The sequence below is a fragment of the Pezoporus wallicus genome, unplaced genomic scaffold (assembly GCF_028554395.1).
Source record: "Pezoporus wallicus isolate ANWC-B61680 ecotype Strahan unplaced genomic scaffold, APGP_CSIRO_Pwel_v1 contig_5958, whole genome shotgun sequence".
Lineage (NCBI taxonomy): Eukaryota > Metazoa > Chordata > Aves > Psittaciformes > Psittacidae > Pezoporus > Pezoporus wallicus.
The window spans coordinates 826,225-898,313 of NW_026638491.1; the positions used below are offsets into that span (position 1 = coordinate 826,225).

The 72,089-nt window shown below is 38.3% G+C and overlaps 2 protein-coding genes across 3 annotated transcripts; one reads left to right on the forward strand and one right to left on the reverse strand.

Moving 5' to 3' along the window:
* Nucleotides 1-8,018: 8,018 nt before the first annotated feature.
* On the reverse strand, nt 8,019-24,322 carry APIP (APAF1 interacting protein). The gene is made up of 8 exons (XM_057410935.1): nt 24,264-24,322; nt 19,342-19,442; nt 16,201-16,249; nt 14,784-14,901; nt 13,891-14,026; nt 10,784-10,951; nt 10,110-10,232; nt 8,019-8,752 (listed from the first exon to the last, which is right to left on the reverse strand). The coding sequence occupies exons 1-7, from the start codon at nt 24,306-24,308 to the stop codon at nt 10,133-10,135; spliced, it is 717 nt and encodes a 238-aa protein (XP_057266918.1). The 5' UTR covers nt 24,309-24,322; the 3' UTR covers nt 8,019-8,752; nt 10,110-10,132.
* A 172-nt stretch (nt 24,323-24,494) lies between these two features.
* On the forward strand, nt 24,495-57,358 carry PDHX (pyruvate dehydrogenase complex component X). Of its 2 annotated transcripts, none has more exons than XM_057410934.1 (11): nt 24,495-24,730; nt 29,444-29,527; nt 32,516-32,616; nt 35,921-36,126; nt 38,005-38,103; nt 41,583-41,760; nt 43,210-43,357; nt 45,793-45,851; nt 50,496-50,654; nt 54,238-54,302; nt 54,917-55,015. In XM_057410934.1, the coding sequence occupies exons 1-11, from the start codon at nt 24,595-24,597 to the stop codon at nt 54,927-54,929; spliced, it is 1,248 nt and encodes a 415-aa protein (XP_057266917.1). In that variant the 5' UTR covers nt 24,495-24,594; the 3' UTR covers nt 54,930-55,015. The 2 variants fall into 2 exon arrangements, with proteins under 2 accessions (XP_057266917.1, XP_057266916.1); XM_057410933.1 differs by lacking the exon at nt 54,917-55,015 and adding an exon at nt 55,573-57,358 and having other exon boundaries at nt 24,498-24,730.
* Nucleotides 57,359-72,089: the final 14,731 nt, after the last annotated feature.

Here is a 72,089-nt window from a genome sequence, read left to right on the forward strand (position 1 = left end):
CATCTGGGTCAGGCTGTGAATAAAATATTTCTCAGAACTAAATGATTTTTTATATCCTATGTTATCTAAATGACACTCATTCAAAAATCCTCAATACCCTTTAATTCCTTCTGCTGGAAAGTCCTCATATCTCCCATGACAAAAGCTTTGCTGATTGACAGTACTTTAACTTCCTTCTGCTGACTCATCTTTCTCTAGCTCAAGCTAAAAAAAAATGGAACACAGATTCAAGTATCTATAAATTAAACACAGATTAGAATTCAGGGCTCCCCTTTCCCATGTAAATGATCTTTTGGCTGCTCGAGGATTCATAGTTGCCCACCGCTATCTCTTTCTGAGCCAGTGAAACTCTTCACAGTGTCTTCAGTAAGAAGGAATGAGAGTACTCCCTCCAAATTTAGAATAACTGAAGTTTTAGCTCTCTTCATGGAGATGGGAGAAACCTGGTTGCACCTCCTCATTATGAAAAGGTACTAGGTTTTCATTGTTCTGAATGAGACCATTAACAGCTTGGGCACAGTCTGAAGGAGCTGGTACTTCCTCCTTTCCTCCTCCGCAGGAATGAATTGATAATCCCTGGTTACTTTTTTTTTTCAAAGATAGTGCTTAGGCATCCATCTTTAAGAATGCATTCTAGGCTGAGATTTCTCAAATAGGAGGAGACTGCTCTCTGCTGTGTTCAGTCTAACATGCAGATATTGCTTTAAGATTAAAGACCTAGTTTTGCTCATGTTGTTTGCTACTGGTTGCTTATTCTACTTCACATACAGCTTGTATTTTACATCTGTAAATATTCTTATACCCTTGAATACAAAAGCTTTTACAAGGAAGCCCATTACAATATCAGAAACCTACTTTCTCTTTTTGGATAGCACTTTCAAGCTCTAAGTGCTTGAAAGATGCTTAAGGGAGACCAATACCTTTACAGAGCTTAGGTTGATCGTAGATGAGTCAAAGACATGATATTACTTCTTTGAACAGGACCTGATTTTTACCCAACTGGGAAATCCCACCTTTATCCTCTAAGGACTCAAGCGTGGAAGTCATAGTTTGGGAGAGGGTGTTGTGACTTTAAACAGCTGTTGTGTTCACTTGTAGCTGAAATGACCAAATAAAATAGTTTAGATGATAGACCCAAGAGACTGTTTGGGTGATAGAAGCTAATTCCCAAGGACATCTATAAATCCATATGAAATGTTACATCCTCTGCTCCTGAAATCACTGTCTTATGCTCAGCCCCTAATAGAAAGCTTGCAAGAGTTCTGCAAGAAAGGATTCAGTTTCGATGTTATTCTCCATCATGGTGAAGTGATCTTTGGCCTGATCATAACCTTTTTGACATTTTAGTCCTTCTGCTGAATTGAAGACAGTGAGAATTTCCTCTACAGACATTATTAACATTAAAAAGTGCAGTTTCATTGCAGAACTGACAAAGTGTGAACATACAACTCATGAGACTATCTTGACTTCAACAACTCCGGGCTAACAGCATTTCAGTGATCCCTGCTGCACTTCAGCCTCTGTCTTTTATTTATTCGAAAACAAGTTTATTCTCTTATTTGCAGAATCTGAGCTCTGTCATTTCCACTGGACTGATACTTCAGGATGAAGCAGGATGAAAACATTCTCTGAGAAAAAACCCCAAGCCCTACAGAAAAATGTCAACTGTAATTCAAAATAGCAGCTTAAGGATTTAAACAAAATACGCAAATGAGAAATATCCTGAAACAATTATTAGTCTCTTTTTTTTTAAAGGGAGGATAATTATGACTGTAACTAAGTTGATGTTACTAGAAAGGACCATAAAGTTCTTGCTCTCTCTATCAGCTTCCAAGCACACTGAATTTGCATCTACGTTTTACAGCTCTTTGTGTGATAAACTTAATCCTGTAATGGGAAATCTTCTTCTGACCTAGCTGATACCTGTAGCACAAGGCTAAGTCTGGCCACTTAGCTATAAAACTTTGTCAGCTTTATGACACTTCTCCCGAGCAATTCATGGCTGCTTTTATCTAATGTGCGTTTTCTTTTTTTTTTTTTCCCTTGTGCAAGTTAATTTTTATGTTACATTCCCTGCCACAGTACTTTGAATTTTCTCAGATTTTAACACCAGTTCCTTGCGGCTTTTAGCTTTCTCCTTCTTGTTCATCTGCTCCCTATTCCTCTGTTCAGGAATCCTGTGCTCATTTCTTGTGCTCATGATGGAGACTTCTTACTGAATATGAACATTTTGTATTCCTTCTTTCAACCTGAAGTGTTTCTCATGTGTGGACACTTCTTCCATGGAAAAATATTTGTAAAACTATCCTCAGTGTTGTTAGGATCAATTTTGACGATGGTATGAGGAAAGAAAAAATCAGAGACCTATAGAGATAGGTAAGGTAGGTAGGAGCATTGCAGAGATTTATAGAGCTTTGGAAGATTTGTGGAAGTGAAGCTGTGAATGGACTATCGTTAATAGTAGAGGAAGTAAGCAAAGCAGTTTTGGGATTTCTTTTCCCCAGAGGTTAAACCTTCTGGTAAACTTCTTCATCTAGATTTCTGCATGGATTTCACATACAGAGAAGCATGACTAGGGAAAGCTCATGACTTGTGTAATGTTGGTTTATGGCATAATGCCCCAGTTTTGGTCTCAGTGTTGCAGCCTGGAAACCTTTATCAAGGTAGAGTTCAACTCTTATGGAGAGACATTAAACTTAAATATAGCTTGGATGACTGGGTCACATCCTTTGTCTCCCTATGGGAACAGGTTGCAATGTATTGTCATTTCACTGTATTTGGTAATTAATTTTGTGCAATGTGAGTTTCGGGTTACACTAAGTTATTGAGTATTTACTACTTGATTGGTCATTAGAATTAGTTCCACATTTTCAGTATGTGACAATTTTACTTTTAACATTTCTGAAATTTAGAAGGAATCTGTATTGTATTAACTACTTAAAATGTCTAGACCTTCCCTTTCAAGTATAGGAGTCTTCCTTACTAGAAATTTCAAACAGCACAATACACCTTAATGTAGGTTCATATAGAACTTTTTTATTAATAATATTGGACTAACTATTCAGACTACTAGGACTCTGTTGTTTAAAACATAGTTAAAGTATAGCAAAACATGATACTATTTCCTAGTACAATGAAGGTGTTTTATTAGTGCATCAATTGCAGTAGACAGTAGTCGTCCTTTTCATGTAACTGTGCTCATCTACTAATGTTGCTACCATTGCTACTAAACGTTGTTTTATTTAGGTGTCTGAGACTTTAATTCTATTCTCTCTTATTGCCTTTATTACAATTAAATAATTTGTTATCATAATGTTCACCCTTCCCTCACTTGAAACATTATTCCCCTCTTGGGCTATGGCTTGAGGCTTGATAGACTGATCTGTCACTAAAATGTTATTGAACGGGTTCTCCTCCCTCTATTGCTTGTCAGAAACAGCAGCTGCCCTCTCCTTACTCTTACACATCTCTTTGCATCCTCATTTGCTTTAACCATGGCAAGCAAACATGACAGTAACCTTGAGGTTTTTTGGCTTGGTTGTTGGTGTTTTTTGTTTGGTTGGTTGTTTTTTTTTTCCGGCAACTGGACTTCCAGTTCAAACAACTCAGCCAAGTTGAGTAACAAATAAATAACCTTTCAGATATCTCTACAGCACCTCAGCATCTAAGCAGGTTTACATGGAGGAAGTATCAGGTGACGAATGTGACAAATTCTGTACTTTGGCAGTGGGATTATCCAAAAAAAATCTAAAGCGTGCAACTGGATTTAAAACGCAAGTTAGGAACAGGGACTTCCAGCCTTGACTAAGTATTAATGTGTTCAGAAACATTTAAGTGCCTTGATTTTTAATTTCTAATGTACTTTCTCTTTAGCCCTTCTGCTAAACTCCTGTATAGACACTCCTTTATTTACACATAGGTTGAAAAACCTACCTGCATTATGAAATCCCATTGGTTTCGGCTATGTTTTTCATAGGTGTCACCCTGAACCCTTGTTTTTGTGGTGCATGCGCTATATCAGAAGTTACTGTAACCTGAAGGCGAGGGCATTAAATGAAATGATGACCCAAGAAGATGTGGTAGCTTGATTTTGAACACATGACACAGGTCATAAAAGGAATAATTTTTTCATTGTATGAATTAAGTTGCAGGGCTACTGTTAAGTTAAACTTAAAATAACCCTTTTAAAAGTTGTCGAGGATAATGAATTAGCCAGGAGGAGCTGGAGTCTGCTGCTGCCAACTAAAGTGCTTGGGGACTTGAGATAGAAGTGAACGATAAGAAGTAACTTTCATGCATTCAAATAAATTACATGTTGGGCTTGGCTTAATCCTGGCATCAGAATGATCTCTGGGGTTTTCCCTACATTATCTTAGTCTATGATTATGCAAATATCCTTTTAATGTAGCGACTCCTTAACAGGAAATTAGTCTCATACTTGCTCATAGGCTCTTGCAACCAACAGACATTTGCTTGCAAAATCCTAGTCTGTCTGAGGTACAAAAGGCACATTAACCCTTGAAGTGCCAAAACTTTGCAAACATGCAAATAACAGGGCATGCTTGGATACGTTGGGGATGTAGCAGATGAATCACCGAAGAGATAAGTTTCCTAACACAAAAATATTGCTGGGTTTGAAAGTTCACCCTGCATACAAATGGTATTAAGTTTCCATTTTGCTTTGTAAGGAAAACAGGGGAGGGAGAAAAACCTTACAGAAAAGCAGGATTAAAACTGCGTAAGACACGGAAATGAGACAAAGCATAAAGACAAGAGAAATGTGATCATTAGTATTAAATGCACAGCAACCTGCTGAGCCCAGGTAGTCTACATCCTCATCCATGGATAGAGACGCGCTCTGATTTATTGCAGTGATGTTTTCAGGAACTGCACAAAAATGGGGACTGTGAGGGTAACTTGCTTTTTTTTGGATAACAGGAACTTAGGAATGGGGATCAGATGCTTCATCTGGAAAGACAGCTGGTATCCTTTGGGAGGAGTGGAATTGAATTCACAAAAATTGCATTGTGTTACTTGCCATAGTATTCATGTATATCTCTGAATAAGCAGGAAAGCTTGGTTTTTTTTATTTCTTCTTTTTGTAAATCTCTGCCAGGTGAATTTATATTTTTCTTAAACTAAGGGTTTCTAGTATAAGAGGTCATATTTCTTTTTAGGACAAAAAACAAAAAATACCAGTTAAGCGCTTGATGTCAGTCTTGGATAAACTAGCGTCAAATTGGCAGGTAGTACTTGAGGTGCCCCCTCCCCCCCCCCCCCCCCGCCCCCAGCCCCCTTTTCTTTCTTTACCCCTGATTGAACACAGACAGCTAAATCCTCAGAGTTACAGGGGAACCTAATGAAATTAAGCATCTAACTTTCCATCGGGATTTAAGGTAGTACCTGATTCATTCAAGCTATTTTGAAACTCCCATCAAAGTGAACTGTTCAAGGCATGACCTTCAGGTAACACTTGAATCAGCCACAAGATCTAGACTTCCAGCTCTGTGCTTTAAATGTAAGAGCTATCCTTTCTTCTATATCCAGTGTATTCTGCTTGTAATTACCAGAAATTACCATTAGAGAATTCAGAGTTAATCTGAGGCTCATTAAAGAGCAAGAAGTTATGCTTAACTATTTAAATAAATTGTTGTTGATCTGGTTTCTGGAGATTAAACTCTGTAACTTTATCTGCTACAGATGGGAGAAATTCGCTAATACAATAGCATGGTATCTTAGGGTAAAAAAAACCTAACAAGCATATGTAAGTACACCAAGAGTGAGGTTTGAAAATGCTATATAGGCAGTATTTCCATGACTCTCCATTAAATCCCATCTGGTGAAACACAGCCCATTTTCACTTTTTCTGACTGCTGTAGCAGATTCTAGTGAATCCCAGATTAAGTCTGAAGACACACAGAAAAAAATGAAAAATTTGCTATTTGGAATTGATTTTGTTTTCAATGGATTAAAATCCTAAGAAACAGCCAACTGCTGAGGTTCCGCTAGCGGTTTCACCTCCAAAATGACTCTGCAGTGCTACACGCAGCATGCTGAACCACTAGCATTCAAATTCAGCAGAAACGGGTCCCTGTGCTAATTATGCCATCCAGAGAATTGTGAGATTTTATTTACCATCTGATCTATGTAGTGACCTCTTGGGTAGGCCAGTGGCCTCAAAACCAAAACATTCTCCTGATTTCTTTATTGCTTATGAATCTCTACACAGCTGATTATCCCCTTCAGTAGGAATACAGTAACTAGCATCAGCTCGCAGTTTTTATAACAATTTTGAAATTAAGGTGCATGAATATCAAATTGTATATTTGCTTCTGTTCCTTGATACAGCCACATAAAATGATTCAGGGGTTGGTGGTTTTGCCAATTTGCTATCTTCTGTGAAATGGCAAAAAAAAATGTTACAAACCTGACAAAAATGAATTTAGAGGAAGGTTACTGGTTTATTTGTATTGTTCCACTAGCCACTGGGCTATTTTAAATGTTAGTTTTTAAATGATGATTTCAGAGTTAAAGGAAATAATGCCAGTTGTTCAGGTATTACAGCATTCACTGGAGGACCTATATTGGCATCATAACTGCTTACTGTAAGTTAGAGCTCTCACTCTTCATGTTTCAAGACGTTGTATTCTGCAGTTCTATTTCCTTCTTGGAAACCAAGCAAGACGTTCATTAGGAAAATACTTTTATTGGGAAATATTAGAACTTTTTTAATTTTTTGGATGACCTACATGAAATGGGAATTATGTCATTTTTACCTAAGCCTATCTGGTGATACTAAACACAGATAATCAGCTTTGAAGACCAAGTCTTTGTTGCAAACATATAAAAATACCTACCTGCCTTATTTAGCCTACAATTCACATCAGAAAACGGTCCAGTATTAACAATGCCATGAGTTTAGAAGCTTTAAATCCTATGAGAAATTTTCATATTTTTGTTCTACATAATTTGAGCTAAACTGTAGGGGTTTTCTGAACACTTTGGGAAGCACTAATCATGCCACAGGTTTATTGAAGCCACCAAAGCTGTGAGAGCATTGATTTCTTTGTTGAGAATTCACATGCAACCAGATGTGTGAAGAGTGTATTTAGCTCATTTCCATTCCACTGAATGGGACTGTGAGCATCTCGGAATCCTATATGAAAGAACTTACCAATTACTACAGAAATTTGGTATTTCACACAGATTTTAGAAAGCTTACAGAGTGGCAAATTATAGTTGGATGAGGAAGTGGCTATTTGCAATTAACATGGCTGCAGAAGAATATATCTAGCAAAAAGTACCCTTCCTTCGAGTATTTTGTAGTTTGTCATTGCACATGCAGAATAAAGTACCACCAAATGTAAAATCATCTTTATTCTTACAAAATGTCAGTATTATGGAATGACATAATTACATCCTATTCTGTCAGCATCATCAGATGTTGATGAATAAATGGGAATTTACTTTTTACAGAAATACAGCAGTTTAAATGAAGAATTAAAGATCACAGTCACTTGCTGGCAACTAGATTTCAAGACAAAGTGGATTGTCACATCAAGAAGTATTGCTGTTAGCATGCCCAAAGAGAAAAAAAGCTGAGAGAAATGCAATCTACTTTCCCTTCATGGCAGTTGCACTTCTGAAATCTTGAAAATAATTAGAGATGCATTTTGTGCTTAAGTGGAGCACAGGAGTATGCAGCCTGTCCAAAGTCACTCTGATGTAAAAAGTAACATTTTTCATTCACGTTCTTACTACTGTTTACATCCACTCACAAGATGTGGAATCACTGCGAAAAATTTGCCACTGACAAATAAGTGTCTAAAAATGCCAAAATGGATCACAGATTAACAGAATGGTTTGCGTTAGAAGGGATCTTTGCTGTCAGACTTCACACCTGCGACTAGAGTCTCAATACTCCATCAGAAAGTTGGGCAATTGATGCTTAGACTGATGTCACTGGGAGCAAGTCTCCAGCCCAGGATATTTTGAAAGAAGACACTAAGACACAGAAATTTGGGAGAATGTATTTTAATAAGCAGTTTGATTAAATCTATCTTAGGCTGGCTAATCATAGGTCATAAAAATGCTGTTTTAAAGTTGTAATAAACAAAATCCTTCTTACTGAAAGGGAATGAACTTGAAGAAGTAAAAATCAGACAAGACCCAGAGCAGTCAGTCAATAACAACTTCCAAATGCACGCTATAAAACTGTTTCCTACTCATTATAATGACAATTGAGAGAATTAAAAAATACACGATACAGGCTTAATTTTAGAAAAAGCTCCTATTAATATGGCAACAAATCACCAGTTCAAACAATGCTTTCAACTTCTAATTAAGGGCTTGTCCTCACTTTCTTCTCAAGAATGAAGGCTACTATAACCTTCAGAAATGGAGACTTAGAGCAATTTCAGTGGTGCTGCAGTATAGCAGGATCAACAAATGCAGGTTGTTGAAATATGAATTTCTAAAGCCAACAAAATGTCCCATTAGTTCTCAGTCTTTTTTCAAAATCATTTCTTGCATCTGAATTTTCATTCCTCCCACTGTAGCATTTGCCAGGATAAATAGCAATAATTGTTCAGCTTTGTTTGTTTCTTTGCTTGTTTTAACTCTCCTTTTCTTCTTGGATGTGTTTACAATAAAAACTGATCGCTAAGATCTGTCAGCCACCTGAGAGTAACAGCACCCCCTTCTGGTTTTAACAGTGCGAGGTCAAATCTGGAACTCCCATCATGTAAGAAACCTGTGTAGGAGAAACAAGTCAAAATATTCTCAAACTAGACATTGGGTCATAAGAAATAGGCAAAGGAATATTAGTGCCACTATATTAGCCCGATCTATTCAATTGCAGGGGCAGAGGAGCAATTTTAGGATGGTTCTCGTGGGCCGAGAAGTAGCTCTGTGCAGGGGTGGTAACCAGCATGTCTTCATCACTGTATGCAGTGGCAGCACTCCAAATACCTGTTCATGCAGAGACTCACTTGACAGCAAGGCTCCTGTCCCACTGCTTCCTCCTGTAGTGTGGGCATACATACTTGCGATTCAAGTACCTGTCTGTTCTGGGCTCACGCTGCCTGAGCAGCCATTTTTCATCTCTTCTGATGCAACCACAGTGGGTGGAGAGGATTATCTGATGGGCCAACTGTGCAACAAGTGGCCCATCCTGTTTAATTAGACCACCACTCTGGCCTAACAACTCCTTTATAATCTCAGCACTGGTATCTTTAAACTTGCTTAGATTTTCAGGAAGAAGTGTCTAAGACTTTGAAATGTTATGCTACTGTTGTGTTTTGCCATACCAAGCAGTATACTGTTTATGTGAGAATTATTTCAGGGATCCTTCATGTAGAGAGCTGCCTGATATGTAATCTGTACGCATTACGCCTGATCAGTACTTCAAACTTCACAGAATCACAGAATGGTTTGAGCTGGAAGGGACCTTAAAGATCATGCAGTTCCAACCACCTGCCATGGGAGAGGTCAAGGGCAGGGACACCTTCCCCTAGACCAAGTTACTCCAAGCCCCATCCAACCTGGCCTTGAACACTGCCAGGGAGACTGGGCAGCCATAGGTTTTCTGGGCAACCTGTGCCAGTGCCTCAACACCCTCAAAGGGGAGAACTTCTTCTGATGTCTCATCTAAATCTCCCCTCTAAGTTTAAAGCTATTCCCCGTTGTCCTGTCACTACAGGCCCTTGTCAAAGCCCCTCTTCAGATTTCCTGATGGCCCCTTTAGGCACTGGAAGCTGCTCTAAGGTCTCCATGGAGCCTTCTCTTCTCCAGACTGAACAAGCTCAGCTCTCTCAGCCTGTCTCCATAGGAATGCTTGATACAGTTATGTTTTAAAAAGCAATTGCACTTCATGCAGTACATAGATGCTAAAATACACACAGCACACACTTAACTATTAATACATATCTTCTTGGTGCATTTGTGATAAATAAGCATTATTTCAGGCACAAATACAATTGCAGCAGAAATGGAGCAGAGGGGGGAGATGTGCAACACTGAAGCTTCCTAAGTGGGAAAGCAAGCTGAAGTAATGGTGTCATGTATAGTCTCTCCCTCCAAAGAGATCATTTCTATAGATAAATTCACACCTGAATATAAATGTTGGGGTCATTTATAAGATTCCGTTTTCTCCTGTTGGATGTTTTGAAGGATCTAGCCCATGCTGCTTCATCTGCACTGCGATATCAAACAAGTAATCATAACATTCGCACCTAGAATTAAAATGAAAATAGAAGGAAAATGTAAAGTAAGGCCCAAGTCTTGCCATGTTTTTCAAAAAGTAGTGATTTACTTCCTTGAGCTTTACATCACCAATGTAAATGTCTGAATGCACAGCCCCATTACCATTTATTTCCATTACTGCTGTAAGTGAAGCGCTCATCATTTTTGCTACATGATCCTGATTTGCTGCATTTCCATCAGCAAATGAGGAAGTAAATTCCAAAAATGGGACTAGGGAAGACTAATCAAACAGTATTGGCTGGTGTCATATAAAAGCACAGATTGCCTGCAGGTATCATACGAGGAAGGACTTGTCCCTGTGAAAGGAAAATGTTGGCAACCCTATCAGCCAGCATTGATATGAAAGGAAAATTATGTGGTGGTATCGTGAATGAACCCATGGCTAAAGCTCCTTATACATTCAGTGAGGCCAGAACTTAATGTTCTGAATCATTGTCCATGGTTGACATTAAGGTCATTATTAAGATTTTGAGGTATAATGGCAAAAGATACCTAAAAGATATTCCTAAATTCTACTCACATCGTTTTGGCTTTTTCCCATGTTTCTCCCCATACGTAAACTCCGTGACGTCTGACCAATACAGCACAAGAGTCTGGGTATTTTTCCATTGCACGTGCCATTCTTTCCTTGAGATCCTTCTCTTCTGGTGTGTTCTCAATGATGGGAACCACTAGTGTATCATCATACCTAAAAGAAAAAATAATGATCATGTGTTTAAATAAAATGCTGTGTCTGGGTGCACGACGCTTTTCCTTAAGAAACAGATTCTCTGCGCAAAGATGTTAAATTCTCAGCACTAGTGACTTTATGCTCTTCTCTTCTGAGTCATCCTGTAACCTAAGAACTCTCAGGAACACCTTTCACTCCCAAACCCACATTATTCTGGCAATATCTAAGCTATACTTGAGGCACAAAAAGAGAAAACCACTTTAATGTATAAGGTGCAGCTATTCAGATATAACACTTCGTAGTTGAGCCCCTTTACAACTTTTTCAGACTCTTCATCCTGTATTGGCATCACCTACAAGTTTTATCTCAGATTAAATTATTTAAAGGAATCACATCATGAAGAAGGAAATTAAACTGTTTGCTGGAGAGCAGAAAAAAATTAATTTTGGTAGTCCAAAAAGCCCCTGGAAATAAGACTGTCCTGCTAAGGCATATAAATAGAAAGTAGAGTCAACACATGAAAAATAAATTCTCCGTGATGGAGTCATTGGTGGGCTACATGTGAACTTAAGAGAGCCTGAGAACCCTAGTTCCAAAGACAAGATGATGCATGTTACTCAGTGGAACTTGCCTAAGAGTTTCTTCTGAAGGAGGACTATGATATTTGGCATTGCTTGAATCTTAATTAACACTGGCAGAAACTTGTTTAAATAGTTTTAATAAGTCCCCAGCTCAAGTTCAGATTTATCATTGAGATCACACAGATATTTCATGAGTGGATGCTAGTAGTAGTTACTTTATAAAACAGAGAGGAAGCAATAGTAAAAATAATACAGCTTGTACTTCAATTCAGATATTCAGAAAATTAAGAAGTTTTATCTCTTACAATTTTCAATGCTGATGCTTTCCCAAGGAAGTCTACACAAACAGTGAATGAAGAAAATTAAGTGGCTCTTGTAGGTTTACTTGGACTCTTACATATTCTGATCATTAAAATTGGATTTGGAGTATTTGCTACTAGAGAGGCCAAATGAGCTAAGATACTGGTCTCCTAGGTTCTGTTTTCTACACAAATGTGAGTCTGGAAGCAGATATAAATACCATAACTGATTATTAATCATAACATAAGCTTTTTATCACAAACCATTATCTGTAAACCCCCATGGAGACCCTGAATGACTAAAATACTTGGTATCTCTTTAGTTTTATTGAAATATAAGCAGCCTACATTTAGCCAAATCTTCATATAAAATACTGTGGACAGCCTGAGACTTTCAAAGCTATTTACTTCAGATAGAGTTCTCTTTCTACTGAAGTCAAAGGTATAATTATTCTGGCATCGCTAGGATCATATTTAGGCTAATATACACTTCTGATTATCCTACCTGCAGCATTTTCCTGGATAGCTTCCAGAAAAGGTTAATGTAATTTGAAACAATATATTGTCAATCCCTTTTTTGAAAGATCCTATTCTGTACTACCAAATTTCTTCTGAATTCAATGGGGAGCCATGTGAAGCAAGACAGTGCAGTCAGTCTAGTATACACATATATATCCTTAGGAACCATGTAATCTGGAACTCTATTTCTTTAGTTTTTCTGGTAAATTAACAGCATGACTCAGGATAACTCAGAGATACGGAATCTAATAAATACAATGTCTCCTGACTAACATTTAGGAATTTTTGAGAATTCAAAATGCACATCCAAAGAAGAAAATTGTTGTGGATGTTTTTTAAAAACAGTGTTGTTAGACAGTTTGCTATCAGGGGTCTATTTTGCCACATTAAAAATACAAATGCTAATGCCGACAAAGAAGTATAGCTGGCAAGTCAACTAAAACTGAGTAAAATGTGCCCAGGTATAAAATCACATGCCAGACAAATGGCTTGCTCCCTTGCCAAAGGGCAATAGATAGTTACAAAAATTAACATAAAAAAGGGGAAAGAATTTAGCATTTCAATTTTTCACCTAATTGTTACATATTATATACCTCATAGCAGCCTTCCAATACCTGAAGGGGGGCTAAAGGGATGCTGGGGATGGACTATTCATTAGGGACTGTAGTGATAGGACAAGGGGTAATGGGTTAAAACTTAAACAGGGGAAGTTTAGACTGGATATAAGGAAGAATTTCTTTCCTGTTAGGGTGGTGAGGCACTGGATTGGGTTGCCCAGAGAAGTTGTGAATGCTCCATCCCTGGCGGTGTAGAAGGCCCGGTCGGACAGAGCCTTGAGTAGCATGGTTTAGTGGGAGGTGTCCCTGCCCATGGCAGGAGTGTTCGAACTAGATGATCTTAAGGTCCTTTCCAACCCTAACTACTCTATGATTCTATGAAATGTTGTTTGCAGATCCCAATTCAACACTGTGGGTGGAGTCCTCAAAACAAGCCATCACACATAATGTGAGTTTGGAATAACTCTGCACTTACCTCAGAGCTCATCCTTGAAAAGTAGTAACATTATCTTTAATGAGCTGTTTATTCTGAATTTTCTTTCAAAGTCTGTCAAGTAAAATTTCAAATCCTCCACTCAACATACTCTCAATTAGCAGAGGCAGTGATATGTGAAGCCCACCCAAATGCAGTTTGCACGTTATCAATCCAGCCTAACATTGGTTGGCTCCAGTTTCAGTTTAACACCGTACAGATGTGTTCACATCTCTGTTCTTGAGATATTTGTCAGGACACAGCTCTTTATTTGGTTTGTTTCTGTAGCTCAACAGACAGCTGTAGCCTTGACATTACAAGATTATATCTCAGATCCCTTTCATAAGCTTGGGACCTTCTTATGGAAAGCCAGTGACTGATTTATTCCAGACATGTTTTTACTTCTTATTCCTAATACTTCATATTACATACTCTTAACACATGTAACTCAAATGACTTGTCATCTACTTATATTTCTGAAAACGCATGATCAAACAGCATGCCTCTTTTCTTAAATATAGAGAAGTACCGGTAATAGCCTCCTGAAATACACTTCTGGATTCCTTTTATCATCTCCTGATGGGTAACAGTGAACTCACTCCCTGGGTAAAGAAGGGTAGCCATAACAGCAGCTTTGGAATGAGTATGGATCACTGCCCCTGCCCCTAAGAACAGAAAAAGAAGACAAAAATATACTTTTAGAATTAATTATAAAACATGTCTATTAACAAAATCTTTTTCACATACTTGATTAATTTCAAGTATTTACCATTATTCTGATAACGATAAATATTTGAAGTGAATGGAAATGATGGAAGACAGGTAGACAATAATTATCATTTACTTACAAAGGTGCAATGTTGCCAAAAATACAAAATGAGTTTTCCTTGGGTACACATGTAAGTTTCTTGTGTGGGATGGTTAGAAGAGACTCTCTAAATCCTTTCTAAAGTAACAGAAGTAAATTTGAGCCAACAGCAAAAGCTGTCTATTACTGTCTGCTTGCAGAAAAAGTTTTGTAGTTTTTTCACCTTTTTTCGTAATCCAGAACATTTGATCCCAGCCAAGTGTTGTAGAAGGATCTAAAACATAGTTGCTGAATTGGCAGAACTACTGGTATAAAATTGCTGTAAATCCTCCAACTGCTTGCCCAACCTACCAATATACTGCACTAAAAATTAGTGCCAAAAAGACAATCACAGGTATAGCTACATGAGAAGATTAAAATGTAAATTACACTCACAGGATGTTACCATGGATTACTTTCCACTGTACATACTCCTTTGCAAATCAATTTATTTTAGAGTTTTGTGTTTATTTCATTGTAACTTCCATGTGTAAAGAATATAATGAATATCGATTTTGTGGATCTGTAGATATAGTGTTTCAGTCATCAGTGAACTAAAAGCATTTGCTACACACCTCTCATAGTGTAAGCATTCATAAAAAGAGGTGTGCACTGGCTCTTCTTCAGTTTCCTGTGCGGTGGGGGACCACTGATGTCCTGTTCGTTCATGTCACAAACAAACATATCTTCTGGCTGTATGAAAGAAGAAATCATTTTGAGCTGTGATGAGCCCTTCTACAGAGATAAAACATATACACCATGTATTTAATACAGAATGTGATTTTAACTTTGTAAAAGTGCTGTAACACACCACATTTATCTTAGCTTCTAATACTACTTACTCATAGCATGAAATGTGAATTAATATTAGGTCTTTTTATTCAGACTGCTGCTAAGCAAATATTCGTAAACCTAAAATTTTGTCAAGAAAGTCTGTTTTTAAATAACAGACAGATAAAAAGGAAAAGTAGTAACTGATAAAGGAAATGTAGATGTACTTTTCCTTTCCCCCTTAAAGAACCAACAAAGGACAAGATTTAAACCTACATATAATATATTTAACTTGATAAATTATTTTTTAAAGTCTTACTTTTAGTAATTGTACATGAATATAACCCTTGCCTCAATCAGCTACTCATAAGAGCACAAAGAATTGTTCAGGGCAGCAATAAAACTTTCTTGTTTAATGTTATTTTAAGTATCAGCAGGAAATACAATTGCAAGAGATTTCCTTAGTGTGCTGAATTCACTGCTACTACTAGCAAAAAACAGACCACCACAATCTTGCCATATCATCTTACGTGCCTTCATCTGCCTTACTTGCTAACATCCCCAATGAGGACTGCTGTGAAGCTTCAAGTTTCTATCAGTGAAGAGACTCCTTTAACTTCTCACTGTATTTACCCTCAGATCTATAAAGCAACAAAGTCCTTTCACATATTGTTGTATTCTGGGGGAGTTCCTGCTGTCACAAAATAGTTACCATTTACCATTGTCCCCTCCACTTATACTTAGGGTTTTTTTTTGGACAGGAGGCAGACAGACAAGGTCACCTTTTCATGGGCAGAGCCTATATATTTACTGGGAATATTAAGACAAAGATTTGTAATCACTTAAATGAAAATAAATAGATATGAGGTGCTAATGCTTAATTATGTATGTGCCACTGTAACTTGACACTGCAGCCAGACATCTGGACAGCTTTTCAAGCTTGACGAAGAATAAAGATGGACTTTAATGATGTTCAAACCTCACAGTCTTCTGCATTAATTTAAAGCAAAGAGACCATCAAGACTAATCTACACTTGCCACTGAATACATGTTGGCTTGCTATGCTAGTGGAGTACTGGGTGAAACCCTCAGTTGCTTCAATAAGGCAGTCAATAGTATAACAAGTTTCTAACTTTACATAAGGAAAAAATGAAACTCTGAACAAAGGTACTTTCATCTATTTCAAGATGAACTCTGTGTTAAAAATACAGTTGAACATACCTGTATTCTTTCCTTTTGGACTCCTGAAGGAGCGATGTAGATTTCATTCCTATGAAGAGTTACAGACAGGGAAAAATGATCAAGACAGTGTTGCTCAACTGCATGGGCACTGGAGCTCTCAATCCACTGAAAAGTAAACAGAAAATCTGGCTCCTCATATCGTAATAACCTTCTTGCTCTTTCTATAGGTTGACATGTAGATGGTTTTCAAAACAGTACCAAATCATACAAGGGCATATGAAATCTCTAACTTGAAGGAGTACAAAACTGCTTTCAACAAGATGAGATCCAAAATGCACACAGGAACAGCAGCTTTGTTTTTCCTATGAACACCTAGCCTCCACCTGCAATAATTCCAAACTCATACCCCTAGAATTCAGAATAAAAAAGGAACTAGAGAAATCGCAAGCAGACAGTGATTGACAAAACAGGTGACAAAACTACTACTTAAAAATCCACAGGCTACCTATAAACAATATTATCTGTAGCATTCTACAACATAAATACTTTACATTTTTGTTATAACTGTATAGTTTTTTTAATGCATCTATATTAGCTGTATTGATAAAAAGACAACACTAACTCAACACAATTAAATGACTGAAATTTAATTCCAATTGCATCAGTTCTTGCTAAGACTTTAAATTACTTATTTAAATGAGGATGATTTTAAGATGCAATCTGAAATTATTTTGATATTAGCAACCTTCCCCTTCCTAGTCATGTCCCGTTCCCCCCCCCTTGCACCCTTATCTCTCTTGATTGTAATCGCTGTTTGGTTTCAGCAGTAACATACTAAATTCAGGAGCACAGAGACATCTAGTGAATAATTAGTCAAGTTACAGACACACTTTCTAAGGAACATGAGATGTTTATATTTCTGGACAAGAGAAATTTCTGGACACTTGCAGAGCAACAAAGCTGGTGAAGGGTCTGGAGCACAAGTCTTATGAGGGGAGCTGCTGAGAGAAATGGGATTGTTCAGCCTGGAGAAAAGGAAGCTGAGGGAAGACCTTATCACTCTTTACAACTACCTTACAAGAGGCTGTAGTGAGGTGGGGCCAGTCTCTTTTCCCAAATATGAAGTAATAGACCAAGAGGAAATGGTCTCAAGCTGTGCCAGGGAAGGTTTAGACTGGATATTAGAAAAAAAAATCTTCACTGAAAAGGTTGCCAAGCATAGGAACAGGCTGTCCACAGAACTGGTGGCCAACATCCCTGAAGGTATTTAAAAAACATGTAGACATGCTTAGGGACATGATTTACTGGTGGACTTGGCAGTGTTAGGTTTATGTCTGGACTCAATAATCTTATGGGCCTTTTTTGCTATTTAATTGATTCTATGATTCTAAATCTTCAAAAAATACAGCTCTTTAGGATGATTTACTCTTCACAGTGGTAAAATGGCTCAGAATCACATAAAAACATGGCTTTATATTTGTAGTTATTAACATTCATGAATTAACACTGCCAACATTGCATATAGTCGTAAATTTTTTGCATGAGCAAAATGAATGAAAGTGCAACATACCGAGAATTCAAATGGTAATTTGGTTTCTAACGAAAGCCATGCATTTTCTTCTTAAAATTATGTTTTCCTTTTTAGAAATCAAAAAATTTAGAAATTAAATCATAAATGGAAAATCTGATGATGAAATATAGCTTTCAAAATACATGATACCTTTGAAATACAGAACACCTGACACAGAATTCTAGATCCATTTTTAATATATTATCCCATGTCTGAATTGTCATTTTTGCTCTGGGTAGTTGATACAAACTACACAGTGAGTAAAGCTGATTAGAATTAGCTGAGAAGAACAGTTGTTACAATTTCAATCAAATTTCAATCATTCTTTCATTATTTCCAATGCAACAATTCTAAGCCAGTCTGATCTCTGCCTTATAGCTATTAATTTTGAAACACTTATGTTATTGTAGGTATAGAACAGTACAGCCACATGGATTCCAAGACCATGTACAGTATTGAAACCAACTCAAATACGTATTCTGGTGTAGTCTGCGCAACCAAGTTATAGAACTGCTGGGGGAAACTGTACTATGTCAGTGTGCTCTCCGTTGACACCATTTGTCTTGCCACAACCAACATCAATCACACTGAAATTACAAAGAATATAGACTACACTTAGCTACTGATGAGAAATTAGTGCTAGAAATATATTTCCATAGACAAAGAACTTTAAAAACAAGAAAAAAAATCCTTATTCCTGTCAACTACTGCTGTTGCTATGCTTGCAAGATCAAGCAGGGAAGTGAAATGACCTGCACAAAGCCATCAGAATAGCACAAATATTAGCATTTAGAGCCTTTCCTTCATATGTATCTCCCTAATATATTTGAATAGCAATGGCTGTATGTGTCTGTATGCAAGTGTATGTCAGAAAAATGAGAGGTCGGTCGCTTTCAAGTTAGATTGTCACTACACCCTGTGACTGGGGAGAACTGCAGGCACTGTGCAAGGTGTTTTGAAGAATGAGGACTTCACCTTTTTCAATGGCCACTGAGAGACGCTCTGTCTCCATTGAAAGCCTGGAAAGTATGAACATGGGGAGACTAGCAACTTAAAAAGCAAACTGGTGCTTCTCAGTAGTGGATACAGACCAAAAAATATTCTGCTGTTACCTGTTCTGCTTTAGTAATATTTTAAGAATATCTCCTTAGAAATTAACTCAGCCAAACAGTAATTTCCTCCTTAAAGGAAATGTCCTGCCTGCAAAATGTCTAGGGTGGGATCCACCTCATCTAACTGCAGGCATTTGAAAGCTGTGTGCCAGGTGTAACCCACCCTAAATTCCATAGTCAATGAAATTAAAAAGGCGGAATACAATTTCCCTTAAAGACAATTCATCTACCTTAAACTAAGATAGGAAAAAGACAGAAAAAAAAGACACTCTGTGAAGATTATCTCTATTTGAAGGGACTGCAGTGACTAATTCAGACTGGCTACCACCCTTCTATATGGTAAAATTTGTCATACTGTTCATTTCTCCTCTACCTTCTTGCTCACTCTTGACATTCAAACATTTTTCATGCTACTGAAATGCCCTCACCAATTACTAAACACAGCCACCCCCACCCCCCCTCTAACCATCACATTCTTTTTCTTCTATCTTTACTCACCCGTGTTTCAAGCTAATTCCTCCACCAGTTCCTGTTACCCAGCCTAAACCATAAAACAGTCTGCAAAGATCTGGGATAAGATTTCTTGGATGTAACTTCTCCTAAAAGTAAAGAAATAATTAAAACTCATCAGAAACATCATAAATCTAAGCATTTCAAAGCTGAAATTAAGTTTAAGGGGACAGTACTTTTATAGTGCAGTATGACAGTCTGATTTATGCTTATGAACTTCAGTTACAACATGACTGCGTGTTTGTACAATGCCCTTTATGCTTTGCAGGAGCCATTAACACCTTGAAAGGAACAAACAAAAGCCCCCCCCCCCCCCCAAATGCATGTCTGACTATCCTTCACAGAAAAGATTTCACCTCAAATTTAAGTGCAGTGGCCCACAGGTCTTATCCCAGCAAGGTTAGGTTGTAGACTATTGCTATTAAAAAAAGAAAAATAAATGCATCTAACATTACCATTTTGAAAAGTTCTACTATTTTTTTTTCCAATTGAATCAGTTTTCTGTAGGTTTATTTTGCTTAACTTACAAATTTCAGTAGAAGAGACTTTATTTCTGTTCTGTATTTTTACATAGCAGTCAAAAATACCATAGAAAACACAAGCAAATTATTTGATGAAGTTCACATTCCTATATTTTTACAATGTGAGGTTACCTCACATGCATTTTAGCCAGAAAGCAAATAGCATTTTTTAATATTTCTTTCAGAAGAAAAAAAAAGCTCTTATTTTTTTCAATATTCCACTGTTCAGTACATCAATAAATATCTATTAACCAAAGTATCTGCAGTGTCACAGATTAATCACATAGTTCATCTAAACCAGAGTGGGTTTACAGTACAAGACAAAACAATTTAATGGAAATTCTAAACGCTACTCTGTACTGATGATACAAAACAAAAAAGCTGTACCTAACAGGCAGTGGTCTTTGATTAAGTGAGTGCTACATTACAAAATTAAACATTTTTCATGTTGGATTCATTCACGTAAGAAATATAACCAGTATACACAGAGAAAACCATGAGAAGTTATTTTAATTCATGCTGTGCACTTGAATATATGCATTTGCATGTTGTTTGAAGTATTTCTTTCAGGTTATTTGAGAAAACAAAAAGTGAGATTCTCCCTCGCCCCCCCCCCCGTACCAGTATAAAGATAAAAATCATATGTTCTTTCACAAAGATCCTGATACGACGGAACCCACGAGGTAAGGAAGTAAACAGCGAAACAAAGCAGCAATTTTATTTATGACATTTTATCTCCCTGGGATAGAATAAAGATTTCCACCCCATTATCAAAGCAATACAGATGGGTTTGTATCTTATATGGGTGTGTGAGAGAAATCAGAAATTAAGCACATCAGATGGGCTTCTTGCTTTGCTTTCAACAGAAAAATGTAATAGTTTTAGGCAGACTAAACCCTTAGGTCACCAAATACAGTCCCCTCCTACTGCAGGCAACTCTCACAGAATTCTTTTTTTATATGCATTACACCTGATCAATACTTCAAACTTCACAGAATCACAGAACGGTTTAAGCTGGAAGGGACCTTAAGGCTCAGTTAGTTCCAAACCCTGCCACAGGCATTAATGCACATGTTGTATGTTTACAAACACAAAACAAGCACAGCTATGTGTAAATTATGGGTCGCTCTTTCATTGTTCTGATTTATTGATACAGAATTAATAGCTGTACCTAATTCCCCTGTCACAAAACTGAGTCCCATAGTATCTTGCTTTATTATTCTTCAAAATAACATTGCTGTCTATTCCTAACCTAGGTATTACAACCACTATTTTTTATTTCAAAGAAAAATGATGTCTCTTCTACTTTTGATGGAATAAGTTTATACTAAATAGGTTTATATTGTTATTATTTATTGAATGTACACAGCCATGGAAAAAAAAATTATAACATTCCCACAGTTGTTTATGTTTTCCCTGTTGGATGAATCTAGGCATTTACTGCAAGATTTATATTAATGGGATAACACGGGCGCTTTTCACCACTTTTATAAATCATCTAAAATAATTCTACGAAGTACAAAACCAGAAGCTACTTTAGCAAAAACATATGAAATATAATCAAGGAATTTTGACTGTTTTGCTGAAGAATTCCAGGATTATAAATCAATCCTCAGAGTTTAACAGTATTTTTCCAGGATCAGTAGATACTAATCATAAACATAAACTAGCAGAACAAAAATCTGACTATTTCATGTTTAAAATTGCTGATGATAAAAATGACACCTCTTTCCATAATTAAGAGTGTGTAATTGCTATAATAAGCCTGGGAGTAAACATGTGTGAAAGCAGAAGGCAAGTCAACAGGATTACTCTTTGTCAAATCTCAATTAGCAGTATTTTAAGTTTGATTTTACAGTTGAAGTACAGATCCCATTGGCTGTCTCTTTTTTCATATCTCCAACTCAGGAACTGGCCCACCAGTTTCTACATCTTGTTATGTATCAATGAAAACTCCACAGATTTCCATGAACTAAAGGAAGTGACTGATTTTTCAACCCATTATTCTTTTGAAAAGAAATTTGCTGGTACATCTCTAACCAGAAACTGACCGGAAGTATTCACAGAAAAATTAGAATCTATTTCCAGCAGTCAAGTCTATTTTAAAAAATATATTATCGCATTCTGGAAGATGGTGGTTGCTCAAGGAAAATGAGCTTTTTCCTATTTTATTTAAATTACTTTACCTGATACGATTTAAAACACCAAACAAACCCACCCTCCTGACCCAAAACCTCAGAACAGAGTGTGTATCCAATATAACAAAAATCAAGGTGGACCCAGTCTACTTGTAGAACAAACACAATTTGTAAAGGTTTGAGGATAATTTTCAAAAGGCGTAAAGCTGAACTACAGTGTGGATATTTTAAGATATTACAGTAAATATAAAGTGCCTGAAATATGTACTTGCCTTTCCTAAATTGCTTAGAAATCATAGATTTTTGTCAGAAGTAAGCACAGGCTGCACAGATGAAATCATACTGTTGATATTTCATACTAACAGGTAGTAAATAATGATGAGGTTTCTCTGAATAGCCATGTAGCGATACGTTTGATGTAGTAGACCAGATTTGTGCTACACTGTATACATGAAGTGAGAAAAGTACCAATAATAAACTGGTAGATTTCTGTTTAAAATCTGTCTTTAGCATAGAAATGCATCAACTAAACCAAAATTGCAAAAATAATGTCATGATCCTTTAAAACAGTTTATTTTTTATGACACCTTCAGCACCATACAAGGATTCTATAATGCAAAAAAGAGTTTTTTAAGTGAGGAAAAGGAATAATTGTAAGGAAGAGACAGGAAAGCAGGGCGGTGTGGATTCTTACTCCGCTTAAGACACAGACTGTCAATTCTTAAAGCAACTACAGACCTCCAAATGAAACAGATCATTTATGGTTTGCCTTTTTTAGGTTTGTGTTTTGTTTGTTTTTTTTTTTTTCTTTTACTGCAGCAATTAGAAACTTTAATAGGATTTTATTTTATTTTAAATAAGCGACTAGCTGCTCTAGTGCTCAGTTTAGTCATTTACGCCCATAAAAGGCTATTTCCAAGAGGAATGCTTGTTTAGCAGGGGGAAGGTACATTACAGGGATTAAACAACCACAGAATAAATATAACAAAGGCAAAAAAACAAAAACAAAAGGCAAAAAAACCAGCACACGCCAAAACTGGGAGACAGGTAGTTAACTTTGTAAAATTCTTTTGCTTGAAACATTAAGAAAAAAATGCTGTTGTCTCTGTTCCCTCTCCCCACCCCAATACCACAGTGTCTCTTAACACTGAAGACAGTGATCCTTGATGGTCTGAAGTGAGACCATAAGACTACAGCAAAATGGAACTGGGATTTTGTGAGGAGCTCGAGATTGTTCCCTGTCCCTTAGAATCACAGGGAGCAGAGGTTTTGTTTAACGCAGCCCCTCTGAACAGACGGCCCACAGAGAGACCATTTCCATCTTAGCGATGCTGCTACAGGGGGCTGCATGCCACGGGAAAGTGCTTACACTTTCCATCAACAGCTGGGAAGGTGAAGGGATGGAAATGGCAGCCTGGGGTGAGTTTGACAAGGTTTGGAAGCTCCTACTTTAACCTCACCTTTAAAACCTCATGAGTCACAAACTCCACAGGCAATTTGTTTAGCTGCCCCAGGTTAGAAATATTTTCGTAAGGTCCAAAGTAAGCACTGCTTGCTAAAACTTAACCTTGTTGTCTCTTATCAGACAGTTACAGGCATGAAGATGAGGTTCTTTCATCTCTGTGACAAGATTTTATATATTTACAGGCTGCCCAGAGAAGCTGTGGCTGCCCCATCCCTGGCAGTGTTCAAGGCCAGGCTGGACAGGGCTTGGAGCAACCTGGTCTAGTGGAAGGTGTCCCTGCCTGTGGCAGGGGACTGGAACCGGATGAACTTTAAAGTCCCTTCCAACACAAACCGTTGATTCTGTAAAAAAAAAACAACAAAAAAAACAACAAAAAAAACCAAACAAACAAAAAACCCAACAACCCAAACAATCAGAGAGAAAGGCCAAACTAAACCAAACTTAACTCCCCAGAGTTACCACAAATAGAAGGGCCACGAGCCCTGTAACTGCAGGTGGACTGCCAGCCGGCAGCACTTCGGGAAGTGTAATACTTAACACCTCTGTGCTCTCTGGCATGTAACAACAAGGAGTGCGGCTGACGGAGAGAGCGAGAAGCCCTTAGCAGTGCCCAAGCGCCACGGCGGGGCCCGGACACGCCGGTTAAGGCTTATGACGGTTCACTATCGCATGTCAGGCCGCCAGCAGTCCCTCCCACCCGGCGAGAGGACCGTGAGCTGCTGGCGGGGGGCAGGGGGCGGCCCTGCGTTACCTGGGCGGGAGGGGTAAGGGGCAGCCCCGCGTTACCTGCACGGCGTCCCGGTCATTGGCGCCAATGCCGTTGGCTGCCATGGCGCCCGTGTGGGCGGGAGGGCGGGCGGGCGGGCGGAGGGGGGGGGGGGGGGTGTCCCTTTCCCGGGGCCTGCCCGCTGAGCGCCTGTCTACTGCGGGTGTGTACCACCGAGCCGTGCGATACCCTAGGGCTGGACGTGATGGGATGTGCAGACTAGTCCCCCCTCGGGTCTGGTGTGCGGGAAAGGGGCAGTACCGGGTGAGGGGCGGGCCGATCTTTTTTCTGCTCAGGCAGTGCGAGAGACAGCCCCGGCACGGGGAGGGCAGGGACGAGAGGAGAAACAAGATGGCGGCTTCCTTGTGGGTGAGCTGTGGTGGCAAAGTGGCGCGGCTGCTGCTGGGGCGGCCGCCAGCTCTGGGCGCTGGCTTGGCGTTCGCTCGAGGGGGCTGGAGGTGTCTGCACGGGTCCCGGGAGCTGCTGGGTGAGTGATGGGTGCATCCTGCACCCGTCGTTGTTAGTCGAGTGCCCGTGCCGACGGCCTCTTGCAGGGGTGTGTGTGTAAGAGTTAAGTGAGGGGTGAAGATAGGTGGTGGTGGTGGTGGTGGTGGTGGTGAGAAGTAAAGGCTGTGTGCAAGGGAACAGAGAGATGGGAGTGCCTGGTGCTACCAGATAGGTAGCTTTCTGGGCTTTGAGTACACATTGCTGGCTGATGTCCAGCTCTTCAGCCACCACTATCCCTAAGTCCCTGTCCTCAAGTTTGCTCTCAGTCCCTTCACTCCCAGCCTGTGTTGATACCAGGGATTGTCCCAGTACACCTACGTGCGGGACACCTTGCACTTGGCGTTGTTGAACCTCTTGAGGTTAACATCGGTGCATCTCTCCAGCCTGTCCAGGCCCCTCTGAATGGTATTCTGTCCCTCAGTTGCATGTCAGTTGCACCACTCAGCTTAGTTTTGTTTGCAGACTTTGAAATTGCACTCGATCCCACAGTGTGTATCATTGATGAAGGTATTAAGCAGTATTGGTCCCAGTATGGATCCTTGAGGGACACCACTCATCACCGATCTCCATCTGGACACTGAACTATTTATCACTGCCCTCTGGATGTGACCATAACTGATTCCTCATCTACTGAATAGTCCTCCTGTATACTCCATCTCTCTCCAATTTATAGAGAAGAATGTTATGGGGGACCATGTCAAAGGCCATACAGAAGTCCAGATAGATGGCATCCATAGCTCTTCCTCTTTCTATGATGTAGTCACTCCATCATAGAAAGGCCACTAGGCTGGTCAGGCCGGACTTGCCCTTGGTGAAGCCATGCTGGCTGTCTCAGATCACCTCCTTGTCCTCCCTGTGCTATAGCATTGTTCCTAGGAGGATCTGTTCCATGATCTTCCCAGGCACAGAGGTGAAGCTGCCAGGTCAGTAGTTCCCAGGGTCCTCCTTTCCCTTTCTAAAAAGGGCTGCAGTGTTTCCCTTTTTCCAGTCACCAGGGACTTCACCTGACTGCCATGGCTTTTCACGTATCATGGACAGTGGCTTGGCAGCTATGTCAGCCAATACCCTCAGGACTCTGGGATATCTTGTCAGGTCTCATAGACTTCAGGTTCCTCGGGTAGTCACTATCCTGATCTCTTACAGTGGGAGGGGCATTGCACCAAGGATGGGCCTTGAGGTCCATCCACTTGAGAGGTGGGGGAAGAGAGATTAAATAACAATGGAAGTAATGGGAAAAATGTGTGTAATGTCTTTACCTTATCTCTGAAATATGGTTGAATACTTGTAGTCTTCTACAAATGTAATGATTTATTCCTTCATAATCCTGTGGCAATGTGACAGACAAGGTCAGTTTTATTGTATGTATTAACATTAGTGAATTACAGAACATGGGTGGACAATTAATTCCCTTAAAGCATTGTGCATTAGTTGAAGTTTCAGTACTGTGTTCTCTGAGTTCTTCACCATGGTGACTTTTAGGACTTGGAAGTAAGGATGAGAAGCACTTTCACTCAAGATGATGTGCTTTTCAGCTCAGAATTCTTCTAGGTTCTTTCCTTACCCTTTTTCTTCTGGATAATGGGGAGAGAGGGAAGGGGTTAATTTTTTAGTTTTCAGTGCTACTTTCTGTAAGCAATACGGCAACTGGTAGAAGTGTGGTGGTGTTTCCCATGGAATTACAATAAGCCTTAATGCTGGCAGAATCCTGCTGTTCTATACAATGTACTTTCTACGTGTCTACTTCTGTTCTCTAACTGAATAGAGATTAAGATATGCTAGTTAAAGAAAGAACCTCAAAAATCTGTCAGGTTCTGGGAAACTACTCATACAGAACAGTCTAGAAAGATATATTTATTTGGCCTCAGAACTACCCTTAAAAGCTCAGAAAGGTAATATGTCTTGTATTACAAGCTGTATGACAGAATGCTGCTGGGGTATACTGGATCAAATGACAAGAGATACAGTGTGCTTGGCCAAGGCATGGGCTGTATCATGAGCCCTGTCCTTGGAAGAACCCCCTGCCATGGGATGGGTCTTGCTGCTGTGTAGTGCCACTTTTCCAGGTCTGGGTTTACTAAATAGAGTCAGTCAGCTAGCAGATTGACGTGATCTGCTGCATGGCTGTGCCTAGTATTTGGTGCTGCAGGGCCTGAGAGGTTGTGGTGGTGTGTTGCTTACCTACACTGAACTTCTCAGATCTTTTTATTTTGTTTGTCAAAGGAAAGAAAAGGCTAAGAATTGACCTTGTTTCCGTATATAGACAGTCACAAGGAGGGGCTCTGTAACAAGAAATCTTCCAAGCTTTGCAACAAAAACATAAGATGTAACTGCGGAAACTTGAAATTGCTCAATTTCAACCTTGTCGTGGTTTAAGCCCAGCCTGTAACTCAGTACCATGCAGCTGTTCGCTCACTCCCCCCTAATTCCTCCGCCTGCTCCTGGAGGGATGGGGAGGAGAATCAAAAGAATGTAACTCACACGGGTTGAGATAAGAACAGTCTAGTAACAAAGGTATAACACAAACCACTACTCCTACCACCAATAATAATAATCATAAGGGAAATAACAAGGGAAGAGAATACAACTGCTCACCACCCACTGATCGATACCCAGCCTGACCGAGCAGTGATCTAGCCCTTCCGGGTAACTGCCCCCAGTTTACATAGCGGGCATGATGTGCTGTGGTATGGAATACCTCTTTGGTCAGTTTGGGTCAGGTGTTCTGTCTCTGCTTCCTCCCAGCTTCCCCTCCTCCCTGGCAGAGCATGAGACTCAGGAAGTCCTTGGTCAGAGTAAACATTACTGAGCAGCAACTAAAAACATCGGTATTATCAGTGCTGTTCCCAGGCTGAAAGTCAAAAGCACAGCACTTGCATAGGCTACTAACAAGGAAAAAATGTCTACCACTGCTAAACCCAGGACAAACCTGAAATGTAAATATGGTTTCCCAACAGAAAAAATATAGTATAAATATATACAATAATATATTCAGAATAATATATATAGAATATATATATTATTTATTATATATAATATATATAACCCTAAGCCCAACCCTAACCACCTTACCCTAACCCTACCCCTAACCTTAACCGTAACCCTGACCCTCACCCCTAACCCCTAGCCCTAACCCCTAACCCTATATATATATTTATATATATATTTTATATATAGAATATATATAGAATAATATATAGAATAAATTATACATGGGAAAAGTTCATCAGTGAAAGAGGTGGATCATCAGTTTAGAGTTTAGTATCATGGAGGCTTTAGAGTGCTAGTTTAGAGTGCTAGTATCATGGGGGCTTTATTAATTTCTAAGATATGCTTTAATTCTGAAAATAATTCCACAGCCTGTGGCCAAGAGGATGAGAGAAGAGTATGTAGTGTCTGTGCTGGATTTTAATAAGACCAACAAAGTTTATGGTCTAGGAATTCAATACTCTGAATTCTCATTTCTTTTTTTAGTATTTGAATTTTGGGGAAATGGGATTACATACTTTGCCTTGGTGTTCTTAATGTTGCAGTTCAGCATTGAGACAGAGGTCACAATCAGGACGTGAGTATCTAGCCCTTCGTAAAGAGTCAGAAAGGTTCTAACAAGTGGCTAGATATGTTCTGCACATTTGCACCCCATTCGGTCTTCATGCTTGCAAGCCCATGACTAGAAGCCTGAGGTTGGAGAAGTCCTCTGAGACAGAAGGTGCTTGCCTGTCTGCTACATACGTAGTTGCACTGCTGGCATACTGTATAACTAGGAAGAAGAACTATGGTAGATACCACAGAGGAATTTGTGAGTGGAGTTACTTACACTGTCCTCTAGCACATCATGGTTCATCAGCAGGGAACATACCAATACCTCTAATGCGATTTCTTTTGAGTACAGCAGTTTTGGCCTCTCTTGAGGACTGAGGTATGTGTGTGTGTGTGTGTGTTCTCTCCTCTGGGCTTACTTATGTCTGACATCTCTTATGTTCAGCCTTTGTTTCCTGACAAGCAGGAAATGAGAAGACAAGTCGTAGAATCATACACTATGAAGTAATGCTTCAAATAGCTGCTGGTTTGTTTGTTTGTTTTATTTTCTAGTGTTTGTTTTTTATAGCTGCTTTTTCATTTTACACACAGTAGGGCTCCCACCACACACAAGCTAAGCTGTTTTTTTTCTGTTTACATCTCTGTTGACCGAGTCATGTAACCCTGTTTCACTTCCATCTGCAGAAGGATAGTTCAGTAGGTCAGGCTGAACTGAGGGATACTTGAAAACACTGGTTTGTATATTTTTAATAATGTACAAAATCTTGGTCATGGACAGAGTTTCCATTAAAAATTGAATCAAAGCTTAAGCAGGTAAGTATCTGAAGTCATCTTCAGCAGAGCCAAAGTTTATATATCATATTTTTATGTAAGAGAGATTTTAATTTGCTTAATATTTTGTATTATTTAAGACTGCATACTGAAGTTGGCCTTGTTCTCTGTGTAACATGCAGGTTCTATACTGAGTACCATGTTTTCTTTGGTGCTCTTTAGAGTGCATGCTCATATGCAAGCCTAAAAGAGCATCATAGTGAATCTTGTTCAAGTGTCTTTCAGATTCATGCACTTTTAGTTTCGTTTGTATTAAGCAGTTAACTGAGAACATAGTTATACTGAAAAAGTATTTAGTCTAGATAATCATGTGATTGTTTTACAGGTATACCTGGTATTAAAGTCCTCATGCCTGCACTGTCTCCTACCATGGAAGAAGGAAACATTGTGAAATGGTTAAAAAAGGAAGGTAACATAGTATTTTCCATGGCCACATTTGTTGTAACACTTCAGCTATATAAATCTGTTCTGTAAGAATAAGATCATTCTTTCTGGGTGGATCGTAGTAACTTGAAGCATTATGTTTGGTACTTGGATGCTGTCTTTTTGAACAACGCCCACTTTGAAATTCTTAGTTAATGACACGTTTTTCCCTTTCATTTTCTTTCAAAACATTGCATTTGGGCATAGTTTTGAAACATTTCATTAGGTTGTTCCCGGGTGTGAGATTGTGTGTGTTGTTTTAATTGTCGGTGCTGTCAGGCTGAACTTTGGAAGTTCGAGAGCCTTTGACTTTGCAGAGGGTCTCTGTTTCATTATGCTTCTGCATTAGAAAATAGCATGAAAGATGTGGTATTCCTATAGTTGCTATTCAGGGCTTACTTTTTCTTCTCTAAATTATAGTCTACAATTAAAGCTGATAAAATTGCTTTAATAATTCAGATTCCAAATGAGTAAATCTCTTTCCAGAAAGAAAAAAACCCAACCCCAAATCAAAACCCAAGCTACTCTTCCACAAAAAGTCCTACCAGCCATGGTTCTCCTGAGTTCTCTGTGCTCTGACAACTGAAAAGTAATGTTAAAATATGTTGGAGCAGCTAGATAAGTAGTCTGAGTGTATGTTTTGTCTTCACATCAGTTGTATGTAAGTCAAAAATGATCTGCAGAAGAGTTGGTAGTCCCTGTTATGTCAGGAGACCTTTTCCCCTACCATTCCACCTCTCCAATTACAGTTAAAACTGGATTTTGGTTGTACTTTTGGATTCCATGTAGCCGTTGTCCATTGGTATATATCTTATTCTTGGACAGTTTTAGATGTCTAAGATGCTGAACACTTTCAGAAAAGAGAAAAATCCCTTAAAGCAAATTATTTTTAACAGACACAATTGGTGAGCTAAGCCTATGTTTTGACTGTTCTGCCTTTATAAGCCATTTCCTCTAAGTGTTGATCCAGCCTCCATCATTGTATTACTAGGAGTACTTTGCTTTTACACATTTTTTTAATACATTTTGAGAGATGTCTGGAAGACAACTTGTCACTCCAGGAGTGGACACGACCTTTTGCTCGTAAAACTTCTAGTAAGAATTTCTGCAGAATTTACTAGAAACAGTATAGCAGTCTGTCTGCATGGAGGGGCCTTAGCAGAGGGAGCGTCTCACCAGAGTGGGGTAGAAGGGATCATAAAAAGATGTTAGGATGCAGCAGCTATGCAATGTCTTTTTCCACTCTACTTTCCACTACTTCTACCCCAACACAAAAGGAAAAAAAGAAAAAAGCTCCACACTTATTTTAATTAAATTAAAATAAAATCTTAATTGATGGTTGGACTTTGAGAGAAAATGACTTCAGAATTTTATTGCTCTACTTCCTATTTAGAAACAAGCTTAAAATTGACTAGTATATTCTCTTATTTGGACCATTGGTGGCCTTAATTAGTTCCTATGGATATTTTTTTTCCCCTCTGTCTGGAGAATAAACATGATTTTGAAAGAAATGAAGCTAAATTTTGAAGAAAAAGGAAAGTGATTTAATGCTTATACTCCTGTCTGTAAGGGATGTTCATAACTACAGAATCTTCCAGTGAGTTTGCCATGTAATTGTAGTGGCATTACTGAATATAACTATTTATTTTTTTTTGGATATGAGATTATCAGGTATTTTAGAGTAATTGATAGAAGCAAGCTGTTGATTGCATAGGAATTGGTTTTCGCACTGTTTAACCAGCAGGGGTCAGAAGAATACCGTTTTGATAATTTTTCTGCTCTTTGTGTAGGTATAAAATGTTTTCATTTCTATGCTTTCACAGGATGGACAGTACTGCAGAAGGAAAAATTAATTTAATTGACAGTTTGACTCTTCCGTCTCTCTGTTAATGCAGTGTCATATTGATTCCCTCGGGTGATAAAGTCCTCATAAAAATAAAACTGTATTTCTGAAAACTTGTTTTCGTTATGTATGAATTCAGTGTTCATGAAAGATGTTTGACTGACAGCTCAGGAGACTGAAATCCTTTTGTTATTGTGAGCAGGAAACAGAATAGGCAACAGTGCTAGCAGCTTCCTGCACTGTAACTCCTGCAGAGTAACTCTGCAGTGCAGTGTGACTCTTCTGCCTTCTGAGACACCCCTTCCAGGGACTTCAAGTCTCTCTGCTTAGTGAATTTTGATTTGATTTCCAGAGTACAGCAAAGAACAAAGTTTATATCATGTGATTTGGATACTGGTCTGTCAGTAATTAAACAGAAAATCACAGACTGGTTTGGGTTGGAAGGCATCTTAAAGCTCATCTAGTTGCAACCCCCAGCCATGGGCAAGGATACCTTTCACTAGACAGGGTTGCTTCAAGCCCAGTCCAACCTGGCCTTCAGCACTTCCAGGGCAGCTGCAGGTAGGGCAGCTGTAGCTTCAGCAGAGATCCTAATCATTCAGCCTAGCTATAAGAACGGAATAATTTAAAAGAAAGAAAACCAAACCAACCAACCAACCAACAAAACAACAAACCCACAACATAAAACACCACAAAAACAAATAACCTCCCTCCCCCAAACCCAAACCCCACAAAACCCAGCACTGTTTTTCAAGTGCATTATATATAATCTTGGAGAGTTGCATTCAGGTCAGGCAACTTCTGTTGCAAATACTGCTCTCTTATTACAAAGCAGAAGATCAAAAATATGGTCTGCCAAAGTGTTCTTTCCACTCCTATCTATTGGAAAACCTACTGTGAACAGCAGTATTTGGAACATGTTAATGTTCTACTGCAGTGTGAATCTTGGTGTTTTTATTTGGAAGTGAAAGATACAATATGATAAATAATTATGGGTCATAAACTAGCTATAGAATATGTTAAAGAATGTAAAATGGCTGTCTTTTATGGAGAAGTATCTATCTTCCATGGTTAAATATATCTGAAAGGAAGTTTAGGCTAAGTATTCATTAGTTCTGTTATGTTTTGCAGGTGAAACAGTGAGTACTGGAGATGCCTTGTGTGAAATCGAAACGGACAAAGCAGTGGTCACCATGGAGTCAAGTGAAGATGGCATATTGGCTAAAATACTGGTAGGGGTTCTTCCTGTCTGATAAGGATAGTATCGCTTCTCTTCAGACTGTCATTCAGTGCATTGCCTCAAAACTTAGTTTCGATAGCTAGCTCAGTTTCCTGCTGCTCAGCTTTCAGAGTTATGTATTTATTTGCATTCTTAATGAGAAATAATTGCTGTATTTATTTCGTACATGTACCAAACTACTGGTACATGGTAATGATTCTATATATATTGATTGGCTTTTCAACTGACCCAATTTGAATTATGTTGCTTTTTATATTTTACACCTTATTAATTATGTCTGGAAATATTGCATTTTATGACATCTTTCTCAGAGTTATGAAAAAATGAGTTGCAATCAGGTAGGAATACAGAATTTTGGGTGGTACTTCACCCAGGCTGTGTGATCTCTGTGTTACATTATCTTGTGTTGGCTATTCATGATGAAACTTTACACAAGGTGGGCTGACCCAGAGGACAATTCTTAGAATTATTAATTTCCTTTATTCTTGAAATTATATTGACTAGGCTTAACTAAAACAAGGAGAGGTGGTATGAATGTTCTCTGAACATCATTTTGGAGTATCTGTATGTATGTGTGTATACAATAGAGATAATGATCAGCTTTTGTTTTTTTTTTTTTGTATATGTTTGGCTTTAAATCCTTTTCTGTACTAAGGTGGAAGAAATAACAACCAGAATATAGGGATCAGGATGAAGGGCATAGTTCTAACCCTGCATTGCTTAAGGTCTGCTTGCAAGTCCTCTGCTATGCTTTATATACTGTATTCTGAAAACACAAGTAAAATTCTATGTCTTGTCCTTTCTCTTCCTTCTCTTTTGTAATATTTTTAAAAGATGTTTCTTATTTCAAAATGACCCAATGTTAATTCTCATTAGAATTTAGAAGGGGGAAGCTAAAACTCTGTGGCCTTCTGTTGCTGCTTCTGTGTAAAAGTAAATATTACATTTTCTGCAAGCTCATGTTTGACGCTTAAGAATTAAGCAAGACTATATTTTTCGTGTCCATTAAATATCTATAATGGGAAATGTATTTTAGAGTATATTTTCTTTAAGGAGGTATGAAAAGTTGTTACTAATTGTGTGTAAGGACAGAGAAAGTATTTTCCCTTCCTTTCAGTATTCTTTTTTGCCCCCTAAGATTTTCCCTAAGCACTGTTCAAATTTGTGGAGTTCCCTAATGTATTCTGTGAAGGCTCTCACTAGCCTCCAGCACTTCCAGCAATACTGGGGTTTTTGATTTGTTTTTTTTTCCTTTTAGAAATCGGGTAGATAAACCTGGATAACCTTAAATAGGATTTTGCACTGTAAGTAGCATTAGTATTTCAGAAGCTGTGTTTTTTCTGTTTCCTGCCATGTATTGCAAATGCATTCCAAATTCCAAAATGTCTTTGTGTGGATTGCTGTCATAGCACGGTTTTTGATAGATGAAAACCAGACTCTCCAGCAATTACATGGTATCAGTGTCATGGAGCAGTAACACTCAGATGTCTACATCATCCAATAACAACCATATGCCAAGAGCTGAGTCTGAGGAGATGCCAGGATGTGGAAAATAACTACAATGTCTTTTCAGATTAAGGAAAGAGGGGCAGCTTTAATGGATTAACATTAACAGATTATTGTGCAATCCCCATCTTTAATGGATTCTATGATTCTAGTAATGCCCTTTTTTTTGAATCTATAAATGGTGGGCTCAAGTATTACAGTATAGAATAGATTCCCAAATAGGCTTTTATTACAGTCTCCTAAAAAGTACAGAAGAAACCTGATGGTTTGGAAATAATAGGAAATGGTTTGAAATAATAGGAGAGCAGTAAGATCAGATATTTTCTGCTTGTTTGTTTTTTTTTTTCTTCCTAGCTCAGTTGTGATCCTTAGTGTTTCTACAGTATCCTGTGGCTATTTCTGCACTGTGTTGGGTGTTCAGTGGATGGTTGTGTCAGGTTTTAACATGAGGCTGCCTCAGCTTTGTGGGAGATGGGGAGATGATTTCTGATTGAGAAGGCTGTCCTTCAAGATTGATGGGAAATTAAGAATGTTTGATCTGAGTTACCAGCATCTGTTTGAAGGTCACTCCCTTGCTAAAAGAAACGAGGCAAAAATTTTATGTTCTTTGATGCCAACTACAATTCTGTACCATCTTGACTGAGTTCTGCATGGAAAAGTGAGTCAAGTTAAATACAGTCTGCCTAATACTTTGGTTTTTACCTCTAAAGATATAAGGTTTAGTAGATGAAATTAATTCAATTTCTGTAACCTTTCATGTATTTTCTTGACTGTATAATGTAAGTATATATGGTGTAAGAGCAAGCTAAAAGTAAAGTAGATACTTGTGCATATATTTCTTTTCTGTCTGAATAGGTGTTTTAATGATCACTTCTAATTCAGTGTAAAATGCAATCAAAAATTAAATGGCTAAGAGTATCAAAAGGGTGATCATTCTTTCAGTAGAGCTGCTTCTTAAATTAACACTGTCTTTTTTCCTTAAAATACTTATTCCTTTTATTTGGACCAAAACCAGATATGAATACTTGTTGAAGATCTGGAGTTAATATCCATTTTATCATTCATGACCTAAATGAGAATTTGGATGAGCTGAAACTGTTTTGTATAAAACTTCCACTGCAGAGTGAGCTTTTCAGGGTACTAACAGAGAAGAGTGCATCAAGAGATTAGTAGTGTACATATCAACCCTAAGCGCTATCACTTTCGTAGTGGACAGACTTGTTAATTGGCCCCAGTTATGTTAAAATAGACAATCTTGGAGGTGAAAGTTGGTGGAAAAGGAATGTTACAGTCTTAAAAAAACAGTAATGGGGCACTGCTGTTGTGGGGTTTTGGTCTCTTTGTTTCATTAGTATCTAAATTTACAGGATTCTATGTACTTTAAGAAGTAACACTCACTGCTGGATACAGGGGAGATATGTTGAAGTACATCTGCTCAATGTGTTCAGCAAAATTTACAGGCTCTGTTTGCAAAGATTAGACACCCCCATTTTTTTTCAGTAGCTAATGTGACTTCATTCTTGGAGGTACTCAGTTGTCTGTAACTTACTTTGATTTCTGATTACTAGCTTTCCATGTATAGGATTCTGGGGCATAAATTAATATTCCTCACCTTATAATAGCAACTGTAATTCATTTCAGTCATGAGTCATTAATAGTAGGAATAAAATGTGTTCTATTTCCTTGATGAAGTGTCATTAATACGCCTGAAATTTTCCCATCTACCATTTTTAGTCATATTAATCTAGGCAGCACAATATGTAACAGTATTCTCATTGCCTTAAATTTAGGTGCAAGAAGGAAGCAAAAATGTACGCTTGGGCTCAGTAATCGGTCTGCTGGTAGAGGAAGGGCAGGACTGGAAGAAAGTTGAAATACCAGCTGATGGTGGTGCTCTATCTTCTCTGGCTCCACCAGCACCTGCACTTACCTCAAGTCCTGCAGGTCCTTCAGTTTCAGCCCCTCCTAAACTAGAGCATCAACCTGGAAAATTTCCGTAAGTTTTTATGTTTGTTGTAAAATGTAACTGTTATCTAGATCAGTGGAGCTGAACCAAGAAGAGTCTTTGCCCCTTTCTACTTACTATTAAACTTTTAGTTTAAGAGACTGTTTCAGTATGTGTGAGGTAAAAACACTTGCCTGCCCAGAATATTTCTCTGCTTGGAAGCCCGGTAAGACAATTTGAACAATGTTGTTTTATTAGAGCACCTTCTGTGGATGTGTCTTTATTTTGACATACAATTGCTTTGTGAAGGATTTTAAGCTTAAACTAGGAAGAAGTTGTCTAGAAACAAGTGACACACTCCAAAACCCTTCCAAGTTCTTGTACTTTTGATACTAGAAAAATTTTCTTCTTCTTTTCATAGCAGTGGAATGCAAAAAACTTAAACCTGTGAATTTTTGTGCTCTGTGTTAGTTTTGTTTTGATTAGTTATGGTACTCTGAAGCATTACAAACACTCAAATGGGAGAGTAAATTAACCCCAAAGTGTTAGTCAGGTAATAGTAATCTATCACAGGTTTAGGTTGCAGGATGCACTTCATTTGAAGGTGTTGCTCCTTGTTTGGAGTCAGTTGTGTAAAACCAAAGCTGTAAAGTTACAATCTATGAAAGAAAAGAATAGGAAACTAATTTTGGTAGCATGTGCTATGCAAACTCTTTGGTTTTCTTTATTTGGGGTTGGGTTTTTTTAATCTTCATTTGTGGGTGGGTTTTTTTGGTTTCGTTTTTAATTCCAACCCTCACTACCTTTTCTATCTGGTTTGCTATGTTTGGTTTTGTTGCCATCATTTAGGCTCTTCTCATGCAAGTGGAAGACAACTAATTGAGGTTATCATTGCCAAAATGTTACCTGTAGTAGGTGGATCATTCACAGAAAGGATCCTTTAAAGGACTGTGTTTTGCATTTTAGTGCGAAAGAACATCGGATGGGCCTCTGTTTCACTGCAGCTGTTAATTAGAAATGTATCAGAATCTTTGGAATCAGTTGATGATTTAAGACTTTTTTTTCTGGCATCTGCTTATGGACAGTTCTTGAAACTCCGTGTGGTGCAAATATGCTGTCCTTTAGGAAATAATGAGTTTGAGATTTTGTGGAAAGTCTTGAAGCTACGTATTAATACTTTTATGGAAATGTTGCTGTGTTTGTATTTAAGAATTCTGAACTCTCTTTTTGAAATGTTGTTTTTTTCCCCTCATTTCAGAGAGCAAATCACACTGAGGGGTACAGTGCACTCTGTAGCGATGTCCTGTTCTTTGTAGTTGATCCCTGTTTCTGTTTCCAGTCAGAAGTTTAATTGTTGACTGGTCTAGGTCAAGGTGGCAGATAGAGGTTTACTAGTACTGTAGCATAATTTGAGTATATGCTGATTAAAATATATGCGTGTGGGAAGGCTTTATATTTAGTCTTCTAAAGCAGACACTGAATTATGCAACTACATCTGTATGGCTTTTGCTTTCCAAAAGAAGTAGCCATTTCATCAATGCTACAAAATAAAATTAAATCTAGGGCAAAGGTAATGTTATAATTAGAACTAAGCTGCATTAATGATGCAATTACAGCTAGCCAAACAAATAAGAGGTGAGCAACACTCTTGTCTGAGAACCTAAACACCCATGCATTTTTTAATATTACTAAAGCAAGTTTGTCTTAAAATATATTTGGTTCTTCACTGATGACCGTTTTCCGGAAGAATCCACCAGGATATTGCATCACTGCTGTAAGAGGAAAGTTTGCAGCCTCGGTACAGAGCTCCTTCCCTGGCTGTTCCTTCTGAAATACAGGGCATATTTTGTAGTTTCTCCTGATACACGTTGAATTAACTAAATTAATCTTATTGTTTAAATAGTGTATTTTTTCTCCTCGTTTCCTTAGGGTACGCCTAAGTCCTGCAGCTCGCTTCATTTTGGAGACACATGGACTAGATACAACCAATCTTACACCTACTGGGCCTCGAGGAATCTTCACTAAAGAGTATGTAGATATTTCAGTAATGTTTCAACCTCATATTCCCTTATTTCTTCCTTTGAACCTAGAGCAATCTCCATGAACTGGAAATGTCCATTTATTGAAAAAGCCAACATTTTGTTCCATTTTTTTCTAAAGGGAAATGGCTTATTTACATTTGAAAGGCCTGTTGAGAATGTGGAGAATAGGTTAGGAACTATTGTCCAAAGTCTTTGATTAAAAATAAAAAAAACCCATCTCTTTTTGTTTTTATATCCTGTCTGAGCTGCATGGTACTGCTGTTATTATTTCTTGCAGCTCAGGCTAATGATGGTTATCAGCTCCTAGGTATCGTTAGCTGCTGTTGTGGATCTCACAAATTTTGCTACTCAGAGATGTATTCAGAGCTAAAATAAAATGCTGGTGTCATATTTTCTTTGCCTCCTTTTCTTTGGGGAGTTCAGATCTTCTTTCACTGTAGTTCAGTTATGAAGTCTGTAAGGTTTTAACTTGTTCCCTTTTTTATTAGTCTGGGGAGAGCATTGAAGTGTGATGGTAAGAAATCCTGAGCTGTTTTTTCTCCTATCTTTGTTTTTTTTTTCCCATCTTTGATTTAAAGGGCTTCTGTATACAAACCTGTGGTTTGTTATGATCAGGCTTCTAGTAGTTTAGTACACTTTTTGACTATTCTGATGTAAATATTGGCACACAGCCCTTGGAGTGCCGAACTCGTGTATAAAAACATGTTGTGGTAGGTCTGGACCCCTTAGTATCAAAATGGTGCATTACCTTCACATTATGCTATTGGAGGTGACAATTTTGGCATATTTTGAATATTATTTTTGTTCTCAGTAAAATTATTCCTTTTGACAAATATCATCATTAGCCTACACAGACCTTGTTAGCTACTGTAATTTTAGTTCTGTTCAAAGACAACCAGGTCAGCGTAACTTGGAATTGAATCCAGGGAAGCAGAAAGTAGATGTCTGCTTTTTTTAGAGAAAAGCAGACTTTTTTTTTTTACCATTTTCTATGGTCTTTGGCTGAGTTGAGGTAAAATGAGAAGTTGAATAGATAAAATATCCTATGTAACGTCGAATTATAAGAATTTTACTCTTAATTATGTAAGTATAGTGGTAATTCATGGTGTGTTACTAGGCTATGGCAGGTGGAAACCCTCTAGGACTTTGAGCTACCTAATTACCATTCCCTAGTTGTCATAGAGATGTAGCAAAGATTTTTCAGTAGCTATAGAATTATCTAACAAAATCTTTTTGCAAAACTGCTTTCTTCCATGCAAAAGATAGGACTTTGAAATGTCATTTTCCTCACCAGCCTGAGAAGAATTTCTTCCTAATATCTAACCTAAATCTCCCCTCTGTCAGTTTAAAGTCATTTCCCCTTGTCCTGTCACTACCTGCCCTTGTCAAAAGCCTCTCTCCAGATTTTTTTTTTGACTCCTTTAAGAACTGGAATATGCTCCTAGGTGTCCCTGGAGCCTTCTCTTCTCCAGGCTGAACAAGCCCAGCTCTCTCAGCCTGCCTCCACTGCAGAGGTGCTCCAGCCCTTGGAGCATCTTTGAGGTCTCCTCTGGACTTGCTCCAGCAGCTCCATGTACTCTCTTGTGTTGGGGGTTCCAGAGCTGAATGTGGTAGTTCAGGTGAGGTCTCACCAGAGCAGAGGAGAAACCTCAACCTGCTGGTCACACTGCTGGTGATGCAGTGCAGGACACGGTTTCTGGGTGGCAAGCACACACTGCAGGGTCGTGGTGAGCTTCTCTTTATCTTGGGTGTATGATATAGACTTGTTATGAGAACTAGAGTAGAGAGGTGATCTGACTGATACAGCTCTCCTAACAAATCGCTAGTATAGATGCAGTTAAAACTGAAAAACTGAGATTTTACTATAGCTTATTTCCCTTGAAATCTGGTTGTCCTGGGTTCAGCAGTAGCAGTCATGTTTTTTTTTTCCTTTGTGGTAGCTGGTGCAGTGCTGTGTTTTGACTTCCAGCCTGAGAACAGTGTTGGTGAAGTCGATGTTTTTTGTTGCTAAGTGATGTTTACCCTGACCAAGGACTTTGTGAGGCTCATGCTCTGCCAGGGAGGAGGGGAAGCCGGGAGGAAGCAGAGACGGGGCGCCTGACCCGGGCTAGCCGGGGAGGTATTCCATACCACAGCACGTCATGGCCGGGGTGGGGGGTGACTGGGAGTTACCCAGAAGGACACGGGCTTCCGGGTGGAACTCGTTTTCTTGGCCGGTGGTATCGTATTCTCTTCCCTTGTTACTTTCCCTTATCATTGTTGTAGTTGATAGTAGCGGTGGTGATTTGTGTTGTACATTGATTGCTGGACTGTTCTTGTCTCAACCCATGGGAGTTGCACTTTTTCGATCCTCCTCCCCGTTCCTCCGGGAGTGGGGAAGGGGAGAACCCCGGTCGGGGGGAGGACATGGACCTCAATTGTTGTCAGCTCGGCACCACTCACTGGGAGTGAGTGAACAAGTTACCTGACTGGGTTTAAACCACAACACTGGTGAAGGGAGTGTAATTGCAGTCTTCTCTTTAGCCTTGTAGGTGCTAATCTTTAGCAAATTGTCCTGTAAATACCATGCACCTGGGCTGGATGTAGTGTTACAGCTTAAAGATGGGAGTTTACTGATGTCTGTTATACTGTGCCCACAAGAGGGAAGTCTTGTGGTGGTAGCTATATCAGTATAAAGACCCTGAGAGGGGGCTAGGTTAGACAAGGTTCAGTCACACCAGGTCTGTTAGATGTTACTCAGTTTTTGGTTTATTATGGTGGTGCTTTCTTTCAAATTGCTTATGAAGTATGGACGTGTATGCTATTTACACCTTTTGTACATTTTTGTCAGAAGGGTACAGAGAAAGACTCTTCTCTGTAAGGGTAATGAGACAGTGACACATGTTGCCCAGAGAAGCTGTGGCTGCCCCATCCCTGGCAGTGTTCAAGGCCAGGTTGGACATGGCTTTGAGCAACCTGGTTTAGTGGAAGGTGTCCCTGCCAGGGGCAGGGGACTGGGACAGGATGAGCTTTAAGGTCCTTTCCAACCCAAACCATTCTAGGATTCTGTGGTAACAGATGAAATAGCCATTATTTGAGACCTTATAGCCTGAGTAAGGGTACTCTGGTATCTTTAGAAGAATCATTAGTGCAATTAATGATGATGAATGTTACACTTCTCCAACACAAATGTTTTCAGTTACTGCATATTCAAGCCCTTTTATTCACAAAAGTCATTGAGATTTACTGAAAAGACATCACAGAAAACAAGGTTAACATTGATTAATGATCATATTCTTAATGTTTTGTTTGACTACAGAAATTTAAATGCACATAACTGGCATTGGTTAAAAATTGGTTAAATTGGTTAAAAAAAGCCAGACGGAAGTGTCTAACTAATTAAAATAAGTGGTGGTTTAGTAATACTTTGAGAATTTTTTGAAATAGTTTCTCTGTTGTCAGTATTTCACTCTGTTTAATCACCAGGGATGCTCTCAAACTTCTGCAAGAGAAGCAGAAGGGCAAACCCACTGAATTGAAACCTCTGGTGTCTCCAGCTCCTCCCCAGCCTACTGCAGTGCCTTCACAAGTAACAGCTGTGCCTCCAGCTTACCCAAGGCCAGCAGTTCCACCACTTTCAACACCAGGACAACCTGCTGCACCGGTAAGGGTTCTGTTAGGTCCTTAACATTGTTATTACTATGTATTGCCATGACTACTTCAGTAGCTTTATGAGATTTCCAGAACTGGAAAGACTAGGGAAACTAAGGCCACCCAGATGCCAAGCCCAGATGTGTGTGGTTTGACTATGTTTGATTGAATCTAAAGCAGTATAATTCAAACTGCAGAGCTCTCAGAATTTTGGTCTGCACACCACTGTGTAATTTGCAAAATCAAAGCCATGAAAAACTTACATTGGAGGCCTGGGAAAGGGAGAAGTCAGAGGAGCAACACTTTTATTTCAGTCCCCAGACAAAGATGCCACTAGATAGGAAATCAACAATACATCCTTTCCCTGCAGGATCAGTATATCAGTATGTATTTCCAAACTCACAGTAAAAATAAATCAGCCTTTGAGTTTCTTTACTTCATTTCCTTTCCTTTCCTGCAATGTAAGTATAGGTAAATGTCCACAGAGTTGTCTGGAAGAGAGGAGGGAAAGGTCCTAATGGTTGCTTTGAAGAGTAATTTTGCAAACTCTAGCACCTAAATACAGTTTCTGTGTTAATTTGAAATGTTAGAGAGTAATTGCCTGTGCTTAAATCCACATTAGGAGCAATTGAAAAATTGAAAAGCTTTTGTGAAAAATGGAGGGAAAAACATTTCTGGGTCTAGAGCTAAATTTGAAGTATCTTTACAGGTTGAAGTTTTCAATCTAGCTATACTTCATAATATTCAAAAAATGCTGCTTTTTTTTTTTTTTTTTTTGTTTTTTTTTTCGGTTGTTTTTTTTTTTGCCTGGTACAGAGATCTGAACAAAGTATGGAAAGCTCAAACTTAGATATCTTTCCATTACAGAAAAAAATGGTTCTGTGATTGCACCAGAATATCCATATTGTAATTTATTGTGTTTACTACTACTCAGATTGTAGCATACATGCAATAGATGAGGTGTACAAAATAATGTTTTGCAAAATCATGTATTTTCTTCCTTTCTATAGTCACTTGTATTTGAAGAGATTCTTTAAAAGTTGACTTGCTTCTGTGAACATATTGAGAGATCTTCTGCATTGAAATGCTACTGTATATGTATCTGGAAGGAGAGAGGGGAATAACAAAAAAGATAAGCAGTAAAGCCTGTCCTAAGGAACCACTGAAAAAGCAGTAGCTTACTGAGAAAACACTCTGTTGAAGTTTAGATGGAGCAGAACATATTGTGAGCAATATGACAGGTTGGGCAGACGGAGCAGTGCAGTGTAGTAGTCTAGAACACTCAGTGGTCTTAATCATATTAATTTCAGTAGTTGGAATGTATTGCTTTTTGGTACCTCGGGGATTTTTAAAGTGAGTAGTAGTCACTGATGATAATGCATCAGTGTTGAGGCCTGTTTCAGCAAAGGGGATGCATGCTTGCTCTCTCAATATTTAATACACAACATATAATTTCTTTCAGGGCACATTCACAGAAATCCCTGCTAGCAACATTCGAAGAGTTATTGCTAAGAGATTAACAGAGTCTAAGACTACAATACCTCATGCCTATGCTGCTGCCGACTGTGACATTGATGCTATTTTGAGATTAAGAAGAGAATTGGCCAAAGGTTAGTGATTAAACTGATTTACTATAACATGTGGTACTAACACATAGTTTGCCTTGTATCTTTAATCTTGCTCAGGAGGTGTGGAGTTTTGTATAGGCAGAACACTATGCATTCAAAGAATCCTTTTAAATTTTCTATACATTGGACTCAAGCTGTACTTCCCTGTGATTATTGAGTTGTACAACTTAGCAAGATACAGGAAGACAGAGGTGGAATGGAAAACTGTCCCACAGAAAAGTGAATAATTTTAACATATACATTGAGAATTGCTTTGAAAGCTTTAGATCTCAATATTCATGTGTAAATATCAACATTTATATGTAAATCCCAATTTTTCTGTCTGCAATGTCTTATTTATACAGAAATGTTTATGTATAAGACTAAGAAATTAGATTTTGCCATTTTGTCTCAACTTGTATTCACAGAATTGACTTATTTAGAAAAAGTTCTTGAAGTTTAAGGTCATAATCAAAGATTATTTTTGCTAAAACTGTTTTTGATTTTGCCAAAATCAGCTCAGTGTATTTTGCAATAGGATGCTTAATAATTTAAAAATAACTCTGCAGGTTAGAATCTTCTTTCCAGACTCTCGATTCAACAAAGTGTATATGACATGCATTTAAAAAAAAAAGTGGGATTTTTTAATGGAACATTTTTCAGACAGATACTTCCATTTTCATGCAAAATATCACAGAAGTGTTGTTTGCTTAGTGTCCTTTTTCTTTTTTTAAGGACTTTCACTTAGTTGGGTAAAGAACCTGAGTGAAAGCTTTTATTACTTTAACATTATAATCTTCTTAATTTATATTTTATTATATTTAGAAATATTTGGTCAATTCACTTGATAAATTAGTCGAGATCATGTAGTATGATTGACTGTAATATCTGTAAGTGATTATTCCAGTCTTAAATTTCTCAAAAATGTAGAATATCCTTCAAAAAGAATAATAATTATCTTTAGTGTCTGAGGTTAGTGATATTTTTTCTGATAAAATTGATGGTATTTTCTACTGTGTGATGAGAAGTAATGTGGAAGTTTTAATGCAGCATTCCCTACTGTAAGCTGCTTTATTTTGGGGGTAAAATATAGCCATTTTCATTACTGTAAACCTCAATGAGGGTAAAATATTATCAGAAATATTTCATTTAACTGTACTCCTGTATTTGCATTATATTGCTGCCCCCTTAGTGGAACGTGACATTTTTGCCAAGGGTGAGAAATGTAATACAGAAATCATATGAAAAACCAAGATATATTTGATGACCAAGATGCAGGTTTGTCTGATGTGAAATTCTGTCAGTGCAACATAGTGCTTGCAAGTTCCATTATGTTATATTTGAATTCTGGTGCTCTCGGGTATAGATTGCAGGTCAGTTATGTGGTAAGTGGGTACTTGGTTCATTCCTCCAAATTGATGGTCACTTAAGATGATTTCACTTAATGATCTCTAAATTTCCCTCTACAAAAGCATTTTGAAAGGTATGGGTATTACATGTCATAAATCAGACTCAAAAGTATCTGTAGTACTTTGTCTGTTCAGCTGACAGTAGTGATGATGGTAGCAGAGTAATGTAGCACTTTTATTGTGAGATGATACATTTGATATCGTGCAAATATCATGCATCTTCAGGATAATCTTATAGCAACCGTGGCATATTCTATGTTGTATCTACAGTCTTCACTTCTGCTGATGGTCTGATTTTAGTTAGTGCTGTGGGTTTCCCAAAACTTGGAATAAAATAATGCAAAGCAAATATAGCCGTTGTTTCTGTACTTCCTCTCTCACAATCTTTTGGAGAAGGAAAGCAGGTGTCTGAAGTATTACGCAGTATTTCTTAGGGTCACATAAAAAAAAAAATCCAGTCCTCTCAAGGTTACTTTATCTGTTTCTGGCTGTTGCTGCCTTTTTAGTGTGTAGCTCTGCTTGTAATTTCACAAATTTACCACTTGTATTGTTTTGCAGCCTGCTCTAGAATATATTGTTAACCCATTTTAAGGACTGACAGATACCTTCACCTTGCTAATTCTTATGTTATAAGGCTGCAGGTGTCACTGGACAATAACATTCTTTTGACTTGCAGCTGAATAAAAGCTGATCTCTGCAATTATTCCAGTTAATGCATCACACTACATAAAGAATAGTAGTCTCCAGTATTGTCTCTGTATATTTAGATCCTACAATAGATTTCTATATAGGCAGTAAAAAAACGTAAAGCATAAAACATGTATGGACTGCTACTTATAAGAATGAGTAATAATACTCAAGTTTGCAGCTCTTTTGACCTTCTAATTACAGCTAGTCTCTGCTCAGGAGACTTCCTTGGTGATGCTCCTTTTGCCCCAAAGGAGAGAAAAGTTTTCTTGCTTTTATGGTTGTAGTTTGTCTTTTCTTCACACAAGTGATCATTGTATTTTTTCTTTTTTCTTTTTGCAGATGACATTAGAGTATCTGTAAATGATTTTATTATCAAAGCAACTGCAGTTACTCTGAAGGTAAGTGAATAATTGACTTAAAAAAATATATTTTATAGCAAACTGACAAGGAGGCAAGAAGTATTTTGTGAGCCAACATGGAGATATGAATATGATCATAGCAAAGCTTGTACTTCTTAATCAGTTATTGTCACGTTTTTTTAAGCTCTCCAGATAAAATTTTCTACACTGTCTATGCCGTAAAAATGAGAACTTCTTAGTAAAGATCCACTTACTACAGATAATGGCAAATGCTTTGTCAGCAGACTAAAGCAGTTGGCAGGATGAGTCTTCTGTTCTTTGCTGTTGCATTTTATTTTCTCTTACAGTTATGAACAATTTTTTATTCAAGTCTTACAGCAGTCTTGTGTATTACCTCAGATGTGTACTGATGGCACATTCAGTAAGTTCTTTGAATTAAAACTTCTTCAGGCAACCCATCTTCTGCTCATTCAGGATTGCCATTGTTCCATTTGTCAGTATGAAAGTTAAATGATTGCAATGCATCCTGAAGTTAAGACCTTAAATTTCATAAGGGTCTACTTACTCCATCCCAAACTATAGAGGTTTTACTGTCTATTTGCATGTTCTCTGGGTAGCGCTGGTTACATTACTTCCCAGTTTATGTTGATGGCTCTGCGTGGAATACACTCTCAGTGTTGCTTAAATTTTTAAAACTTAAAGGCTTCAGAAATCCTTCTTTAAGAGTACTCCCATGGTTTGGAAATGTCTCCTCTTAGTCCAGAGTGTCTCAAATATAATCACTTGGAAAACATAATGTGAAATTAATTTTATTTTCAAACTTCTTAAAAGAAAGAACTGTGGTGGTTTTGGTTTAGATGTGGAGTGGCTTTGATTTAAATTCAGTTTGCACTTAATTTTTGAATAAGCCATAGGTGGGAGCTCTGAGCAGCCTGAAGGCCGGTTATTTTTAAAATTCAGGAGGAAATAAGTGTCTTAGAGTGATCACTAACAGCTGCAAAAGATCTTTGTCGTGTAGAAAGATAATTAAAGGGGACACAGCCTTGACTGTTAAAATATCCTATGGAGTTTCCCTTGTCATCACTTCTGTGTGAATGAATGCAGATTTTGAAGCAGTTTGATAGTGCCATGGATTTATTGCCTATGCCTTCTTGATCGCACAGTGATTACACTTTCTAGCTCTATGGAAAATGCTAAACTTTTTCTGTTACTATTGCATTGTTTGAGCGGCAGCTACAAACAGGCAAGATAACGCAGAACAAAGATCCAGACTAGTTGCATGACATCACAATATAAAACCATCAGAAAGGGAGGGAGGCCCTTTTTTCTGATTTGAGAAGATTATTTTAAATATTCAAAAACTGAAGGAGGAAGTTACATTTCAGTTGGGGTATTATTTTCATGGATGTATGGAATTAATTAAACATTGCACTGGAACGGACCCAAAAAATTTCTAGCCAACATGATCTAAATATTAATATGTAATTGCTAGAAGTACAGATTTTGATAGAAAATAGACAGGATTCTTGGCAGTTCCATAGCAAATGTTTGAGAGAAATTCTGAGCTTTGTAGAGACTGGAAAAAACTTAACAAGTTATTCTCTACCAGAAACAGGAGGAGCTAAACTGGCTATGCATTTGTTAGATGTGAACACAGCAAGAAACTTTTTTATGGCCTAATGAGACCTTACGTGAGGAAATGGTGACAACCAAAAATTCCTGTGAACTGCTAACTGTGAGGATGGGATCACAAATCTCTGCACCACAAAGCAGGTGGAAGGAACGTGAGACAGAGGGAAATAGGAATGAAAGATTAGGTTTTGTGGTTTTTCTGTTATACCTAAATAAAGCCAGGTAAAGGAAGATAATGGGATGTAATCCAGTTTACAGGATGCAAGCTTTCAATGTACTTGTTATTACTTCTGCTTATATAATTAAAGGTTTTTTTGTTGTTATTTGTGGTTTTGTTTAATTTACTATCTGAAAAAAAAAAGATGAGTAGCTTCCAGTCCATTTAACTGTAAGGCTGCGTTACTGTACTTTGAGCATACATGGGGATTATGCATGTTGAACACTGCCAGTGTTTAAAACAAGATTTCCTTATCTGCCATCACAAAATGACCTACCCAGTGAATTCTGTAAATATGTCTTCTCTTTCTGATATAGAAATAAAAATATTTAGCCTGTGATTAGATTTGTATCCTTTTTCCTAGTATTTTCCATTGACATAGTACAGAATTTGAATCTTGAATTTAAGGATTATCTAGTTCTATGCTGAAAACTTTTTAAAAAGTCATCTATACCATGACAGTTTTAAAGGAAATCCAGTAGACAAACCTAGTAAATTTTAGTGCGTACAGCTTTGTAAAATCAGTGCATCTTTGGTTATATATGAATTGATGCCCAAGTCAGATTTTGAGAAGCTGGAGTTCTTGTTTGTTGAGTTAGAAGAAATTTAGGTGGTTTGCTTTCAGGGATTTTTGTTTGGGTGGGTTTTTTTATGGAACACAAATACTGTGTTTGTATGGAAGTAATCATTAAGCTACTCTGTCCTATCGTATTGCTTTTGTTACAAATCTATGCTAGCATATGTTTGACTTTTAAAATAATGAAAGAACCCCAAACCAAATGACAAACAAACAAATAACCCAGATTTAACTCAGTATACCAGGAAATAAGTTAATGATCAAGCTGATGTCTCAACTACTTCCTGTCAGTGTTTCAGGAAAATATGTGGCCTACTAGTTTAAAAAAGAAAATCTACCTCCACCTGCTCCTCCCCTCCCAAAATTTGGTGGTATGAATACATTTGGAAATTTAAATCCAAGGCAGTTTTATTGACTCTTTTCTGGGCACTGTTCAAAGCTTATGTTGTTTTCTTCCTAAACAATGCAAGACATGTTCTTTTAGGTTTAATGAGGTGGTAGTGAATGCTTTGACAGTTTGTGATCGGTTGGCAAACACCTCAAGATGCTGTTTGTATTGGTTCTTTAACACAAAAAATTTCTCCTCCACAATTCTTAGGACCACTAGTCCAATTATGTATTCTACTTTTCAGCTTGGTCTCGCTGTTTGATAGCCAGGGGTTTGTGGATGTGCCAGTGGGCTCATCAGGTGATAGCCTATTAGAACAGTTCTGGCTTTCTAGAACAAGAGGGGAGGAAGGAATGAAAGATTTCAGGCTTACGGCCATGAGTGGTTGGGCTTAGTAATGACAGCCACTACAGCAGCTGTCCTTTAAAAATAAACAGTCTTTCATTGCTGAAATGATGGGAGAAATAATACTGTCTGATTTACATCAAAATTGAGATTATTTGAATGAAACTGATAGGAAAAATTCCTTGTCCTTACCATCTCTTTTGGATGACTTATAGAGAGAGTCAGACTTGCACAACACCCACTTGAAGGCATGTTACAACTGTGTGTACTGTGAGGCTTTCCTAAAGTTTATATTTAACTTTCAAAGAGGAGTACTGCCCATTCTTTTTTGCTTTTTTTTTTTTTGGGCGGGGTGTGTGTGTGTGTGTTTTTTTCTCAGAATATATATTCTGGTATTGAAGAATAGTTATAAGGCTGGGTTGGACAAAGACTTGGGCAATATGGTCTAGGTTGAGGTGTCCATGCCCATGGGAGGGGATTGGAACTAGATGAGCTTTGAAGTCCTTTCCAAACCGTTCTATGATTCTGTAATAGGAACCGAGAGTACCATTACACTGCTGCTTCTAGGAACTGAGTTAGTTTAGATAGATAGATAAATTGTAGATTCATGGGACTGGGAAGAAAGCCTTTAGTTCCAACCCTCCTGTCATGGGCAGGCAGGGACACCTTCCACTAGACCAGGTTGTTCCAAACCCTGTTCAACCTGTCCTTGAACACTGCCAGGGATGGGACAGCTACAGCTTCTCTGGGCAACCTGTGCCAGTGCCTCACTGTCCTCACAGGGAAGAACTTCTTCCTAGTATCTAATCTAAATGTCCCCTCTAAAAGTCAGGTTAAAGCCATTCTCCCTTGTCCTGTCACTATGTGTCCTTGTTTGTGTCCACACACACACACAAAAATGCGATGCTTTCTAACATTATCTGAATAACAGTGAGTGTACCTGCAGCATATCCTATTTGTAGCTTCCTTTGTTAAGAGTCCTGTTTGAGACACGAGTGGAAATAAAAACATGTGAGTGTGTAGTAGGGTGTCTGTTTCCATGCTTTTTAAGTCAATATCCTGTGATTTATTTTGTGGGGGGAGAAATGGCACTGCTTTGTAACTTTGTATGCTGGGCATCTGTGAGGTGGTATCGGTGACTCCTGAAGGATTTTGTAGGCTTTTGTTATTTTTTTTTCCAGCGGCACCAAAAAACCTTCTGTCTGCCCTGCTGTTTTCAGTTTCTGGAGCATACATTCATGCTTTTTGACAGAATAAGTTTAAATATTATCAGTGCAAGCTAATCATGTACAGCTACTCTTAGACCCTCACAGGGATTTATTTTCTGTCTTCCTTGTAGCAGTCCTGATGACAGATGTGACCTCTTCTTTTGCCTTCATTTACAGACAATAGTCCGTGATGCACTAAGTAATTTGATAAATGCCTGTATGTAACTCTGTGTCTTAAAGGATTTTCCTTTTTCTTGATAATTGATTGCACTACAATTTTTTTAACAGCTGTCTTTTTTTATTGTCTCTCTTCCAGCAAATGCCAGATGTGAACGCAACCTGGGATGGAGAAGTCTGCAGGCAGCTGCATTCCATTGACATATCTATTGCTGTAGCAACAGACCGAGGTCTCATTACACCAATCATAAAAGATGCTGCTGCCAAAGGAATAAAGGAAATTGCTGCCTCTGCAAAGGTAGGTCTTAAATGTACTGTATGCTGAAGAATATAGTAGCTGTAGAGTTTTCTGTGGCAGAAAATGTAGCATGACCTAGATACACTTCAGTAAGAACAAAGGCAGAGTGCATGTAAAGCAGTTTCAACATTCCTTACACTTCAAAATGATTATTAATTTTGCAAGTCTTTTCATTTTTAATGAACAATAACTTAGCCATCATGTTATTTATTTGGATGCTGACTAAACTGAAAAATAAACCTGTACAGACTTCTGCAAATTAATATAATTGTATTTCTTTTCTCCTCATGGGAAAACTAGATAATGTAATTTCTTTAGTATTACTGGTATTTGGGTTTGGGATTTGGTTTATTTGGGAGGGTTTTTTTTCCCCGCCTTTCCCAGAAATTTGCTTGTAGCTGCTTATGTTACCCTCTGTGCAGTTACATTATGGCACTTATTTCTATCTGCACTTTTTCAATATGCAGTTCAGTTGAGAACGTCACCTGATAAATAACATTAAACTCCTCAGACTAATGGGCAGCATTTTGCATCATCCAGGTGCCAGTTAGAGTGACTTGGATCTGTGGCAGTTGTTGCCAGCCACAGATGTATCCTGTGCAGGCAAATGATGAAATGCCCCAGCACCAGCTTTTTTTTTCTTTTTGTGATTTAATGAGTGCTAATCAAAGGCCTGCAGTATCTGAGGAATGCAGTGGAAGTAGATGCTAGGGTATAAAAGTGTTCCAAAACTGGGCACTGACTGCACTTTCCAAATTTTTACCAAAAACTACAGAAATCATGATAGTCTGTGTTGGCAGAGGGGAACAACCAACAAAGTTGTAGCAGAAGGTGTATCATGCCGCAGAGCATTTGTAATTTTATGTTTTTAAGATCTTTCCAGTCCATATCGCTTGCTTCATGTTGAATGTGTTGTGAAAGCAAATCCTTTAGCTAATATAACAGCCAGACAAAGAAGGTGGTTAGCTGAGATTGTTACATTATTCAGTGATTAGTCATAGAATGACAAAAAGAAAAATATTATGGGAAGTGAAGTATATCACATATGGGAAGTTCATTATCATCTCCAGTAGCTGTGATACTGGGATGCAGTATTACAGACCTTTCTTTACCATAAATTACAGCATTCTGCCATTCCCGTGATAGGAATGTACGCTTGCATTATGTTTAATAGGGCCTCAATAAAGTAAGCATTCCCCTTTTATTTAAATGGAATGTGTGTGACAGGGTACGCTGCTCAATATGAAAGTCATTGGGTCAGATTGTAGGTGTCCATACCAGCATAAGTTTGCTTTTCAGCTTGTTCATTGAATTACCGAAATAAATATGTACCTGATGTGCGCATGTGAAAGGCACAAATTGAAAGTGCAGCTGCTTTTCTACCAGTCTCTCTGTAGTTTGGCAGGCACTTTCTTTGTGTAGACTGCTTATATGTCTCCTTCTACTACATGTTAGTTTTAACTTCTTTCCAGGTCATGTGCATCCTAGCACCATATTTTCATCATTCAAATAATGCAATTGCACATATGCATTATGTTCATATTGACCCTCTTGTGTGAATGTTGTTCCCATGGCTATAGTCTTCTAGTTCACTACTTACTCGGAGATGGATAAAAGCCTGAAATAAAATTCAGTGTATGCTTTTAACTTTTAAATTCATCACCATAATTTAAGTTCACAGGTTTTGTAAAGTTTGGTATAAGCTTATTGTTTAGTTGGCAATTAATTAGAATGAGATTCTCTTAAATTTCTTGGTGTTTATTTCCAAGCTGGTCACTGCAGTCATTCAGCTGCTGTGGTCTTTCAGAACTCTTGCCTGAAAGCAGTTTAGAAATGTATACTGGGAAGACAGTTATTTACCATGACCAAGAGAGGTATACTACAACATGAAAGGGGATTAATCCATGTCACAACTATAGCTAATGAGCCACTGTTATTGTCTGTGAGGAAGTTTATCTTGTAATGACTCTACCTCCACCCACATGCAGACAAAAAGAAGTCAATTCAGTCATAGTTTCCACTTAGTGACTCTGGTCCTTAAAGGCAGGGGTGAGGTTTCATAGCAATTGCCTCTTGGTAGATTGAATTGACTGGTAGATGGGATATTTATAGAACACATGTAGAAAATCACTGGGAAGCAGAATGGGCAACTGCTGGAAAGCAATCTAGGAATTAAAACACAAAAAAAGTGATGGGGAAAAAAGGCCCCCATCAATTCTTAGAAAGAACCTGGGAAAATCCTAGAAAACAGTGGTAGAATTCCTAAAAAGGGAGTGGAAAATTCGTAGGGGGATTCATAGAATAATTATCTCCAAGAAAGTTTCACAAATGTGATATATCACTTTTTTCATGTTGTAATAAAGTAGATCTTTTGAGGTTTTGTTCGCTTCCACCAGCATTGCCCTAACATAAGTAAATTATTGGAAATTTATTAGTTTTACTTTTTTTTACCAGAAGAATGAAAATGTAAACAAACTGTGTTGCTTCTATCATTTTTCCCAGAGCAAATCTGAGTCTTATTTCCCCAAGTATGCTTTTGGAAACAGTTATTTTTATCTTAAAATGTCATAATGTTGCAATTGTCACAACGTGACATTTTCCGTGTGCTTTTCCACCTGCCGAATAAATACGAGACCAGCCAAAACCACTGAATATGTTCTGTATGAACAGGGCAGTTCACCTCTCCTGCATATATTCCCATTTCAGTGTCTGCTGTCAGTTGAAGAGCTCCTGATTTTGAAAAGGTTGCTACTAATAGAGAAGTCATCTGACGCATTGCCAGTCACTACCTTTTCAGTTGGGTACTCATGGTTGGGTGTGATGAGCGGATTGGTGGCTGAATAATTGGCTCTTGATCCACCAAGGAATGTCATTCCTCTTGAGGTCCACACAGTCCTTTCTTCCTACTGTAAGAATTATTCATCCTGAATCCCACTGCTTCCATCTAAGGCGATCTCTGAGCTAGAAAGGTCCTAGATGGGAATAAGACTCTTTTTCTCTGTGATCTTGGCTTGGAATATAGCTTGAACTTCTTGGGCTGTATTTTGAACGAAACATTCGTGGACAGTTTCATCTGTTATATTTAGAAGTAGAAAAGCATCACAAATAAAATGGAGGTTACAGGGTGGTCTGTAAGGTAGTTGAATGCTTAGCTGGACAAAATGCATTCTCTCAATCTGCTAGAAAGTTCTGAAGTGGTACATGACAGTTTGTTTAAACAGACATTTAAACTATGTTTAGAATACTCTGAATTTGTCTCATCAGTATTTTGCTAAATATTTTTGTCATCTAAAAACACCAGGGAGAATGGTGGTTCCATAGTAAAAACTGGAACAAGGTTTTCAAGGTGAGAGAACAGCATTTATTAAACAGCCAATATTGTTCGGAAAATGAAACTTTCGCTTTGCTAAGTCATTGCAGTACAGCAGCGTTGCTAAGGTACTTCCCTGAATCCGAAAGCAGATGACTTTTTAACGGCTGTATGGCCATAACAACGTGTTACTGAAGTAAAAAGAAATAGTCTGTTACAACACTTTAATTTTTTTCCTCTCTCCTGTTCTTTTACTTCTTTCATTTTTCTTAGGCTTTAGCAAAGAAAGCAAGAGATGGAAAACTGTTACCAGAAGAATACCAGGGAGGATCTTTCAGGTAAAACTCTCTAGTAGCATTTAATACATGCACTGTGGATTCAGAACTGTTTTATCCTCAGGTATTCCTCTGTGTTAATGTGTTGCTTTTTAAAATCTTCCATGTGATGATTCTGAGAGCCAAACCTAGGCCAAGTGTCCTGTATCTGGGGGAAACAAGTATCTTGATACTGGTTTATTTAATCTGAGCCTGGTGTGAAATTAATATTTTTCATATTGAGACTAATCTGCCTCTTATTTTTGTACCTAATTTTTCCCGATTGCAGAAGAATATTGGTTTTGTTGTGGTTTGTTTTAGGGGAGCGGTTGTTGTATGTTTGGGTTTTGGGTTTGTTTTTTTTTTCCCCCCTTTTGAGGGGAACAGAGGGTCCAATATGCCAGACAGACCCTCTGCTTTGGTAAGTTTGCTGCCTCCATGGGCCCTGGTTTAAGGACGTCACTAGGAAACTTTCTAGCCTGTATGGCTCTTGAGCTATTACCCATTTGTGCTCTTACATGTTGGTGGTGATAAAGCTGCAATGCATAGTCCAGGGGCAATTGAATGAGACCTCAGGGCCTTAGGATAATCGGGAAGGGAATCTAGAGCACAGGTTATTTTTTCTTCTATCCTTTCAGTTGTGGGCAGTGACATTGGAAGAAACAAGCACAAAGTTCCTCCCACTGTAAGAGAAGATCAGGGTAGTAACCACCTGAGTAACCTGAACATCCGTAACTCTGTGGGACTGATGAGATGCATCCCAAGAGTCCTGAGAGAATTGGCTGATGTAGTTGCCAAGCCACTGTCCATGATATGTGAAAAACCATGGCAGTCAGGTGAAGTCCCTGGTGACTGGAACAAGGGAAACATTGCAGCCCTTTTTAGAGAAGGTGGAAAGGAGCACCCTGGGAACTACTGACCTGTCAACAGCCATTGAAACTTCAAAGTTGTGAGGTTCAATCTAAAAGGCCTTTGGCTTGGAACATAGATAGGCTGAGTTTCTTTGGAGATACTGATTTCCTGTCCTACTTTCTGCTTTATTACATGCAATTCAAACATATATTACTGTAAAGAAATTGGACTTTTAAAAAGGTGCATTGGTTGTAATTGCAAAAATTACAAACCCTTGAGAGTGTAAATGTGCCCAACTGAAATCCAGTTTAAATATATTCTAAAGTTAATGGGTTTGGCTGTGGGAGAGAATTAGGTCATAGTAGTCACTGAATATAGATAATTTCTTCTAGGCGTTACATAATTTCTGACATTACTGGTAACCATTTTCTCTTTCATTTAGCATCTCTAATCTGGGCATGTTTGGCATCAGTGATTTCACTGCAGTCATAAACCCTCCCCAGGCCTGCATCCTCGCTGTGGGCCGAGCAAGAGTAGAGCTCAAGCTTGTGAAAGATGAAGAAGGAAATGAGAAACTCGAGCAGCACCAACTCATGACAGTGACTCTTTCAAGTGATGGTCGGGTGGTAGATGATGAACTGGCTTCAAAGTTTCTGGAGACTTTGAAAGCCAACATAGAGAATCCAATACGACTTGCCTTGTGTTAAACTCAGTGGAGATTTCTTCTTGTTTTGACAACACAGAAAACTGTTGCGTACTTGGGTTTTCCTTTATCGAGGAGTAAATAGTTACTGTGAGATGGACAATTAAAATACTTAATTTATTGAATTACTGTGAAAAACTATTAATGTTCATGCTTTTAGTCTTTTGAAATGAACAGGCTTTATACTGTAAAGCTAAAAGACTTTAAAGTCGAGCATACTACTTTTCTTTAAACAGTTAGTACTAATGTCACATGTTTGTATAGAAAAGTCAGTCTTGTCTGCGCAGGAAAATTCAATAAAACTGTATGAAATTTAAAAAGGGAACCATAGAATAGTGTGGATTATAAGTAACCTTTAAAGGTCACCTAGTCCAACCCCCCTGCAATGAGTAGGGCCATCTTCAAGTAGATCAGGTTGCTAGAGCAAGCCTGTCTAAACCTGACCTTGAATGTTTCCAGAGATGGGACATCTATCATCTCTCTGGGCAACCTGTTCCAGTGCCTCACTGTCCTCATTTTAAGAAACTCCTTCCTGATACGTAGTCTGAATCTACCCTCTTGTAGTTTGAAAGCCCTTGTCCTATTGCTATAGGCCTCGTTAAAAGTTTGTTCCCATCTTATTACCCCCCTTGAAGTATTGGAAGACCATAATAAAGTCTCGCTGAAGCCTTCTCTTTTCCAGGATGAACAACCCAAACTCCTTCAGAGATTCTTCATAGGAGAGGTGTTCTAACTGCCTGATCATTTTTGTGGCAGCCTTCTGGACCCACTCCAACAAGACCATGTCTGTCTTGTACTGAGGGCTCCAGAGCTGGATGCAGGACTGCAGGTGGAGTCTTTCCTGTACTGAGATGGGATGATTTTTTCTTTAAGGGCAAAACATCTAGCTTTTAGAATGAGGCAAGAAAGAATCATAATTGAGCAAAGTGCTGCTATAAGTCATGGTCAATACTGAGATAGAAATGAATAGCTAAATTATATTGCTGCAGTAGAAAGCTTGTCAGTCTTCAGAAGACTTTTCTGGCATATTGTGCCATAGAAATTAGACTGAAATAAGGTTTATAAGATTTCTGTCAGATATTTCAATGGCTTCCTGCATAACAAGAAAGACATTACAAACCAAAAAAGTTTTAATTTAATTTCATTTAGATTTAACTATTCTTTATCTTCTCCTTCACTATAAAGCTACATTGAAGAAAGCAAGATGACTGTGGAGATGAATGGGGAAAAGAACAGGAAATTCTGAGAAAGGTGAAATTAGATCACAGATAAAAAAATAATTCTCAAAATAGTGAGTAATCTAGTGACATCTACAACTTCATATAATTAGAACTCATTAAAACTCATTTGTACTGTAGGAGCATATATTTTTCCCGGTATTTTAATATAACTGCATAATCTAATGCCTTGCAAAGGTGTGGAGTAGAGAACAAACTTGTCTGAATAAACACGTTCTACAGAAAGGATCGAATTTCTGCATTGTTGATTTTCAGTTTTTGATGGAGCCATCATTTAGTAAAAACATTGTGTAAAAAAAAAAAAAAAGTTTTATTTGACTTAATCTGGAGTCAATGACATTTTTTTAAGTTTAGAATTTACCCCAATTCGGATCTTCTTCAGTACCACAAAATATGTCAAATATAATTTATAAGGTGCTCTCCTTAACTTGAAACCCAAGTTAATTGTGCCAGCAGTATTGTGATGAAAAACTATCTGTGATCCCTTAATCTCATAGGGGTTCCAGAAAGGTAAGGTTTTGCACCCTGGATATTGCTGATTAATGCTGTTCTTTGCACAGATAGAATAAAGATGTAAGTAGAAAGTGTTTCATCATCAGTATATATTGAATTGTAACTCAGAGACTTAAGTGCAGTGACCACAAGTTTAAATTAACAGAAGTAGATTGGTTTCTTTTTTTGTAAATAAATATGGAACTACATATTCTATGTGTCTGTAATGAAGTAGCTGCATTTACAGAATGTGGTGAGAATGTAAATTGTGAGTAGAAATCTAGCGGTTGTCTTCTGGTTTGTGCAAGTACTTTTGTTTTTAAGATTTGGAGGACTTGTTTGTTTAGCTGCTGCCTTAATTAAAAAGCAAACTGCAAGACAAAAACTGTTAATACTGAGTTGAAAGTTTTTACTGAGATCTTTCTTTGGCTTGTCTTGCTATAATAAATTTCATAAACTACTAACAGTAGGGAGAGATTTTGGTTACCAAATCTAGCTTACTGTGCAATAATGGACATACCCATTCTGTATTTCCAGGAGATCGTCACTGATAAATTATATTCAGGATTGGCTTGAGGATCAATTTGTAATTGTAAATGGTTAACCATGAATTTTTCCGAAGTTGTTTGTTGATCCCATATTACTTTGAAGGAAAAAACAAAAAAAGAACAAAACCATACCAATTTATATGCTGTCCTTAATGATGTACAAGAAGCTCTCATTGTTTTCATAGCTAAATCTGCTCTCCCCAAGAGAATTTGTAGGATAATTTAAAATCTGATATACTCTTCTTTATTTTTTTACTTGATGCTCTAGTGTTGTTTTGTGCTCCCCAGCATTTGTATTTTCTATTCTTTAGCTGGCTAAAGAGCTGCATGACTGATGTGTGTGACTAAAGATTTCTGAGCATGCATGTTCATGTAGTGCGAGTCAGTAATTTTTACTTTTGATTTTGGACCCACTAGAAGGTGCTTTGGTATGTAAGTATAAAATATTTATTGTGTTTCTTTGCTCTAGGTACTAATACATCCACTCTTTGTTCAACACAGTCAGGTGAAAGCAGTGTATTCAAGGATATGAAAAACTGTAGCATAGAATTAAAAACTTAGCATAGGAAAAGAAACTGGTGGCTGAAGAGCTGACAGGTGCCTCAGTGTTGTCTTTGCAGAAGGAAGCCATATTGCATTACATTGTCGTCCTCTTACCAAGCAGGCATTTTTCCCATAAGCAAGCAGGTTATATGACACTGACAGATGTATAGTTACTCAACTGGTAGCTCATACTATAATTTGTTTTTTAATTCAACTGTTTTTGTTTAAAATTATGTCTGCGGGGTCTCTGTTGTTGGTGATGGTTCCCCCACCCACCCTCTTCCCTAAAATATAAAAGTATTGTCTTAAGAATTCATAAGAATGCATGTCATTGACTTGCTTATCAAGGAATGTACTGTCTGTGCTCAAAATCCTCTTTTGCCAGTTTCCAGACCCCATGCACTACATAGAAATGCAGGTGCTAGGAAAAAATACAGGAAATGGGTTGAGAGAGGTGCTCTTCTGTTGTTCAGCTGAGCTGCCCCTTTCTGTAACCCACACAACCGTTTCTTGTGGTACTGCTAGATCAAGAGCAAGCATTTTTTGAAATGTAGAGTAGTGTTGGTGATGTCATTTGCAGACTAATACATGCAGTGGCCCTCTCTCACACACAGCTGGATAATCCTAGATGAATTGAATGCAGGATTGAAAACTGACATTCAATGTTACTGCAAGTTAAGTGCTTTTTTTTTTTTTAAAAAAGAAAACTATTAGGACTCAAACCATAGGAGGAATTTGAACAGAACTGCTGTGACTGTACGTGAGTGATTTCCAAGAACATCGCAAGAGACTGTCCTTCACAGGGTTAGGACACCTTATTTATCTGGACTTCTATAAGGCCTTTGTCATGGATTCCCACAGCATCCTTCTCTCTAAATTACAGAAAAGTGGATTTGATGGGTGGACTGCTCAGTGGGTGAGGAGTTTATTGGGTGGATGCTTCCAGATGGCAGTGGTCAACAGCTCCATATCCAGATGGATATTGCTGATGAGTGGTGTCCCACAGGGGTCCATACTGGAACCAGTACTGCTTAATACTTTCATCAATGACAGACAGTGGGATTGAGTACACTCTCAGTGAGTCTGTAAACACCAAGCTGAGTGGTGCAGTTGACATGGCCGAGGGACAGGATGCCATTGAGGGGGACCTGGGCAAGAACAGTAACTTCTGCCTTTTATGTAGGTAATATTTCAACTGATGTTCTATATGGCTTTCGTGTTGTGGTAGGGCTGTTCTTCAGCCTCTTGTTTGTGGCTGATTTGCCTTAACTGCTCCAATTCCTGCTATTTCTTTATTGAAATTAGAGAATAGTTTTTTATTTTTCAAGGCATTGAAATAAATAATTCCTTATCTTCTTACAAAGTACTGCAGCACAAATAATAAAATTTAAGTAGTCGTCTACCTGCTCTTACTATTTATCTGAGTTTTCCAGAATGGGAGAGATTCTTATCTAGTACTATAGTGCATCATATAGCAGAAATAAATATTATTTCCCTCGCCCTGAAGGTTGCTATCGAGCTTAGATAAGAACTGTCCTAGCACCACCAACTTCCTGTTTCCCAGTGCCTGTATGTAGACTGCTGTTTGCATTTCCTTTTTGGTTTTGTTTAAAGGGGTATTGGATTATACATGAATAATCATATAGTGCTTTGCAAGTAAGATGGAAACAGTATGGTTGTTCAGTGTATGTTCTTGTTTGTATGCTTATGATGATGATGGTATTTAATTTTCCTTATTTTTACCAAGTATTAGCTAAGTGATAGTCCAGTAAGATAAGATTAATGTTCTGATAACCCTTCCCAAGTAATTTAAACATTCTGTTCCTTCTCTTTTAGTCTTTGTATACTAGGTTAAATTTCAGAAACTTCTAATTTATGACTGTTTTCTTATTTAAATTCAGCCAAATAGCAGAGTCGAATAGAGCTTTCATTGTTAGTTTTAAGAGGCAAGGCCAAACACTTTGAGAATGTGTCATTTAAATTACAGTCCTACCAATCACTTAAAAAATATGCCAGCTAGGTATTGTTCTTGCAAAAGTGGCCTAAAGTGAGCATGACATTGATCTCACAATGCAAGGAAGATGAGCATTGCTGCAGTAGTAATATTAGTAGTATGATTTTAGCATACCAGAGAGGTATCTTCAGTTTGTCTCCTATCAGTTTCCTTTCCGACTATAGTAATGTAGCCTGAAAAGCAAAACATCCTACAGGCAGATACATGAAGTGTGCTTTTTCCTGTTGCTGTATTTTGTAAATCAGCAGAAATACATGCGTACTTATTCAAAATTTGCTTCCAAGAAAGTATATTGATCAATCTTTTAATCTCTGCACATAGAGCTGTGCAGTGAATCATTCTTCAGAAAGAAGAATCAAGGTACTGATGTACTCCTCACTGGTAAATTTGCTTGGTATAAGCCTTGATGGTGACACAGTTTTCAGTCATTTCACTGAAAGACTTGTTTTAAGTGGAAACAAATACCGAAGAGCCAGCAGAGGGCACACCTGGATTTCTGACTCTCTGGATCCCTTTAAGTGTCACCAAACTATTTGAGTATGTAGCTAGTCTTTAATGCTTGGTGATTTGGCGTTTGGTTTTGAAGTGTTTCAGAAAGCACTTGAGAAGAATAAATAAGGAATAGTAAACACTAACTTGCCTTGATCTGTTGGAATTAGGATCAGACAGAAATCTTGGTCATTGTAAGGCACTTACTACAGGAATTGTGGAAACATAAAATATCTCAAGTCGGAAGGATCATTGAGTCCAATTCCCCTCTTCTTGCAGCACCACCTAAACCTAAACCATATGACTAAGAAGCATCATCCAGCTGCTTGTTGAGCTATGACAAGCTTAGTGCTTCCGAGGGGAGCCTCTTCCAGTGATTGTCCAGCTTCTCAGCAAAGAAGGGAGATCAGCACCTGCCCCTCTCCTGCCCCTCTTGAAGCTGGGCAATAACAGCACCCCTCAGCCTTCTCTGAGCTGAAAATGCCTAGTGACTTGAGCTGCTTCTCATAAGTCTTGCCTTCAAGAACTTTTACTGTGCCCTCCTCTGGACATACATTGTTATCCTCCTTATATTGAGGCACCCAAAAATGCACATAGTACTTGAGGTGGGGCTGCACCACTTCACACAGCTATGCTGTGTTGATGCACCCAGACACAGATGCCCCTTTTGGCTGCCACGGCACACTGCAGACTCGTATTCAATGGTTTTATTCCATTTGTCCCTAAAATGTTGTAGGCATAGAGAGCAGACCCCTCTAAGTCAGTGTGGCAATTACATCGTAATAGGTTAATAGAAAACAACTGATGAGTTGACAGGGCCTTTCAATATGTTCTTAGTTAAGCATACATACTTACAACTTCTGATTTCTTTCATTGTGATCATGCTTGAGTAAAGCAGGCGAATGTTCATGATTGCTGCTGGAGATTTGTAGAAGCATGCTAGCCAGTAAATGTTCTAAGAAACAGAGAAACGTAGGATTTATGTGAAGAACCATGTGTTGATTTGGGGTCCAATTCATTTACTGGCTACTTTGCGTAGTCACTTTACAAAATCTGCCTAGCCTGTACCACGGAAAAGCTGTCTGTTTGCTTGAATTCAGTTTGTGCTCCTTCCCTTTGATGTCAGTTTTGCTTTAACTTATAGGTATCATGGAGGACAATTATTCAGATACAATAACTATATTGTTCTTCCCTCTCTCCGCAGTAATTGTTCTACCTGGCAAGTTGAACATTTATGTCATTGTGAGAAATAACTGGCTGGAAATTGACAGACTTTTCTGTTTGTTCCTTACCTGTTCTAAGGGAAATGATTCATGCTATGTTAATGAGTACTGTTATTTATCTCCTTAAAGTTTAGAGATCAAGAGAAGATTTTCTCTTATACCTGAAAAGTTCTTCTCGTATGGCCTAGACCTAGGGAGGAAGAAAGGGCAGTTGTGAACGTTTTTATTTATACTCACTGTAGTATGAGGAATGTACTGAATTTTACTAGTTCAGCAGATCTCTCTCCTACAGTTTCATGATTTTGGCATCATCACTGTAATGTTCATTACAGTGTGCTGTTCACTTCCTTTTCCAGGGATCCAAGCAATTGAACCTTGTAGGATTCTGTTGCCCTAGACAGCAACCAATTCCTGTTTCAGCTGCCTATCTTAAGAGAATATGTGTTATTGTGTTTCATTTTGCGTCTTTGATGCATTTTTAATTTGTTCCATGCCAAACAAATTATAAGCTTAAGTATCCATGGAGGCTGTTTGCTTGTGCAGATGCTTATACTTGCTGTGTCATTCCCAGTCTGCCTTAGCAGCATAGCTTTCTCTGGGTTTCAGCAGACATAATCACAGTGTTTCCTCTTCCTTGCATGGAAAATATGAACTATAACAGATCCCTTGGTTGATCAAGAAAGAAGTGTTCCTTATACTTTTCTGAAGTGTGAGACTTCTGGCTTAGAGTGTAAATTTCAAGAGCATATTCTCAGTGAATTGTGTTGCTTACCCACTTGTTCATTTTGGCAAGGATTCTAGAGCACCAAAACCATGCACTTTATAGTACAAGAAATACACAGATTCAAAGGAAAGTAATATTCACAGACACCTCCCAAGAGTATTTAGGAAAACAATTTATGTACAGAATTATTTTGGAGTCAGTTCATGAACAAATTGGTTGTGTCTACACAAATTTCTCAGTTACAGTATCTTGCATTTCCCTGTTGACAAGTATAGAAGAGTCACATCTTTTTCAGTCAGGTTAGGAGTCCTTCCTCTGCCCATTTCTGTTTTGAACCTAATCTAGCTATTATACTCTACAAAGCAGGTGATGTCTTACATAAGCTTGTAACAGGGGCTAATGATTTCAAGTGACTTCCAGCCTAGACCAGGAGAGATATTTTTGAGATGTGATAAATTATCCAAAGTAATGCTCTAAGACACCTTCCTATATCTTTGTATAGGAAGATACACTTCCTATACATATATATATCTTATCATATATATAAGATACATATATATTTGTCTCTTTGGGTGCTCTTCCTATACCTTTGTATGCTATCTGTTAGGCTTCAACCACTCTGACAGCTTCAGCCCACAGGCAGAGCATCTAGGCCCTTTTATTGAAGTGGCTAATAGTAATAAAGGAGAAGAAATCTGGTTATTGAAATGGACCGATTAGGGACATCTTAAATATTATTCACATGGCTTAAATATGAAGTGAGATCTGAGCTGTGAGGGAGGTGTTTTGGCCAAAAACTTCATTTCAGCAATTGCAGGAAGACAACTTTATTTTGGAAGACAGTCCCTGTTGTGCATGGTAGAAAATATGAAAGAAAGTCAAAACAAAGTTGTGGTTTTTTTTTTCCACCTATACTTGAACATCTTTCTATAGCATAATATCTATTTTATTGACAATCAAGGAATTACTGCATTGTTTTTAAGCCATAAAGTATAAACAGATGATCTCTATGTAATTGTGTTAAGTAAACACTAAAGGAAATAATACTTCAAAACTTTAATATTCCACAATACATTTAAGAAAGTGAATTTTACTTCTTGCACCTCCTTTTACAGCGTGTGTGCATACTTGGCCTATGTGCCTGTGCATATGTGTGTCACTGTATGTCCTGCAATGGACTGGCAAAGAGGGCCAGCTGCTATTTCAACCAAATTTTTTAAAGGCTTTCAGATTTGGGCTACAGGATAAATGGAGAGGCAAGCTTCTGAATTCTCCTTCAGCGTTTCTGCTTGAATGTGTGTGTGTCAATCTATGTGTGTATAGGTGCAACACTGGGGGAGGCCTAAGGGAAACCTGCCCTGATTATATCTGAAGAAAATAATTGCAGCGTTGCATCTGTTGCTCAAACATATGACAGTTGAAATGATAGCTAAGAGAAAATGCTCTTGGCTCAGAGAGATACCATGAAGAATCTATGAAGCAATCTTTGTGTGAGAAGGCAGCTTTCCCTTATACATAACTCATCACAGTAGCTTTGGGGGGTTGTGGCAGTCAAGAGAGTTGTCTTGTGTGAGAATAATGTGTACAGTGCTCTTGGAGATGTTTTAAATAATAGTTTTGTTAATAAAAAGGCAATCAACTAACCAAAGCCTGCAACTGTTGCAGAGAACTGATATAGTTTGTTGATAAATCTGTGAATCCAGAAAGGGGTATTCTAGAAATCATGTGGAATTAGGACTGACGAAGGCACAGCCTAAATCACTATTTTCTCTGCACTTTTCTAAACCTAGGTACTATTTAATTTTTAAACCGTTTATTGTGGTGGTTGTCTGCTTGTGGATGTGCACTATATCCAGCTCGGTAGTGTGTGTGTGTATACCATTTATATCAAAGTAAATAGTCATGGATGGTAATTACCAATTTACTTTTAATTTCAGAATTTACTAGATAGGCATCACTGCCACAGAAAATGCGATCTTTAAAACCAGAACCCCAAATAAATACTGAATAGCCATATCCATAGGTACTGATGCTCCACTGGGACAGCAGTTTGCCTAACTAGTGACAAAGCAAGACAGATCAGGACAGGAAAACAGTAACTGTAGAGAGCATGGTGACAAAAGAACTCTGGATTCTTGCATACCTAAACACTGGGGGCTGGTGTTGTTTGTTTTTTGTTTGGGGTTTTTTTCTTCTTTTTTTTTTTTTCCCTCTCCCATTTTCAGATTAATTACGCACAGAAAAGTTTAACTTTGTCTCGTTAAGTTCTTTGCCATACGAACCATGAGTTCTAATTAAAAACTCTAAGAATGTTTTTCTGACTCTCGATGTTTTTATGACATTAAAAACATGTTTTCATGTGGTTTGTTCTTATTCTGGAGTTTCATATGCGAACAGCAGGTTAAAGAATTGGGTTTTTTTGCTTAAGATACACGGCTGCTAGGTAAGTTTTCTGGAGTGGGTCTGCATGTCGCCAACGGCAGGAAATGTAAAGATGGCCTTTTTAGGCTCTCAACCAGGTGAGAACAACATCTAATTTTCTTTTACTCAAGTTTTGGTTGCTTGGTGTTGGATTGTTTTATTTTGTTTTGTTTTTTTTTTTGTTTGTTTTTGAGAATTAGTGGCCTAGTTTACAAAATCATTTGTAAATACACTGATGTTTTCACAAAACCGTGAATCTATATAGTTAAAAATGTGTTCGTTAGAACCACTGTGAACATTTCAAAGATGTTCTTTTACAGAAGTTTTTATTTAGATATGGATTTATATAAATGATAAAACTGTGCATAATGATTATTTTAATACTGCCCACCACTTTTTAAAATAAGTTATTTATGTGTTGGTTCTTTAAATCATTTGAAGAATTTATCTGGTAATGCTTGAACAGTTTTTCCAGTAATCCCAAGTAGCCTTGGCTCACCTTACCGTGGGGTCAGTTTCTTTTCCTAAGTTGCAAGTGATAGAACAAAAGTAAATGGCCTCCAGTTGCGCCAGGGGAGGTTGGATTGGGTATTAGGAAAAAGTTCTTCATTGGAAAGATTTGTCAAGCACTGGAACAGGCTCTCCAGGGTAGTAATGGAGTCACCATTCCTGGGGGTATTTAAAAACTGCATAGATGTGGTGCTTAGGGACATGGTTTAGTGGTGGATTTGGCAGTGTTAGGTTTACGGTTGGACTTGACGATTTTAAGGGTCTTTTCCAATCTAAACAATTCTGTACTCTATAAACCTGTGATTTAGTTTAGTACTTGGAGACATTATAAAGATTTGAGAAATTAGAGGTGAAAGAAATTTCAACAGAGATAGAGATTTAGATTTACTTTTCTCTTGTGATGATTTCAGCAGTGTTCCTCCACATTTAAGATAACACTTTCTCCACCACCATAAATGTGAATGCTGGGTATTCCTGGTGTGGAGCTTATTCTGACTGTGGTAGAGATATTCTAGAGGCACTTTGTTCTTGTTTGTTAGAAGTTAAGTCTTGAAATCTCAACCAGTTTGTGAGTCATATGCTTAAAACACCCAGAGCCCTGCTACCTACTTTTCTGTCAGCTTGGGTTGCCATACTTTCTCGGGTGTTAGCTCATCTTCCCGCTGGCCTTAATAATCCCTGCTAGTGCTGCTTCTCCTTGAAGCTGTCTTCTTTGCTTACCAGCCCTATGTCAGAAACTTGTTGGTCTTTATCTTCACAGATTCTGCGAATAGAGAAAAGCAGAGGCTTTAAGTAACATTTTGTGACTATTATATACATATATATATTCACACAAACATATATATACACACATATATATGTATATGTATTTGTGAATGTTGTATTCATCTGCCTATCCAGAAAACTCTGGATGGTTTCTTTTGAAGCAACTATTGAAAGCCTACAAAACGAGGAAGTATTTAATTAAGATTGCTTTATTTCCTCCTTGGTAAACTTTTCTCTACCCACTGTAATCCAGCAGGGTTTGCCACCCATTCAGAAGGATTCCTTTACCCACCTGTAAAGTGGTTTAATTCTTCAAGATTCCCTAAAGCAGGTCCCTTTAATGTATAGCATATGCTTTGTTTTATACTTTAGAGCAGGGTACCTGTAACTGTTGCAAAATCATTTTGATAGAAGCTGTTTACTGGGAGTTGTGTAAAATGCACCACTGTTAAAGACAGCATAGAATCACAGAGTGATTTGAGTTGGAAAGGACCTTAAAGCTCATCTAGTTCCAACCCCCTGCCATGGGCAGGAACACCTTCCACTAGACCAGATTGTTCAAAGCCCTATCCAACCTGGCCTTAGATGACCGTGATTTATAATTTGCATTTACTGATGAATTTTTTTTTACCACCTCAGGTTCTGTGATGAAATTGTAGTGGCCCTTTACACCTGGTTTGAAAAAGAAAAAACTAAAATAGAAGGGGACAATACCTGCTCTTCTGGAGCAACAGCTGGCGACCAGGTGAGATATCCAAAGGAATCTAATGAGGCTTGTGGGTAAATAGTGAACTCTCATTTTAAGTTACATCACTGAATAAGTATGGAGAGAAACCACTGCTAGGTTTTGACTTGCTGTTTCTTGTTTCCCTAGAAAAAGAACTTGAATGTGGTAGTGGTTTTGTTTTGTTGGTTTGTTGTTTGTTTTTTTTTAACTGAATATTTGTGTTTTGTCAGGATCTTTTGTACTTTCACGGTGATGTATGATATAAAAAGAATTTTTTTTTTCCTTAGACTTGGAGACAAAACTTGATGTTTCTAACAACATTAGTAGCTGTGCATGTTCTGAAGATCAAGACACATGCTACAAGTGACTTCAGTGTTTCTGACAGAGCCACCTCATACATAGGTAAAAATCAACTTGCAAGCTACTCTCAAAATGAGAAGCAAAAGACCTACTGGAGAACAGCTTGATGTGATTATCTTTCTGATAGATTTCAGATCATTTATAGCAGTGAATTGAGTTCAATGAAATGGAAACAGGAGGAAAGAGACACTTTAATCTTCACTTTTGACTAACTCTGATCCAGTTTCCAGCATTAACTATTGTTATCTGGAATTTGAAGATTTAGATCATGAATCAAAGAGGAGGAAAGTTCTGTTTGTAACTCTTGGCACAAAGCTAAATATTTACAGATGATCCTTCAGATTTGAGTGTAGGTGCCTAGGAAGTTCCAATGTGCAAACACAATCTCACCCCAGATTTCCAGACGGCCTGCTTACCAGATGCCTACCAAGTGATTTACTGAGGCATATGAAAGAAAATATGGAAACTTTTTAAAATCAGAAACAGAAAACCATGTAGCTGCTACTGAAACTGTGTAAGATGTATGTAAACAATAAATTACAAGTGTGCTTTAGTTTCATATCAGACACATCCAGCTAAGGGAACAACTGGACTACTTTATTATTTAGAGTGGAAATAAAAATTAAAGAGTTCTCCTCAGGATAACTGCATTACATGCATACATAAATCAATATAAAATATAGCTACTTCTTCTCAGTACATTCTTTGATTTATTTTTTAAATGAAATAATAACCTAGACATAGAGAAGAAAATTCTACTAGAAGTATATGAACTTTTCCCAGCATACATGACTTTCCAAAACCTAGGGATAATTACGTACGCATCTTCCAAATACTTTGCACATTCACAGTAAAATATTTTTTTAGTGAATATTAGGCTGAAACTGCACCAGGAAAAAAGTAGGGAAAAAGGCAAAAGATGATGTTACATGTGGATGCTTATTACAACACAGGACATTTGTTGTCTTAAACCAAAAGCATGACATAATCAAACCAATGCATTTGTTCCTATATTCAAAGGCAAATGAATAAAAGGATTTTTTTTTCCCAGTACTGTTCCAACTGATTACTTGGAATAAGAAGTAACAATTAATTAATATGATTGTAATTTGTACAAATAGTCATGTAATTTAGTCTGCAATTAGGCCTGATTTTTAGAATAAATGAGCATGTGATTCCTATTATATTCTAAGGGAGATGAATTATCTGGAGGAAGAGTATGTGCCAGCAGGCGAGAGAGAAGGTTACAGAAGGAGACCATGCTGAAGAGGGTTATGGAGTTTCCAAGAAGAGGAACATATGTCAGAAATTAAAGATGGGTATGGGAAATGGAGATGCAAATCAACTGGCTGGCACTGTAAGAAGCAGAGCAGGTCTGGTGGATGGAAGAAGAAGTGAATTGTCCAGTGACTCACAGCCAACCCTTCTGTGTTTCAGGAACTGCTCAATCATCTCCAGAACGGAGCACTTACATTCTATGCCTCTTTCTCATCACAGGTTTTTGTCCACGATAAAAGTTAACATTTATACAGCCATTGTGAGTATATAGTGCAACAAGTACTTGAGATTTCTTATGTGGACTCTCTTGAGTGCATGTGTGATCAGCAGGACAGAAATGGATTTATTGAATGGCACGTCTGGCCTAGTTGAAGCATTGAGCAAGGACAATTTGTGCCTGGGATGCCAGCCAGGTGCTTTTTCAGTTTGTGATGTTGGAAAACAATGCCTCCTTGACTACAATGTAGTTAGTAAAAATAAAACCATTTCAGTTCTGAAGAAAATAGCTCTAATTTACCACATCTTTTCTGCTCCATGAAGTGGTGTCGCTGTGTGAGTGCTGTGGCTCTCTGTTGTCACATTGTAGAGCATCATGAGAGGTTACTCTGACATGGCTCAGAGGAATATGGTGAGTTATTAAATGCATATACTCAGTCTAGACTGAATGGTTATTTTGCAGTTTTCCTTTTTTTTTTTTCGCTGCTGTTGCTGCACTTCAGCTGTTTTGTTGCTTTGTGTGTAATGCATGAGGCGTAAGTATTGTATTGTGTAAAAGGTAACTTCCACCAGTAATCAGTGGAGGACTTCCTAAGATGCCTTGTCCTCTGAACACTGCTATGAGCATATGCTATCCGTTCCAGATGTTATGGGCCTGTTTCTGTGGGGAAATCAACAGATATACAAATACAAATTCCAAAGCATTTTGATTAAAGTCCCAGAAGAATCAGGCCACAACTTTGTGCCTCAAACATACTCCAGAGATACAAGCACTTTGCCTGTATCATTTGGATGAAATGTTTTTAGCAGATTCTCCTGGATGACATGCTAAGCCACATGAAAATCAACAAGGTGCTTGGTGACAGCCAGCATGGCTTCACTAAGGGCAAATCCTGCCTGTCCAATTTGGTGGCCTTCCATGATGGGGCTACAGAACTGATGGACAGGGGTAGAGCAGTTGATGTCATCTACCTGGACTTGTGCAAAGCGTTCGACACTGTCCCACATGACATCCTTGTCTCTAAATTGGAGAGACATCAATTTGATGGATGGAACACTTGGTGGATAAAGAACTGGCTGGATGGCTGCACACAAAGAGTTGTGGTCAATGGCTCAATGTCCAGCTGGAGACCAGTAACGAGTGGTGTCCCTCAGGGATCGGTGTTGGGACCGGTCTTCTTCAACATCTTCGTCACTGACATGGACAGTGGGATTGAGTGCGCCCTCAGCAAGTTTGCCGATGACACCAAGCTGTGTGGTTCGGTTGATACGCTGGAGGGAAGGAATGCCATCCAGAGGGACCTTGACACGCTTGTGAGGTGGGCTGATGCCAACCTCATGAGGTTTAACCATGCCAAGTGCAAGGTCCTACACCTGGGTCGGAGCAATCCCAGGCACAGCTACAGGTTGGGCAGAGAAGAGATTCAGAGCAGCCCTGCAGAGAAGGACTTGGGGGTGTTGGTTGATGAGAAAATGAACATGAGCTGGTTTCAGTGTGCACTTGCAGCCCAGAAAGCCAACTGTATCCTGGGCTGCATCAAAAGGAGCGTGACCAGCAGGTCGAAGGAGGTGATCCTGCCCCTCTACTCTGCTCTTGTGAGACCTCACCTGGAGTATTGTGTGCAGTTCTGGTGTCCTCAACATAAAAAGGACATGGAACTGTTGGAACAAGTCCAGAGGAGGGCCACGAGGATGATCGGGGACTGGAGCACCTCCTGTATGAAGACAGGCTGAGAAAGTTGGGGCTGTTCAGCCTGGAGAAGAGAAGGCTGCGTGGAGACCTCATAGCAGCCTTCCAGTATCTGAAGGGGGCCTATAGGGATGCTGGGGAGGGACTCTTCATTAGGGACTGTAGTGATAGGACAAGGGGTAACAGGTTAAAACTTAAACAGGGGAAGTTTAGGTCGAATATAAGAAGGAAATTCTTTCCTGTGAGGGTGGTGAGGCACTGGAATGGATTGCCCAGGGAGGTTGTGAATGCTCCATCCCTGGCAGTGTTCAAGACTAGGTTGGACGAGGCCTTGGGTGATATGATTTAGCGTAAGGTGTCCCTGCCCATGGCAGGGGGGTTGGAACTAGATGATCTTAAGGTCCTTTCCAACCCTAACTATTCTATGATTCTATGATTCTAAAATTATGAGCAGTAAGGGTCTATTAAGCCTATGTACATGTGTGATGTGGTAAGCTTCCTCAGTTTCTCTCAGTCTAAAGGAGTATAATTTTGTCTTCCACGTCACTCTGAGGTGTCTACGGTATGGGACATCACCTCCACATGTGGAAGACAAACCTGCAATGGCAGATACACTGCTTTCTCTAATACAAAATTGTGCATGGTTTAAGAAGCCAAGATTCTCCCAGGTGAGCAGTTCTTGCACTTCTTTTAAATGAGCTATAGACAGCAAAGCCATGGTCATAGAATTACAGAATGGTTTGTGTTGGAAGAGAGCTTAAAACTCATCCGGGTCCAACCCACTGCCGTGGGCAGGGACATCTTTCACTAGACCAGGTTGTTTTTCCAAGTGCTGTTCAACCTGGCCTTGAACATTTCCGTCATTCATCATTCCCTTCCCATTTTTAACAACTAGTGAACCTAAATGAGTTTCTGCTCACAGTGTCACACGTTGATGCCACTACTAAATGTTAGCAACCATCTAACCTGGCTTTCCTTTAACAGAAAAGACATCTGCTCCAGTGGTCTTGATGAAAAG

What these genes read in the sequence shown, in the direction of transcription:
- PDHX (XM_057410933.1), top strand. Translation starts at nt 24,595, where the DNA reads ATGGCGGCTTCCTTGTGGGTGAGCTGTGGTGGCAAAGTGGCGCGGCTG. An exon ending in CGGGTCCCGGGAGCTGCTGG is followed by an intron (nt 24,731 to 29,443) that starts GTGAGTGATGGG and finishes ATTGTTTTACAG; the next exon opens with GTATACCTGGTATTAAAGTC. An exon ending in CAACTGCAGTTACTCTGAAG is followed by an intron (nt 45,852 to 50,495) that starts GTAAGTGAATAA and finishes TCTCTCTTCCAG; the next exon opens with CAAATGCCAGATGTGAACGC.
- APIP (XM_057410935.1), bottom strand. Translation starts at nt 24,308, where the DNA reads ATGGCAGCCAACGGCATTGGCGCCAATGACCGGGACGCCGTGCAG. An exon ending in ATGACCGGGACGCCGTGCAG is followed by an intron (nt 19,443 to 24,263) that starts GTAACGCGGGGC and finishes CTTTACTTTTAG; the next exon opens with GAGAAGTTACATCCAAGAAA. An exon ending in GAATGCTTACACTATGAGAG is followed by an intron (nt 14,027 to 14,783) that starts GTGTGTAGCAAA and finishes TTCTGTTCTTAG; the next exon opens with GGGCAGGGGCAGTGATCCAT.